General features: G+C 54.6%; 13 protein-coding genes across 13 annotated transcripts in view; 7 read left to right on the top strand and 6 right to left on the bottom strand.

Annotated features, from left to right (window-relative positions):
* BXZ73DRAFT_105955 (uncharacterized protein) overlaps nt 1–1,065 on the bottom strand; it is a gene marked incomplete at both ends in the record, with an annotated part of 2,436 nt that extends 1,371 nt beyond the window's left edge. Inside the window, 5 exons of the mRNA XM_048016451.1 lie at nt 1–100; nt 156–234; nt 300–320; nt 384–668; nt 748–1,065. The exon at nt 1–100 is cut by the window's left edge and continues 19 nt beyond it. Coding sequence (XP_047873172.1) covers nt 1–100; nt 156–234; nt 300–320; nt 384–668; nt 748–1,065 — 803 coding nt within the window. The remainder of the gene's footprint in view (nt 101–155; nt 235–299; nt 321–383; nt 669–747) is intronic.
* A 351-nt stretch (nt 1,066–1,416) lies between these two features.
* BXZ73DRAFT_53985 (uncharacterized protein) lies at nt 1,417–4,462 on the bottom strand (the record flags this gene model as incomplete). The annotated part of the gene is made up of 5 exons (XM_048021098.1): nt 1,417–1,875; nt 1,938–2,093; nt 2,162–2,520; nt 2,574–2,691; nt 4,274–4,462. The coding sequence occupies 5 exons, from the start codon at nt 4,460–4,462 to the stop codon at nt 1,417–1,419; spliced, it is 1,281 nt and encodes a 426-aa protein (XP_047873171.1).
* A 1,036-nt stretch (nt 4,463–5,498) lies between these two features.
* Nucleotides 5,499–8,871, bottom strand: BXZ73DRAFT_92534 (uncharacterized protein; the record flags this gene model as incomplete). Its single annotated transcript, XM_048026387.1, has 8 exons — nt 5,499–5,876; nt 5,988–6,309; nt 6,670–7,574; nt 7,746–7,841; nt 7,904–8,224; nt 8,281–8,352; nt 8,506–8,660; nt 8,721–8,871. 8 exons carry the CDS (start codon nt 8,869–8,871, stop codon nt 5,499–5,501), a joined length of 2,400 nt encoding a protein of 799 aa, XP_047873170.1.
* Nucleotides 8,872–29,005: 20,134 nt separating this feature from the next.
* On the top strand, nt 29,006–30,030 carry BXZ73DRAFT_105946 (uncharacterized protein; the record flags this gene model as incomplete). Its single annotated transcript, XM_048016450.1, has 4 exons — nt 29,006–29,257; nt 29,304–29,526; nt 29,576–29,773; nt 29,828–30,030. The coding sequence occupies 4 exons, from the start codon at nt 29,006–29,008 to the stop codon at nt 30,028–30,030; spliced, it is 876 nt and encodes a 291-aa protein (XP_047873169.1).
* A 3,477-nt stretch (nt 30,031–33,507) lies between these two features.
* On the top strand, nt 33,508–33,916 carry BXZ73DRAFT_19110 (uncharacterized protein; the record flags this gene model as incomplete). Its single annotated transcript, XM_048017575.1, has 2 exons — nt 33,508–33,727; nt 33,774–33,916. Coding segments are annotated over 2 exons (363 nt in total), but the record flags the coding sequence as incomplete, so codon positions are not given.
* A 4,383-nt stretch (nt 33,917–38,299) lies between these two features.
* BXZ73DRAFT_81170 (uncharacterized protein) lies at nt 38,300–40,548 on the bottom strand (the record flags this gene model as incomplete). Its single annotated transcript, XM_048023453.1, has 9 exons — nt 38,300–38,335; nt 38,418–38,443; nt 38,528–38,541; nt 38,592–38,629; nt 38,842–38,908; nt 39,379–39,640; nt 39,791–40,081; nt 40,135–40,241; nt 40,349–40,548. 9 exons carry the CDS (start codon nt 40,546–40,548, stop codon nt 38,300–38,302), a joined length of 1,041 nt encoding a protein of 346 aa, XP_047873167.1.
* Nucleotides 40,549–41,434: 886 nt separating this feature from the next.
* Nucleotides 41,435–42,529, bottom strand: BXZ73DRAFT_105942 (uncharacterized protein; the record flags this gene model as incomplete). The annotated part of the gene is made up of 3 exons (XM_048016449.1): nt 41,435–41,599; nt 41,648–41,656; nt 41,711–42,529. The coding sequence occupies 3 exons, from the start codon at nt 42,527–42,529 to the stop codon at nt 41,435–41,437; spliced, it is 993 nt and encodes a 330-aa protein (XP_047873166.1).
* A 1,178-nt stretch (nt 42,530–43,707) lies between these two features.
* On the top strand, nt 43,708–48,824 carry BXZ73DRAFT_81169 (uncharacterized protein; the record flags this gene model as incomplete). Its single annotated transcript, XM_048023452.1, has 11 exons — nt 43,708–43,834; nt 43,866–44,669; nt 44,725–45,104; nt 45,161–45,367; nt 45,430–45,933; nt 46,219–46,356; nt 46,409–46,609; nt 46,643–47,350; nt 47,401–48,021; nt 48,081–48,312; nt 48,364–48,824. The coding sequence occupies 11 exons, from the start codon at nt 43,708–43,710 to the stop codon at nt 48,822–48,824; spliced, it is 4,383 nt and encodes a 1,460-aa protein (XP_047873165.1).
* A 1,586-nt stretch (nt 48,825–50,410) lies between these two features.
* BXZ73DRAFT_81168 (uncharacterized protein) lies at nt 50,411–55,389 on the top strand (the record flags this gene model as incomplete). The annotated part of the gene is made up of 8 exons (XM_048023451.1): nt 50,411–50,508; nt 50,581–50,944; nt 51,000–51,439; nt 51,688–51,969; nt 52,028–52,296; nt 52,357–52,958; nt 53,015–53,401; nt 53,737–55,389. The coding sequence occupies 8 exons, from the start codon at nt 50,411–50,413 to the stop codon at nt 55,387–55,389; spliced, it is 4,095 nt and encodes a 1,364-aa protein (XP_047873164.1).
* A 2,826-nt stretch (nt 55,390–58,215) lies between these two features.
* BXZ73DRAFT_53948 (uncharacterized protein) lies at nt 58,216–58,882 on the bottom strand (the record flags this gene model as incomplete). Its single annotated transcript, XM_048021089.1, has 2 exons — nt 58,216–58,443; nt 58,607–58,882. Coding segments are annotated over 2 exons (504 nt in total), but the record flags the coding sequence as incomplete, so codon positions are not given.
* Nucleotides 58,883–59,524: 642 nt separating this feature from the next.
* BXZ73DRAFT_81166 (uncharacterized protein) lies at nt 59,525–60,989 on the top strand (the record flags this gene model as incomplete). The annotated part of the gene is given in 2 exon segments (XM_048023450.1): nt 59,525–60,817; nt 60,837–60,989. The coding sequence occupies 2 exon segments, from the start codon at nt 59,525–59,527 to the stop codon at nt 60,987–60,989; spliced, it is 1,446 nt and encodes a 481-aa protein (XP_047873162.1).
* A 2,545-nt stretch (nt 60,990–63,534) lies between these two features.
* BXZ73DRAFT_53950 (uncharacterized protein) lies at nt 63,535–64,152 on the top strand (the record flags this gene model as incomplete). Its single annotated transcript, XM_048021090.1, has 1 exon — nt 63,535–64,152. A coding segment is annotated over one exon (618 nt), but the record flags the coding sequence as incomplete, so codon positions are not given.
* A 3,644-nt stretch (nt 64,153–67,796) lies between these two features.
* Nucleotides 67,797–68,549, top strand: BXZ73DRAFT_81164 (uncharacterized protein; the record flags this gene model as incomplete). The annotated part of the gene is made up of 1 exon (XM_048023449.1): nt 67,797–68,549. The coding sequence occupies one exon, from the start codon at nt 67,797–67,799 to the stop codon at nt 68,547–68,549; it is 753 nt and encodes a 250-aa protein (XP_047873160.1).
* Nucleotides 68,550–69,437: the final 888 nt, after the last annotated feature.

The raw sequence follows: 69,437 nt of genomic DNA, 5'->3' as shown, positions 1-69,437 counted from the left end.
GGTCGCTTCGAGGCCCCGCCGCTCGCATTTCTGGCCTTTGCTGTGGTTGCCGCGGTCGACTGTGAACCCTTCGAAAACGCGGGCTTGCGTGGCGCCGCGCCTGAATATGAATTGCAGTGAGAGCAGTGGTGATGTCGAAAGTTTACTATGCACACCATAACCGGCCGACTTGTGTTGCGACGCGCTGGGGTCCACGGGATCGGACGATTGAGACTTGGAGCCAGGATTGGACACCTTGCCGGCGAGCAGTTTTGGTGGGCGTGGATACGGGGTATGCGAGAGATGAGTAGAATGCTTACTTTCACCTTCTTGCGTTGTGGCTGAAACAGATACACGGCATTGGGATTCATTCAGAGTGCAAGTCATAAAGAGCGAAAACTCACCTTCGGCCGGGCCTCATGACGATTGTCCTCCAATTCCGACTCATCCACCTGCGACGTACGTTTCAGCCCCTTCCGACCGGGGGTCTGGGACCCGACAGAATCTGGCTTGCGCTGCGGTGCATGTGTATTCTTGCTCCGACCAAGCTTCTTGGTTGTGGCAGACTGCGTGCGAGCTGCGGCATGTTGAGAGTTGCGAAATGAAGACGGGGAGGTTGAAGGATCTTGCAAGTCGAGGGAGGGGAGTTCGGGGTCGGATTCGGAGTCATTGTGAACCCATTCAGCGGCCTAAAGAGAGGATTGAGGCGCACCGGGAGGGGATGAGGATGAGGAGTGAGTTGAAGCATAGACGCGAGCGCGCGCTCACCTCGTTCCTCAGAACTCGCTTCAGGTTCTCGTCGTTCTTTCCCACCAGATCATCTTCACCCTCGTCTTCATCATCCTTGCCTTCGTCGTCATCATTGTCTCCATCCCTGCCGACGTTGGAGTCCTGAGCTTCGGCCCCATGATTCTCGTCGCCATCACCCCCTTCAGCCGCAGCATCACTGTCTTCATCAGCGTAGCCCCAATCGACAACCTCGACATGCTTCTGCGAAAGCCGCAACGATTGCGATCGCGGTGGTGATTCCTCATGCCCCAGCTCGTGTCCTGGAGTCTTGGCAGCCGACAAAACTCTTCCTGCCATCGACGAGCTGGGACGAGGTTGAGAACGAGGCTGCTCAGACTAGGGTTTGCTAACAAATAACTGTGGGTGCTGTAACATACGGGACAAATAACAAACCTCTGACGGTATTTGTAACGCTTGTTAGTAACATGTAACAAATAACAAACCAGGCACCCGTGTTCTGTTATGGTTGCGGACGCGAGAGCGCAGGAGCGCGGGTGAGGTCGAGTGGACACGGTCAGGATACGCGCACGCGCGTGGGAGAGGTGTCAATTAGGCGAGGTACATGCGGATAAGGACGGTGGGAGAGTGTGAGTGAACCTCATTGGCTGGCAGGACGAGAAGGGAGAGGGATCTACACATCTCTGTGATCTAGAAATCCCAGTCACCAGCCTTGATTTTCATGCTAGGAGCACGAGCCTTCGGCGCCGATGAGGCGGGCTGGGAGGCGGACGCTGATGATGACTGTGATGCTGCAGAAGAGCCCGACACTCGAGGTGTATCCGAGAGGACGTCGAGGAGGTCAGGAGAGGTCAAGTCCATGTCGTAGGATGGAAGGAGAGCTGTCTTGTTGGCGCTAGAGTTAATGTTCGCTGACGTGCTGGCACTGGAGTCGTGGCGGCGGCGTCGGGCCTGTTGATCTAACAGTGAATCGCTGTCTGACGACTCGTCGCCTGAGTCTGAGTCGTTGGCAGTGATACGGCCTGCGTCGCTATCACCATCTGACACCTCTACATCGCCCGAGGCTGCCTTGATGAGGTCTTTCTCAATGTCACGGAATGTGACGCGAACCATCGGGGGCCGTTTGTGCGAGTTCCCGCGTGTCGTGACCTATAAACAGTATGAATGCGAGGGAAAGACTAGAGGCAACAGTTGTACAGCTTTCGACGAACCTTGCGTGACCAGTATTGTCCTACTAAAGCCATATCTATGAGAGTCTGCGCATCTTGGCGTCCGCGAAGGGGGCTGTTCAACCATGTGACCTTCGAACCGGTGCACTCATCTGGCATAGAGTTCACAAGAACTGAGAAGACTTTCACGCATATCAACTGTATGGTGGCAGGGTGCGACTCGTCAGCGCTAGTATGATCATCAGGCGGTGAAGAGGGTGACTCACTGTGAGTACACTTGCATTCCGGTCGTCCTGCAGAGACATCCACCACCGAAGAGGAGTTTCCCCAGGTCGAAGCGGGGACTTGAAAGGAGCACGGCCGTCCCAATAGGCGTATAGTTGCTCTTGAAGGGCTTGCGTGATCTCCGTCGAGTCGCCAATAGATGCGAGCGCAAGTGCAACGGGCTCGGATGGGAACTTCCCTGCTCGTTCTACCATAGCCATGAGAGTCTCTTTGCAGAACTGTTTCAACCGGTCGAAGGCGCGAGGATGGCGGACAGTCAAATCAGCGCCTTTACGGGGCAGCAAGACGTTGATAGGCTCGGTGGGAAGGATGAGGAAGGCATCTGAACGCATGGTGTAACCTATATACACAAGTTAATGCGGCGTGCGTGTATCGTATGAGCAAGGAACATACGAGGATCCAAAAGGAATGCGGAGAAATAGATCTCCTGGTTCACAAAGAGATTGTCATAGCGGTTGTTAAACTTCTCAATGACTTCATTGGCGAGCTCCCGAGAAATCCCAGTTTCCTGCTGCTTCTTGAGGTTGAAGAGTTCGTGTAGATGAGCAGCACGAGCACAGGTGATTTCCCTGGTGCATCCGTTGCGATAGCCTATCGGCAGCTACAGATGCATCTGGACGGATCTGGCGATCCGTGATGCGCACCCGTGGAGACGCGCCTCGGTGGGCGGCAAGGACGCGTGGCGCGCATTGACGCGTGGCTGTGATGCACGCCACACGTCCCTCCCCTTCACCGTCCTTGCTCTCCTCCGCTACCCTCGCTACCCCCAGCCTCCCCGCTCTGCCCAGGCAGACGATAGCGACCATACGGTCGACTGTCGTCTGTTATTGGACTTTGGTGTCACCAGGTGACTCCTCCTTCCCTCCCTCGACCTCAACCTCGACCTCCTCCCTCGACCTCAACCTCAACCTCAATCCCACTCTATACCCACCTTCCCAACCGCACTCACGACAAACACACCGCACAAGGACGTCCGTACGGACATCCGAAGTATGGAGATGAGGGTATAGGGGCCGCGGCGACGTGCCATGTCCCTTGTTTTGGTGAGTCCTTCGCTCTGCCCTCCTGCATTCCCAACACCCACCAATTCCCCCTCCCGCCCGGCGACAACTACCACAGGCCGAGGACGTCCGCCCGGACCTACTCCTCCTCCCGGCCCTCCAAGCCGCCGTCCCCCTCCTCCGCGCCGCTGTCCTCCGCCCGGGTCTCCCGCCTGCACCGCCCTCCTCTGCGTCGCCCTCCTCTACATCGCCCACCTCTGCGTTGCCTTCCTCCTTGCCCTCCTCCACTCCCTGCGCCGCCCGCCCACGCTGCCCTCCTCCGCGTCGCCATCCTCCGCCTGCGTCAACGCCCCTGTCCACACCGCGCTCCTCCGTGTCACCCTCCTCCGCCTCTGCGCTGCCCCGCGTCGCCTGCCTCCCCCGCACTGCCCTTCTCCACGCCGCCCGCCTCCTCCGCGCTGCCCGCCTGCCCGCGTCGCCCTCCTGCCCCGTCCTCCGCCCACGTGCGCGCACGTCACCCAGCTGCTCTGCGCCTCCTTCGCCTTCGCATCGCCCACCCCCGCCCGCGTCGCCCACCACCTGCTCCGCCTCGTCCCGGCCCACCGCGTCCCCCCGCGAGCCCTCCGCGTCGCTCTCCTCCGCCTTCGCGTCGCTCACCTCCGGCTCACTTACCTTTGCGTCGCCCGCCTCCGCGTCTCCCACGTTCACGTCGCCCACGTCATCGTCGTCCTCCACCTCCACCTTGTCCCGACCCTTCGCCTCGTGCTGCCCTGCTCCGCATCACCCACCTCTGCCTCTGCCTCCGCATTGTCGTGGGGCGTGGTATTACTTACTAGCGCACCTATGTAGTAGTTTACTAATAAATATATTTCTATCACTAATCATATGCAAAATGTGGTGTGAAACAAAGAGGGAGACGAGCTCACTGTCGGAGACAGCGAGCTCAGGTGGCAGGGCCTGAGGCGCCGGTGTCCGGACATCTCGGGACAGCGTCGCACCTGGGGGTGCGCGAGCGCGCTTGGGGAAGGCGGTGTCGAGCTCAACCGGGCCGGCCGGCACCAGATGCATCCGCACTTGCCGATAGGCTGTCACAACGGATGCACCTGGCGAATCACTACTGTAGGCAGCACATGCCATAAAGAACATCCACACATCAGATGCATTGGCGTTCAGCGCCTCGAGCGCCCACAGCGACCGGATGAGAGGTTGGATGATGGTTGTATACACAGTGAGTGTGTGGCGAAAGCGGACGAGATCTTCTGAATAAGCAAACTCGAACATAGCTTGAACTTCTTTGTTCTGTCGATATGGGTGTCAGCATATCTCCATTCGTTTCACTGGATCGACGTACACTGAACTTGATATCCCTTGTTTGCACCAGCTGCTGTATCTTGTCCAGACAGGGAAGGACCGACATGGCAGCGGAGTAGTGGCTCCCGAAACGCGTTGCACCTATCTGCTGGAGCGCACGAAGCTTCGTGCCGTCTGTGTCTGAGGGCATGCGAAGGAGAGCTTTGCTAAGGCGTGAGCGAGAGAAGTGAGCAAGAATCTTCTTGAGCTTGTGCATAGTCTATGGATGTGGTAAGTTCGATGACCATCTCAGCGCGTCGGACGTCCACAGCATAAGCCACTCACGTCGTCGAACACAGATAAGACTGTTACGTCTTTAATGATGCCGTGCATATGATGGATACAGTCTCGGAAGTCGAAAATGGTGGGGAACTCGGCACAGAGGTCGGCACGGGTGTTGAGGGTGACCTTCGTGCTGTCAGAGACGAGAGCGGCTGCATGGCCCACGCCGATGCGACTGATTGACTAGTCAACGGCAGACATGGTGAGCATATACTGCGATCAAACGGGAGCGAAAACGTACCGATAGGAGCTTTGTCTTAACCCATTCTGTCGTGTGGTGCTCGTGCGATCCTGTGTGACCATCCACAAGATAGGTGACCCGGTCCGGAGTGGTGGCATGCACATACATCAGGAAAAACGGTTTGCTACACAGCATGGCGCGCGGGCTTTGAAGGCGCTGTAGTTCCTATAGTCGTCCGCTTAACATCTGTAGTGATACAGAGTCCCTAGTAAGTGTAGGTCGGGCGCGCGCGTGAGCGGCTCTGACAGGGAATGCGCCCGTCGTCACGCGTTGTGTAGGGGCTTTTCGACGATGGTGCGCGAGTTTGTTGGTGAGGTGGTGGTGCAGGAGGCTGCATTAGTGATGGAACGGTCGGAGCCGCGCGCCGCGCGCGCGTGGCTGCGCGGCATGCGCATCAGCGGATGTGCAATAAAATGGAGGCTTTCATGTACGGGACCTGGACTACTAGCTGCGATTAGAGAGTAGGGTGGGTAGGTATCTATACAAAACGAAATCGTGATGACTTAGATACGGGTTAACATAGAACTTTGCACACTTGTCCGTGACATTGTCCGATGTCCAAGATGATGCTATCTTCTTCCCAAACACTGGAAGGAGGTGACATGTACGTACGACGGAGGTGATAGGGATGATGGAGGTGTAGCGGTGGTGATTCCGAGTAGAAGGAGAGACTACATACATACCGGTGTCCTCGTGATATGCTTGGAACGGAGTGAACCACTCCACATATGCAAGGGGATCCACAATTCCTAACACAGCTCTGTCAACTTCATAAGGAACGTCAAAGATCGCCTGGATGCGTGCGATGCGAAGTCCTGTAGGCTAAAAGTGAGTAAAGATTCATCCTGGCACTCAGAATGACTCACCACTTAAGGGGTGGTTGTGCGGAAGAGACGTCGTGGACAACATGCCAATAGCAGTGTCTTCGCGTACAAGTACTGTTGACATATTGGCCGGAGTGGCCTCCTTGAGCGGAGGACGGGCAGGCTGTGAGCACGTGGCATGGATGGTGTCAATGTGCGGGGTGCGTGATGAGACTTGACGGATGACGGGAAGCTGGACTTTGAACTGCACGTAAGCCGCGACGCGCGTGTGCTCGTGGATGGTGATAGTAGCAAGGTGCTGCTGACGAGCAACATTACCCAAGGCCGCTTCCTGAAGATAGCGGAAGAGGCGGGGCGCGAGATCGGGAGCGTGGAACCGCTCCGCAAGCTCCGCAAGAGTCAGGTTTGGGTACGCGGGAGTTTTCGCGATGCTATAGCCTCGGGAGAACGCTATGGGATGCTCGTTAGTTTGGGTGGCCAGAGGACTATGATTCTGTCTCGCCTCGCTTGGGGGAGTTCGCTCTAGACACGGTGGACACAGTTGAGATAGGGTGATAGTAACAGGGTAGGTTGAGTATGTACCTTGGACCAGCTGCGTAGACTCTGGCATCGGAGACCATTGTACCGGGGGAGGCGGAGGGCCAGCTGTACTATTTGAAGCGCGCGAAGATGTATTAGTGATAGAGTGGGTCGTCGTCGTATGGGATGGGATGGGAGGAGATTGGGTTGACGAGCCACACCATTAGAGGTAAGACTCAAAGCGATGGACGGCTTCGTGTCACTCTAGCCACCTTGTCATCTGCGCGAGATACGACTTCTGCTTGTTTGACGCATTGTACGCGAGCTTGGTCGTGTCGATGTGAAGCCGTTCTGTGTTCTCCGTGTTGGTGCCATCTGCGGTACCGGTGTGTCGAATCGCGGGCTTGTAATGCTCGGTGAAGTGGTTCTTCAGGAAGTTGAAGTGTTCTCGGATCCCCAGGTCGACAAAGACAGACTTGTAACGATGGTAAGCAGCCCAGGACTCGTGCAATTGGTCAAGGGAGTGGTCGTCGTGGGTTTCGAAGTGGGCATAGTAGATGAAGTCGAGCAAAGCCCGAACAGCGCGTGTGACTTCCAGAGCGGATGGAGCGCCTGCGATGACGCCGAGGAAGACGCGCTCCATGTGCTTGTACTCGTTCCCCGTCCACTGCGAGATCCCCGATATCCCTTTTGCGAAGAGTCTGAGCCCTGAGTGCTTTGGCATCGCCTTGAACCTCTTGTCGATCTCAGCCTCTCCGTCTTCAATCGCCTTGGTCACCCAGCTGACAAGATGATCCTTGAACATACCCTTGTGCAGCTGATGGAGGATATCGGGAGTGATCACAGTGAAGATATTGGCAAAGGGTAAGCGTGTCCAGAATGGTTCGATCTCACGGAGCCCAAGTTCGTCAAACTCAGCAGGTGTTTGTTCAGGATATTTTGACGCCATTTTGAACAACCATGCACTTCTCGCCGGATCGCGAAGAGGTGCAGCGCTCGGCTCCCCACGGTTCTTCGGAGACACTGTACACCTGGGGCAGTAGTTCTCTTTGCAGCCTGCAACGATACACTGCTCCGGGTGGTCCGCGATATACGCCGCGAGGATGGGGAAAACCAGGCGTACCATGCCGTCCGCGCAAACCATCTCAACGCCCATCTTCCCCGCCTCGATGAGCGGCTCCAGGAGCGACGCCATGCAAGTGTGGAAGAGCCGGTGCAGCTCATTGGAGCATCTTCGAGGTGAGTAGCATTCCAGTTTGTTTGTGGGCAGGTAGCCGAGGAGGACGGTGGCATGGGAGTTGGGTCGACGGCGCTCTTCTTTGTCGATGTTGCCTATTGACACGTAGACTGGCCAGCCCATCTTGTCTCCACTCATCCTCGAGAGGGTCGTCTTGTCTGAGGAGATGATGACAGCAGCAATCGTGGCACCGTTCCGTAGTCGAAGCTACAGACGTTCACCATGTGAGTTGTCCTTTTCGTGTTATCATGTTATTGGAGCATGCTCACCTGAGTATTCCACCACCAATCCGTTGTCTCCATCCCCTTGTAGACACGCTGTTTCCCCTCCGCATCCGCAAACACCCTCTTTGGCGCAAAGTGGATGTGTTCTTGGAAGAGTGGATTCCCCATCAACTCACGAGTCAACTCCACCGGGTCCCGCTTCCAGAGGAACGCGACCTCCTTGAGTAAGCCGCCTTCCTCATCAACCAAGTCACCGGTCTGCTCAAACGTCTCCACTTTCCAGTTCGCAAAACCGCGGGGTAAGGCATCTATCATTTGAAAGAACTTGTAACTGCTGACAAATGAGGGCTTCGTACGGTTCTTGATCTGCAGCACAACACGGGTCAGCACCTATCGGTGAAACGAAGAGAATGGAATCGCACAATTTGGAGTTTGAGGAAGTCATCAATCGCTCCTTGACTCGCCCCCAATGCCATCAGCCACTTCGCCAGGTTCTACTCATCCTCCGATTCGAAAGGTGCCCACTGCGAGAGTTAACCGTCGGGATTTTCAGCCAGCCAGGCCTTTCGATAGGCTTCAAACAACGTCTCTCCCAGGCGCAATGGAGCTCCCGCATGCTCCAGCCCGGGTTCGGCAAAGTCCTCCACCCAGAGCTCTTGAGGTAAGCCGTCGTTGCTGCCTTCCTCGTCGGGTCGAAGGGGTTGTGTGTGCGCCGGTTGCTGATGCGGTTGGGACGGCCCAGGAACTGGCATTGAAGGGGGCATGCGCAGTGGATCGGGAATAGAGTCGACATCCATGAAGTCTGATTCGCTGGAGAAGCCACCGTCGCCCCATCGCTCCGGTAAGCCATTCCATTCTTCACGCTGTTCAGAGGGCTCATTCTGTGCAACCGTGAAGTGGGGTGGGAGACGAGATCGTTCATCAGTGAGTCGACATGCTTCCTTGAGCTGGATGTGTGATTTGAGGCCTTGTTCGGTCCGCAGATAATCGTTGCAGTATGGACAGATCGGCATGGGACCAAACGGCGGAGAATGACGTTGAAATGAAGGGGACGATGGCGACGATGGAGAGGTGAGAGGGATTTTTGCTGAATAAATATCAAGCGCTGACTCGCCGTGTATCGCACCTCTGCAGCGGTGTTGACTGCAAATATCCCACGCTCTGGCCACCTCCGACTCAGATCTCCGACGTGGCACTAATATGCTCTCTTCCACCACCTCCTCTCTTGCCGTCCATTGCCTCTCCGGTTCTTTCCATGCCCCCCAAAAAGAAGTCCCGTAAAGACCTCACCGACAACCCGGCACAACCCGAGGGAGTGGAGCCGTCAGACGCACACCCAGCAGGCAAGAATGCAAAATTGGCGCGCAAGTCGTCTCGTCCCCGAACCCGGACACAGAAGCAAGCTCAGAACGGCAAGTCTCCTCCCCTACTATTTTGTGAAATGGCTCTTGGGTGACGAGTGCGACTTTAAACACAGACCGGGACAAAGAACTCCAAGATGTAGCCTCCCTCATGCGTGACAAGGCCCAACTTGAAGCCGAGCTTCGGAGACTCAAAGGGAAGCAACTCGTGGAAACCGGTAAGTGAAAGCCCATTGCATGTGCGCGAAAACCTCACATTTTCGCTCTCAGGACCAGGCGATAGCAGCTCTGAAGATGACTCATATGAGAGTGAAGAAGAGAATGCGGATGTTGTTGAGGAGCGCAGGCACAAGTCGATGGTAAGCTGACTCGTCTTCCCATTATTAAGTTGATAATAGCTAATCAATATGTTCTGTAATAGTTCGAGTCTCGTGGAATATTTGAAGCTCGCCCTCCACCTAAGAAGCTCCGACGCTCCAACTCCCAGCCACGCTCCCTTGGTACACCAACCCCGTTCATTCAACCCTCATTGCAACTCCCCACCACTTCGTCCCTCAGAATCCTTCCCTCCGCGTGGTAGCACACCGTCCTCGACTGGTTTGCAATCAATTCATATCTCACCCAGATACGAGATTGGATGGCGATCAATCCCCAGTTGACTACTATGGTTCGACAGCGTCTGTACGACGAGGCCCGGTAAGCTAATTATTGTTGAGTTCTACCTTATGCTGACTGGCATACGACATCGCCACCCTGTCGGGGTTGTTTCACAGCGCGACAACCGGTGCTGCACCCATACAAGAGGTAAGTCACGGACTCTCGTTGTCGTTGCGAAGCCGCCTTGCTGCCGAGCTCGAAGAGCAAGCGGCAGAGTGGGCCGATCATCAGTCGTACTAGGTGAGCAAGCTGTAATCGTTCTTTGAAGCCTGCTCTCACACGCAAATTGGAATCGCTCGGTGTGGCCACCGCTGGCGTCTCAAAGCAGGTGCACGGGGTCGGACGACCTCTGAGGATGCATAGTTCTGTAGGCTGCGTGAGCGGCATCCGGTGTACTGAAGGACTCGTGCGTGACGCGGGAGCGGGCCGCGAACGCCAATCGGAGGAGAGGGAGGGGTGGATGGGTGTAGATAGAGAGTGGATGACCTCGATGTAGCGGTGCAGAGGCGTCGCTGGCACTAGGCACAAAGCAGGCGCAAGCTAGAGTCACACAAGGGATGTCTAGCCCACAAAGACCAAGTTAACATAGCTCTACATACATACAGGCAATCGAGATACTCACCTAGCCCACAAAGACCAAGAGGTCGAGATGAGGGCTAGGACACGAAGTGCAAGTGCTAAGAGAGTCCGCGATACGGGCGCTTAAGCGCGGGAACAACCTTCCAATATAGTAGCAGGCAGAGAAAAGGCAAAGAAAAGACGAAAAATAATACATAGGGCGAGTCCAGAGTCCGTTCCATGACATTACCCCCCTCCTAAAACCCATCCGTCCCGGATGGACATGATCCTCCCCTCCTGCCAGTCTTCCTTCTCTGTTTCTGCATGCTCAGGGTGCTCGACCCTCCTCCACGGCAGCGCGGCGAATAGAGTCGCAGATATCTTGCAAGGCGCGTTGGGATTGCGCTCGTAGAACTCTGCAACCTTCTCTGGGGCATTGGCGACATTCGCCGCTGGTTCCCACGAGTCGTCACCCTCTCCATATCCCTTCCACCGCACCTGGAACTGAAGCCGGCGGTTGAAGAACCAACTGTCCAGAATCCTCTCCACCTCGTACTCCCCCTCTCCGTCCACTTCCACTGGCTCTGGCGGTGGTGCTCGTCGCCCGTTCACCTCGTTCCCTCCATACTTGGACAGCCGATCCACATGTACGACCGGGTGGATCTTGAGCGTGGGTGGGAGTTCGAGACGATAGGCTAGGTCACCCACACGTTCGACCACCTTGTAGGGTCCCAGCTTCCGGACACCAAGCTTGCGCGTTGCCTGGTGCACACTGATGTCTTTTGCGCTAAGCCAGACCTTGTCTCCGACTTCGAACGCCTTCCGATCACGAGGGTGTTCCTCTGCGAAGTGGACCTTCATCTTCGCCTTGCCTGCGCGCAGCACTGATTCAATGTCCTTCTATGCTTGGTGCATGCCCTCTAGGCGATCCTCGAGACGAGGGAAGCGAGTCTCTGTTCCCACTGGTACTGTGAAGTCTGGCTTGTACCCATACATGACCTTGAAGGGTGTGTGGTTGTGCGCAGAGTGGATTCGGCTGTTCAGCGCGAACTCGGCTGTTGGCAGATAGCGTACCCAGTCGTCTTGCTGTTTGCGTACGAACAGGCGCAAGTGCTGCTCTACTTCCTGGTTCGTTCGCTCGGTCTGTCCGTTAGACTGAGGGTGGTACGCGGTGGTGAGTGCATGTTCAATGCCGAGCTTGCCGTAGAGTTCGTGCATCATGCGAGCGGCAAACTGGGGACCACGGTCCGACACAATCTTCCGAGGGACGCCATGTAGGCGGAAGATCTCGCGGTAGTGCAGGTCTGCAATGCCAGCAGCGTCGACGCTGTCGCGTGTGGGGAGGACGTGACACTGTTTGCTATAGTGGTCGACGTACACCGCGATTGCGTTGAACCCTTCGCACTCTGGGAGCCCAGTGACCAGGTCTACTCCCACCACCTTCCAGGGGGCCTCAGGGACGTCGTGCGGATGCAAAGTGGAGCGTGGATGTGGGGCTGGCTTGTAGCGTTGACAGCGCTCGCAGCCTGCGACGTACTTGGCCACGAAGAGCGCCATCCCAGGCCACCAGTAGTGTCGGCTGACGAGCTCAAGGGTGCTGCTGCGTCCAGGGTGTCCAGCTGTGACCGAGTCGTGGCATCGCCGAAGAACCTCTCGTCTGAGCTCTGGGTCGGCCGGCACGTATAGACGACCTTCATGATACACCAGGCCCCTGTGCTCTTCCCACTCAGCCACTCCACTTGCCACCTTGCGAGGTGGCGCCGCAAGCCCACTTCTAACCTCCACTTCGCGCTTGGTGCACTCACGGATGCGTTGCTCGAGCAGATCGGTGTCGCTGCAGATGGTTGCAGCTAGCTGAGCGAACCGTTCTGGCTTGAGTACGACCTGCTCCTGGTTGTCCTCTGCGTCTGTGACCTGATGAGTGGGGAGACGCGAGAGAGGATCTGCCTGCATGTTCGTCTTCCCAGGCTTGTGGGTGAGAATGAAGTCGAAGCGTGCCAACCAGATTGACCATCGCGCTTGCCGCCGTGAGAGGTGCTGAGCAGTACGCCAGTACTCGAGGTTCCGATGATCCGTGATGATCTCGAAGGGATCAGGAAGGCCCTCCAGATAGTGGCGCCAGTCCTCCAGTGCTCAGATGATCCCCAAGAGCTCTCAGTCGTAGATCTCGTAGTTGCGCTCTGCATCCGACATGGACTCTGAGCGGAACGCTATCGGGTGCCATAGGCCGTCGGGGAGCTTCTGGAGCAGAACACCACCTGTTGCGAATCCAGAAGCGTCCACCTCAAGTCTGGTGGGTCGATGTGGTGCCCATGTAGCGAGAACCGGTTCGCTGATGAAGGCGTCCTTGAGCGCGCGGAATGCCTGACGCTGCGCGAACTCCCATGTCCACGCGACGTCCTTCTTCGTCAAGTCGTTCAAGGGACGAGCCAGCCTAGCAAAGTCCTTGATGAAGCGACGATAGAAGTTGGCAAATCCAAGGAAACCGCGCAGATCTCGCAGGTTACGAGGATCTGGCCAGTCGCGCACGGCTTTGACCTTCACCGGGTCCATGCTGACCGAGCCCTGACGGATCACCAGCCCCAGGTACTCCACCTCCTCCCGCTCAAACTCGCACTTCTCAGGGCGCAGGTAGAGGTCGTGCTCCTCCAACCGCTGAAGTACTTCGTGAACCAGTCGACGGTGCTCCTCTAGGGTGTCCGTGAAGATGAGGATGTCGTCCAGGTACACCGCTACCTTGCCCTGCGCAATGAGATCCGCGAAGATCGAATTCATCAGCGCTTGGAAGGTGGCTGGCGAATTGGTGAGCCCGAAGAACATAACCTTGGGTTCGAACAACCCTCGGTTAGTGACGAAGGCAGCCTTCCATTCGTCACCCTCCTTGATCCGGACGTTGTGGTACCCCCAGCGCACGTCGAACTTGGTGAAGTACTTCGCTTCCCGCAGCCGGTTCACGATGTCTGAGGCGAGAGGAAGCGGATAGCGGTTCTTGACGGTGACATCGTTCAGCTTCCGGTAGTCCTGTACTAACCGGAGCTTCCCGTCCTTCTTCTTGACAAAGAAGACTGGAGACGCCATGGGGGACTTAGAAGGTGTGATGTATCCCTTGCGCATGTTGTCCTCCAGGAACCGATCAAGCTCCTCCTGCTCGTTCAGAGGCATGGGGAAAACCTTGGAGCGGATCGACTCAGGCGCATCAGGCTTGAGGTCGATCGCGTGGTCGTAAGGTTTCGACTCAGGGAGACGCTCTGATTCAACCTCGGAGAACACCTTAGCGTGGCGTCGATACTCCTCCGGGACCATCTCCTCGAACGTCTTCTGAGGTTTCCCCTTGTTGGCAGCCTCTGCCAGCTGCGTCGAATAGGTGTAGCCCGCCGCACACCACACCTCCTCCCTCGCATCCTCCAACACTCCTGCCTTCTGCCACTTCCGTCGCTGTGCCCGGTTCGCGTTGATGCGCTCGAACGCAGGCCGTTCCTCCTCCTCCTCGTCCGTCTCAATCCGCATTTCTCCCTTCTCCCAGTATATCTCTGGATTCACCGTACGTAACCAAGGCAAGCCAAGAATCATGTCCTCTGGTCCCAGATCTGTAACCAAGAAATTGAGATGTTCGCTATATGTACCCATACCTAACGTAAGCCTTGTGAAATGCGTAATACTTCCTGCTTTGTTCTTTGTACCGTCGATATTGTGCACTGTGATCTCCTTGAACAACGGGTGCACCGAAATACCATGCCTATCTATGAACCTTTTACTAACAAAAAGCGAAGTCGCACCAGAGTCAATCATTGCTGCGGTCTTAACACTCTTATCGTTTCCTTTTGCTATCACGCTAGTGCGGAAGTGCGAACCAGATCGATTTGCTTCAGGTATCGTACAACTATCTACTGTATCGTACGCGCTAGGATAGACTCAGGGAACGAAGAAGAAGAGACCTTTGGTGGGGGCGCCGCTGCCGCAGCTCTTAAGCGGGCCCGTTCGGAAAAGACTTTTGGAGCAGTTCAAGCTCGCCACGGAGGATCTTCTGCTGCTCCGTCATCTGCTGCATCTGCTCGAGGATTGCGTTGATCCCCTGCACATTGGAGTTCGCCGTTGAGGTCAACGCGACCGGGCTGTCCTCGGTGGTAGCTGCAACGCGCTGCTGACCGCTCAGGCGTGGCTTGCCCAGTGCCTTGCTCTGGCAAACGCTCTCGTGATGGCCACGGCCTCCGCACCAGCGACAAGTCTTGTTCGAGTGGTTGCCATCCTTCTTCTGGTGGTCAGTCGCACCACAGCCCCAGCACCTGCCGTTCATCGACCGCCTGAACTCGCTCAGCTTGACAGCATCAATGTCCATTGCGTCGGGGTCGCGGGAGGTGCGCATGGTCGAGGGAGTTGCCACAGATGCGAACTGCCCAGTGGCGGTACAAGGAACGGACAGAGTCACAACAGACTTGCCCTGTTCGCGCGCACGCTCAGCCTTGCGTGTGCGAATGCGCATGTCGAGGTCTGTAGCGACCTGAACGAGGTCGGGGAGCGCAGAAGTGTTGCGAGCGGTATGCACCAGCTCGTCCTTGATCTCCGAAGAGAGGTGTTCATAGAACCGTCGCGGAGGTCGGTCTGGCTGTAGCTGGTCCTGTCCGCGAGCTCATTGAACCGCGTGTAGTACTCGACGACAAAGAGGCTACGCTGGTGCAGGGCCTGCAGGGCTGCCTTCGCGTCGACTGCCTCGTCGGCCCTCTCGAATCGCGTTTTGAACGCCACTCTGAAGGTCGTCCAGTCATTGTTGAACATGGCCAGCCCGTTACCGATTGTTTCCAGGTAGGGGGTGGCCCAGATCGCAGCGTCATCGGTGAGGAGAGTGAGAGCAGACTTGATCCACTTCGCGTCGTCGCGATCGAAGCCACCCATGGCATTGGCAGTGTTCAGATGGCCGCCCATCTGCATCGCGTAGACTTGGAAGGATGCTACGAAGCGGCGTGCATCCGAACTGGTCTTGCCGTTGTACGGCTGGGGCTTGTTCGCGACCTTGGTCGCGTCCTTCGTGGCTTGGGTGTTGACGTTCGAAGCTGTTACGAACACCATGCGTACGCCGGCCCCTTTTCCTTTTCCCCTCGTCATCTCCGTCATGGACTACGCCTCGTGCCCTCAGGGGCTACTGTACTACCACTCCTATCTCTGCCTCATGCTGCTGCACAGCCTCGTCCCGGACATGCACGTACCTCATGGCAACCTCACTACGACCTACCTCCTTACACGCCGTAGCCATGATGCGTACTGACTCGTATGGACTCGCTGTATACGCACCGTTACCTCACCCCTCACGGACCGTGACCTCGAGGCCTTTGTACTTATAAGAGGGACGACGCAGCATAGCGCTCCCCATCTTTCGACCTCCTGTATAGCTACGTCCCTCAGGCCTAGTGCCAATTGACTCTCTTGCTTGCCTTGATACCTCGCTCGCTCGCCGGTCCACTCAATAGTGCACCGTGCTTACTCGCGTCGGCATCAAGAGACTTCACACGGACATAACCACCCGACGTCTAGGCCTCGTTCCTGACGGAACTCGGACTTCGACGTAACATTAGGTCGAAAGATTGAACCCTCCACTTATTCAAGTGCAGAGGACCCATCTACCAGGACAGAAGGTTGCGAACTGCTCGATAGCAGAACGCAATAGAAGAACAGGCACCACGGAGTCCATGCAGAACACCCAGGCTCAACAGGACACCCCTCGAGTACACCCACTCCCCATTATCCTCACACCAACCCCAGAAGAGAGACACGCAGCACAGCTGCAGGGACCAGGACAGGAAGGCAGCGGTCACACTCTACCTATTAACGAGGAACACGAAGAAACACTCGTCGCGACATCGAACAGCGGAAGCTCGGACACATACCTCCACACGTTCTCTTGAGCGGTGCAACAAGGGGTACAGAACTTTGAGATCCTCGCAGACCACCCACTCCTACTTGCAAGGTTCAACGAAGAGGATTTCTTGGACTTTGGTGGTCACCTGCGCGATCTCGAAAACATCATCAACGTACTGCCGCAAGTACCAGAAGCACCACAGAACGCACCAAACCACATCCAGCTTCCCCTGAACCCTGCCGCTCCCATTCATGTCCTAACAGAAAGGCTCGAGTACGACATCAAGGACCTGGAAAACTTTGTCTTTGACCTACCCAACAACCTCGTTCACCCGGAATACCTAGGAAGACTTCAGGAACTTCAAGAGTTCCGAACTGCGCTAGGAGTTATTCAAGACTACTTCCATGACTGAACCAGACACAGCTTGCAAGAATAGAATTCACGCATTCAATACCGATACAGGAAGAAACGTACATCACAACGACAGAGCGTGGAGCAACTGCACATCAGCGAGGTGCCCCGCTAGATACTGGAACCCACAAACATTTCCAGCAGGAACAGACGATAAATACAAGGCCTGTGTCGAAGCACAGGAAAGAGCCATCACCAGGGTATTCGGCCAACAGAAACCGATTTTCAAAGCCCCACAAACCGGAAGAATAGGAGCTACCAGACGGATAACGTCCAGTAGTCAGAATACACCGAAGAGTTCACCACTATCCGTAGCAATCACCCCGCTACCAGATTTGTCGGAACCAACCACCGAAACAGGACCGAGTACAAGAGCCCGAGAAAAGGCTCCAGCCGGAGAGTCCGAGAGCAATTTCTCAATCCACGTACAACCACTCCCAGAAGAAGCGTACATGGCCACTCAGACCATAATAGAGCCGACTGGAACGGCACAAGACCCAGGATCAATATCAAGCTCGCTCTCCGAGAACGTCAGGATTCACCACACCGGAGGATGAGATAGACACCAATAAACCCATAGGACAACAGCTTGAAAGAAAGCGCGAAGATATGGAAGAGCAAATACGCAAGATGAAAGAGAAGCTCGCCAAGATGGAAGAAGAAAGGGATCAAGCTGACTTTCACTTCCGACATCTCTCAGGAATCCGCCGACAAGCAGTCCCAAGCTACGCGATCGGAAGGCCAACGGATGCAGGAGAATCGGCAGCAAGCCTCGCCACCATCACACTCTGCCCTCAAGCAGTCGTCCTCAACCCTATACCAGAGAGACACGATCCGAGAGGAAGAGGTCACCATTGTCACCGAAGAGGAGACCCAGATGACGAACCATCAGACGATGACAACCCTCAAGGCGACAGAAGGGGACAACGGGATCCAGACAGAAGAAGACCACAAGGACCCCCGACGGAGGAAACAACCCTCCGGGAGGAGGTGGAGGAGATGGATACCAAGGAGGAGGCCCCCAGGGAGGACCATTCGGAATATCAAGAGGCAAGGGCAAGGTCAAAGTACCAGAAGTATTCGACGGCACCCGCGACAAACTCGACACATTCGTGGAGTCACTCCTTCTCATGTTCGACGCTCGACCCATCGACTTCCCAGACGATCAGACAATGATCACCACCGCTCTCTCATACATGGAAGGAGGGACTGCAGGAGTCTGGAAAACATCTATTCTGCGCAACGCATGGGTTAGGAACGCGGCAGGGCGAAGACAAGGCTACGGAACCTGGGACAACTTCCTGAATAAACTCCAAGTTACCTTCGCCCCTATCAATGAAGCCTTCGCTGCAGCCAATCAACTGTGAATGCTCGGAAAGAGACAATTCGACTCCATCGACAATCTCAACGGGGAATTCATCCATCTCATACGCAAATCGGGTATCACGGACCCACAAGCACAGCTCGGCTGGTACCAGCAAGCACTGCCACCAGTTATCCGAGACAAGATCATGGGATTACTCCCAGCACCACCCGATCTCGAAGGATGGATGGGAAGAGCTGTGGACTCAGACCGCAACTGGAAGCTCAAGAAAGAGCTGGACAAGGCACTCGACCGACAACCCAGGAACAAAAATAGGGTTATCAAGGCTACAAGAATGGACGAAATAAACGTCAATGCGCTTTCAGCCGAAGAACAGAAGGAGTTAATGACTAAGGGACTCTGTTTCTTCTGCAAGAAAGGAAAACACCTCGCCAGGTTCTGCCCTAACAAAAAGAAGGGAAAACCTCAACAGAAGATCAGAGAAGTCACCATAGAAGACGAGGCCGAGGAAGGGGAGAGTGACGGAGATGTCCAAGTAAACGCAGCACGATTCGACGACGAACAGGATTTTTGAACAGGCAAGACAATTGACGCCGGACTTGCCTAGTACCCCCAGCTTTCATGTAACGCTAGTATCAAATACAGAGCGACGCAGGCACGCGCTCTTACTCTCTGGTCACATGGAAGTGGGAAAAATCGCCGTCGAAATCAAAGGACTCCTCGATTCGGGAGCAGACGCAGTCATAGTCAATCAAAGACTAGTAGACAAATACAACCTCCCAACCGTCCAACTCCCCGTCCCCATACGATTCAGAAATGCGGACGACTCCATCAACAGCACAGGAAACATCACCCACCGAGTAGAAGGACATTTTCGACTCCAGAACAAATTACTGCCAACAAATTGGTATGTTGCCAACATCGGACGAGACGACATCATCTTTGGCATGCCATGGATAAGAAAATACAACCCAGCGATCGATTGGGAATCAGGGCGAATAACTATCGACGCTACACACATCAAGAAACAGCAGCAGATCGACAAGCTACGACGACGTCAGCCAGCCCCAGAAGGAAGACTGTGGGGTTATCCACTTCAAGGCGAAGTACAGGACAGATTATTAGCCTATCTGGAAATAGATGAAGACGATGAGGGACTCACACACTACCCATCCAAAATCATCCAACGACTATACGAGACCGCCCAAATCCAGAAAGTTACTAAATCAGCAGAAATCGCGATTGAAGCAGGCAAGGCAAAAGTAGAGAAAACCCTAGACGAAATCCTACCAGACTTCGTGAAAGACTACCGACAACTGTTCGAAAAGAAGGTGGCAGCACGTTTCCCCCAACACGACCATGGGACCACGCGATTGATCTCAAACCAGATTTTGATTTCAACAAGAGCTGTACATGGAACAAGATCTATCCTCTGACACTCACGGAACAAGGTGAACTAGAGAAGTTCATACACGAAAACCTAGAGAAGGGATACATCAAGAGATCCAAATCACCCATCGCATCACCGTTCTTCTTCGTGACCAAAAAAGATGGTACACTACGACCTGTCCAAGACTATCAAGCACTCAATGAAGGCACTATACGGAATGCGTACCCATTACCCCTCATCAGCGATCTCATGGACAAACTCAAGGGAGCAAACTTCTTTACTAAATTGGACATACGGGCTGGGTACAACAACGTACGCATCAAAGAAGGAGATCAGTGGAAGGCTGCCTTCATCACTCCTCTCGGCCTATTCGAACCGACAGTCATGTTCTTTGGCCTATGCAACGCCCCGGCAACCTTCCAAAGCATGATGAACTACTCGTTCGAAGACATGATCCGCGAAGGGTGGATCGTAATCTACATGGACGACATTCTCATTTTCTCCCGCTATATCAAGGAACATCATGAACGAACGCTGAGAGTGCTCAAACGACTTGAAGAGTTGGACTTGTTCGTCAAAGGGGAAAAATGCGAATTTGATGTCACCGAAGTCGAATTCGTGGGGTCTATCATAAGACCAAACCAAATCCTTATGGACCCAATCAAAGTCAAAGCAGTACTGGAATAGAAAACACCCAAAAAACTCAAGGAAGTACAAGCATTCCTAGGTTTCGGCAATTTCTATCGACGATTCATCAAGGACTACTCGAAGGTGGCTAAACCCCTCACGGCGCTTACGAGGAAAGACACACCGTTTGTGTGGAATGAGGAATGCGAAACAGCGTTCCAAGAACTCAAGAATCGATTCACCAACGGACCTATCCTACAAATGCCAGATCCACACAGACCATTTCAAGTGGAATGTGATGCGTCGAAAGTCGCAACCGGAGCGGTACTCCGACAACAAGGACCAGACGGACTGTGGCACCCCTGCGCCTATCTTTCCAAGTTGTTCACAGAAGCGGAACGAAACTATCAAATATACGATCGAGAACTACTGGCCATCGTACGAGCATTCAAGGAATGGAGACACCTACTCCAAGGGTCACCATACCCTATAGACGTCATTACCGACCATCAAAATTTGACGTACTTCAGGGCAGCCCAAAGACTAAACACACGACAAGCACGATGGCACAGCTACCTCAATGAGTTCCATTTCACGCTAAAGCACCACCCCGGCAAGACGATAGCACAAGCGGATGCGCTGTCCAGGAGAACAGACCATGAACAAGGGGAGGATGATAACAAGGATATCGCCATGCTACCAGAGCAAATCTTCACCATCAACACAATCAACATCGAACTACAACGACGAATCCGCAATAACAAAGCCAGAGATGCAGACCTAGTACATTTCCTCACAACCAAGGATTCGAAAACTCGACGACCAACGTGGGGAAACCCCGAAGATTGGACAGAGGAAGACGGACTTTTACTCTTCAAAGACAGAGTATATGTCCCTCCGGATGAAGAACTCTATCGAGACATAGTCAGACTATACCACGAACCAGCAGTAATGGGCCATCCAGGCATTCAGAAGACGTTCAACCTAGTCGGAAGAGAATATATATGGAACGGAATGCGAAACTTCATCACACAATACGTCCGAGGGTGCTCCAAATGCCAGACACTCAAGGTTAACACACACCCAACGAAACCTGGCCTAATCCCTATCGCGCATAGTGGCAATACACGACCATTCGGAGTAATCACCACGGACTACATCACCGATCTCCCACCCTCAAACGGCTTTGATGCAGTACAAGTGATCGTCAACCATGACGTCACCAAAATGGCGATCTTTGCACCATGCACAAAAACCATTACAGCAATGGGAGCATCCAAACTCCTATGGGAACAAGTCTTCAGCCGTTTCGGACTCCCCGACAAAATTATATCAGATCGAGGTCCACAGTTCGCAGCAGAAGCATTCAGAGAATTACACAAGGCCATGGGAATCGAAACGACGATGAGCACGGCTTAAACTGCGGGGAAGCAGATCGAAGCCGAAGCTCTATTATCTTGTCGCATGGGAGGGCTGGGAACCAGCAGAAAACTAATGGGAACCAGAACACCACCTGACCAACGCGCCAGACGTCCTCCGAGTATATAAAAAGAAACATCGACTATGAGCCAACCCTCATCCCCCACTCGCCATATCTGACTCACTCTCACAACTCGTACCACTGCGACAATGCCTCGTACTCGTAACCCCACTCCCAACCCGCGCTCCACCCGCTCATGGGCAACCCCTACTACCTCAACCACTGGACGTACGGTCCCCCGGTTCATCTCCGACAGACCTCTCGTCTCGTACCAACACCTCCCGGTCACGTTCCTTCGCAACGACGCCCCAGCCCCTTTCGGCCTCCGCATCGGATGGGTTATCGCACACCCCGACCTCCACGACCAAGTACGCGTCCGTACCGAACACATTCCGGGGGCTACCTATGCCATCGAGACCTACCGAACCTTCACCGAAGCCTACCAGACTCACCAAAAGGCCAACACGTTTGTACACCGGGCGGCCGGACCAGCACGAGTCAAAGAGAACGCGCAACAAGCTGCATGCGCCACCATGCACCTCCTCATCCGAGGGGCTGAACTCACGGTCCGCCAACTCGCCACTTACCAGGTGGGACACGCCCTCGCCGATCTTCTCCCCCGCCGCAAGCAGCACACGGACTACATGCGGTACGGACACGCATCACCTACTCCCAACGAAGCCGAACGCAACAGGGCCGCGTGGGAAGAGGAGGAGTACCGGACACGTGCCGTCGCTGGAGGGTGGATGGGCATGGAAAGCTCGGCCGTAGAATGGGGATCACCGGAAGAGGAGGAGGACAACAACGAGGAACCCACTACCCCCACGCCAGGACTGACCCTGTCCAACATGATCGCCGCCCTCGGACCTCGCGGATCTCACACCCCACCTCCTCGCCCTCCTACCCCGACACCACCCACGCCGTCCCCGAACGCACGAGTAGCCCACTACTACGTGGACGACGAGGTTCACTACGAACTTGTCGTGCCAGTTCAGGCCCCACCTCCGTACGACGACGATGAGGACATGGGCAACGACGCGGACTCGGAAGGAGGAGAAGCCTCCTCCAGCGACCACGAGGGCGAGGATGACGCCCCCCGCCTGGAGCTCCTACGAGCCTACAACCCGGTCGCCCAACCCTTCCGCCTAGAAGGTGCCACCAGCCGCTACGCCCTCCGCGGATACCTATCCGCCAACCACTTCATCGGAGTGTACGCGCTCGATTGGCCAGCACGGTATTCACCCGAGAACATCGAGTTGAGGATCGCCGCAGCCCTCCCCTACGTGGCCCCGGGCATTCGCCTCAGCCTCGAACTTCATGTCCTCAACGTCGTGGCTCAATGGTGCAATGCTCATTGTGAAGAGGTCGTCGACGACCGTGTGATCGACGCGGGACACTGGCGGCGCTTCCTCACGTACTACAGCCAGTACCGAAGGACGGGTATCCCTCTACACGGCGAACCCGAGGTGTCACTCGAAGAGACGGTCCACGAAGTGATCGTCAATCTGATCGAACGCCTCCGCCAGATCGGCTACCGCCCTCGTTAAGACGCCGACCTCGACGCCGACGACATCTTCAGTAACTGAGGGTTGGGACAACCCTCACAGGAGAGGGAGCTGATGTTACGAACACCATACGTACGCCGGCCCCTTTTCCTTTTCCCCTCGTCATCTCCATCATGGACTACGCCTCGTGCCCTCAGGGGCTACTGTACTACCACTCCTATCTCTGCCTCATGCTGCTGCGCAGCCTCGTCCCGGACATGCACGTACCTCATGGCAACCTCACTACGACCTACCTCCTTACACGCCGTAGCCATGATGCGTACTGACTCATATGGACTCGCTGTATACGCACCGTTACCTCACCCCTCACGGACCGTGACCTCGAGGCCTTTGTACTTATAAGAGGGACGACGCAGCATAGCGCTCCCCATCTTTCGACCTCCTGTATAGCTACGTCCCTCAGGCCTAGTGCCAATTGACTCTCTTGCTTGCCTTGATACCTCGCTCGCTCGCCGGTCCACTCAATAGTGCACCGTGCTCACTCGCGTCGGCATCAAGAGACTTCACACGGACATAACCACCCGGCATCTAGGCCTCGTTCCCGACGGAACTCGGACTTCGACGTAACAGAAGCCACCATCGCATTCGTCATAGCTTGGGGGAGGGTGGTGGACAGGTTCTGGAACGCGGTTGCCAGATCTGTCACCGCCTGCGTAAGGTTGGCCTGTCCGGCAACCAACTGCTGCTGGTTCGCGGTGAGGGCCTGCATGAGGGCCTGAAACTGCTGGGCATCCATGACTAGGGGTGGGATAGGAGTGTGGGTCTCGTCGAATCTAGCCCTGCGGGTCGTGTAGGTGACAGGAGTACGGATATGGGGACACGGTTGGTCGTCGCACTCTTGCCAGAGGAGGTCGTTTCGCTCGTTGCGGACGATGTGGACGTGCTGGTTGTTTTCAGTGTCAACCGCGTGCTGATGACCTGCGCAAGCCACCGTGCTCTAGGAACCAGGGTACGCTCCGGGGAAGTGAACACCTATTGAGGCTTCCGGGCAGCCAATCAGTCGGGATGACCAACTGCGCGGATAGAGTCGTTAGCCGGGAGCGGGGTAGTGTTCTCAGAGTGTGATACTCGAGCTCAACAGACCCAGGGAGACTGTGATACGCTCAGAGCCTTATAACTCCGGCAGGTATGCAGGGTAGGGGAAGAGCGGGGCGAGTGGCACAGGGTGGGGACGATGCTTGCGCGAGTGGGGGCGATCCGATGCTTGATGCCAGCACTCACTAGTTAGATCTCGACCTAATGACGCGGGAGCGGGCTGCGAACGCCAATCGGAGGAGAGGGAGGGGTGGATGGGTGTGGATGGAGGTTGGATGACCTCGATGTAGTGGTGCAGAGGCGTTGCCGGCACTAGGCGCAAAGCAGACGCAGACTAGAGTCACACGAGGGATGTCTAGCCCACAAAGACCAAGTTAACATAGCTCTACCTACATACAGGCAATCGAGATACTCACCTAGCCCACAAAGACCAAGAGGTCGAGATGAGGGCTAGGACACGAAGTGCAAGTGCTAAGAGAGTCCGCGATACGGGCGCTTAAGCGCGGGAACAACCTTCCAATATAGTAGCAGGCAGAGAAAAGGCAAAGAAAAGACGAAAAATAATACATAGGGCGAGTCCAGAGTCCGTTCCACGACACCTGTCATGGAGAACAGATTCCTGGAGTTGGAGAGCACTGAGTAGCTATTTTGTTGAGGGTATGGGATGCTTTGGATTTTATTCAATATATGGCATGTGTTTGCATCCTTGTAGGGCTCGTTCGCTGATGTCTGCTTTTAATGGAGCCCTGTGATTCATCAACATCTTTTTTGCCACAATCTACACTCTACAGACCTGCTGATAGAAGGATACACACAGGTCATTGAAGTTCCACTCTGATGTGACCGGTCAAATATGCTATATATGACGTTAACACAACACGCAACCCAACACTACATGTCCATGCCACCCTCACTCCCAGTGACGTCGCCCATGGGCTCATCTTCCTCCTCACTCTGCTGTGGTTTATCTTGAGGGTCACCTTCGTCATTGCTGTCCTCAACACTCGGCATATCGTCATCGTTGTTTGACCGCAATCTCCTCATGGTGCGGAATTTTCCCTACCAAGAGTTGTCAGATGTTGTGGACGCTGTAAGTCCAAGAGATCCCAACGACACGCATGACCTGCACATCTGTGAGCCGGAAGAATTGTAGTTGAAGCCCATGCTACACTGACATCACCTGGGTGGCCGTGTGTAATCTGAATCTGGTGGTCTTCGGTCCAGATCCAGTTTACAGAGTAGTCCATGACAACCCCAAGCCACTGCCCACCCATGGGAGGGCACGGGCTGTTCTGGCGCGGGTTCATATACACCCTTTGGGAGTTCAGGAATCAACCTGAGGGGGAGTGACACAGGAACATACCAGTCATCCATACGGTAGATGGTGCCCTAGAACTCAAAGCACTGGTTGGTGATTGACCCTAGCCCAGTGAGCCTGCAGTGTGACATGAGAGCTGGAACACAAGGAGAGAGTGGTAGACCTACGCGGTGCGCTGGAGTGTCTGATTTTGACGCAGCTGGGATGACCACGACAGGCGAGGTTCTTGTCCAATTGGTGTATCAGAAGCACGCACAATCTTGGAAAAATTGAGGGGCGGGTTTTGGGAAGCCGGATCGGCTCGCCAAGCAGAAAAGGAGGATGGGGCTGACAACTTATGGTGGGTAGATCTGGGCATGCTGGCTACAAAAGGGGGGTGGGCAAGGGATGGGAGCAAGCTGGCAGAGCCTAACTATATAGGGACAGACACCCGAGCTGGACGTCACATCGATTGGGTTTGATGCCACAAGAGTCATGACTGTGACGTCACCCAAGGAAATTTTCTGCGTTAGCACAAGCATCTCATTGAGATGGACTTTGAATCACACACATGACTCAAGGTCTATCCACTGTCTTGACAGCTGTTTTTGCAGCCGTTATCAGAAGACAGCTAGCCTGTGATGGGAACCAGTCACGACCCTGACATCACAGTGGGAAATCTTATTGGTCAGCACAGTCACATTCTCCTCAGCCCTCATGCATCCAGTCGGTGGCTTGATCACTTGACTCTGTAGACTCGACCCCATCACATGGCGTGCACATGATTGAAAGGCTAGGGTGTTCATAGGCTCTATGGTTCAGCCGACTCACGACCTGCACAGTGCGCCCTCTTGAGCGCACACGTACAGCGACACCCCGTTCGGTTGTTGCATGTCTTCAGGCCAGGATGGGCTCGATCATTGAGGTGTCAATTGGGTGAGAGCAGTGGCTGGACGAGCCCGAGCGAGAGGTCGTATGTACAGCCCCACGCATATGCTATACGGAACAGCAATAGGTCAGTGCTTGCCCTTCCTCGCCCAGCCGCTTCAGATTGAACACGGAGAGGCAGGACACACCAACGTCATCGATGGCGAGGATCCCATCGAGGTTCCTCAGCCTATTTTGCGTCGATCCGGACGAGTATAGCGTTGATTGGGCAGGGTGTACTCCCCCGGCAACGACATCGGGCCCATCATTGTGGTAGCACGCGTGGAGGACGTGTATGATGGATCTGTGGGAGGTGGGCCAAGCAGACACAACTGATTATCATTATTTGCTGGACAACTCAGCCAGCCGAGCACTGAGCGCCACGAACGCCGGGTTGTGAACGTCTGCCCGTGCTGCCTCCGCTCATCCTTCGTTGTCGTCCGCACTCCCTCCCCAGCCAGTCTTCCAGAGCTTGCCCATGGACGGCAGCATCGACTCTGGCCTTGCCGGGTTGAAACTGGGCGCAACTGAGGACATCAGGATGGACGACGCCCGCTCCTCCACCGGCACCACCGAGTCCGATAGTGGGGCCACCACGCGCGCCCTCAGCCCCGTCGCTGGCGATGTACGTTCGCGCCCAGAGACCTCGACGACACCGAACAAGGGAGGGAGGCGCAAGCGTCGCTGCATGAACGAAGCGGACATGCTCCGCGCGCAAAACCAGAACTTCAGTCTCTAGCCCCCCAATGTGTAGGTCGTTTGCCGCTGTCGCCATCACCGTAGTCTTCCCGTGCCATCCGTGCCTTGTCCTCTTCTCCCATATCGCATCTCTGCCCCCCTGGCCTGCTCCCTGCAGCGTGCGCACGCACGCTTTGCACCGCCGTTGCCATGTAAACACATTTGCACCTCTCTCTCCCTGGACATTGACGGTACACTACCGCAGGACGCTAGTGTATCCGCTCTCGCATACTTTCCCCTCACCCCCTCTCGCATATCTTACGGACTTTGTCTCGTCTCTCCTGCTCCCCCACCACCGATGCGTCGGGGTTTTCCGGACCGTGTCTCGTTTGTATCGCTGTACTAGTAGTTTTGTACACATGCGCAAGGCGCAATCCACGTCGTTGATGTATACGGTTGGGGTTGCAGTGTGCTGCACAGTGTAATCGGTGAAGTACGTGCATTGTTGCAACAATTGATGGTCCGAGGACCGTCAACGCAGAGTAAGCCCTGTCACCGTGGAGGCGCGCATTTGCCGGGCCACGTCCAGCAGTTTCCTCCCACCGAGCGACAGTCTGTGGACCGCCGGCCTGCGCGCAGTGACTGTAGAGCGCTACCTCTGCCCCGCCCCCTCCCCCCGCCATGGCAGTCCACGGACCGTTGCGCGTTGTAGTGGCCTGTAAACTTGATACCCGGGCTGTTCTCAGTGTAGCCAGCTGGACAACACAGACCAGCCTCGGAGGCCAAAGTTGCGTCAGCATGACGATTTCTACGCGTAGTTTGTTTTCTTCATTTCACCTTTCTTTGGTTGAAAACGTTGTTGTATATTAACTGTATAATAATCACTGACTGATTCCAATCCTACGGAACGCACTCGGCTTCTACAAATGCCCAACAAAGGGCCTGAAACCTGTGCTATACTATGGTGCAGTTCATCTAAACATCACCACTTTTGAACAGCGTCTCGGGAGCGCCCAGATGTCACCCGTTTTCTTAGTTCTCTAGCCAATCGCACTATTTTCACTGCCTGAACAATTTCCCTAGAGGGTTTTTCGAAATTCTCAGTCTGAGCAAAATTGAGGTTGGAGCTATTGCGCCACGTGCTGATAGATGACTAATGAGATGACGTCACCGGTCAAGCGCCGGAGCGATGGTCTCCAGAATCCGGTGGTGAGAAGCTTGTACTGACAAGAACTGGACTCCTTCACCTTGGCCTGGCTGTTCTTCGCATTCAGACCCTCTGTGTAAGCATCAATTAATTTCCAAGCGCAATTCTCCCACTTCCAGATGAGCTCCACAAAGCTGTTGTCTTCCTGGCACTGCACAAGTGCTCTGTCTTGTCCCACTCAAGCCCAAGCTGCTGCAGCTTTTGGTGCAGCTATTTGCTGTCAATTCATGGATAGAAGCAGTAACAGGGTGTATAGTACATAGATACATGTATTAGAGTCCCAAAAATGCGTGCCGAGTGTCCATCTAACAGCTTGTAGCCTTGTCTCACTTGAGCCACTGCCCCAAAAAAACTGAGTCGCCGCTATTGCGCTTATATAAGCGCTTACATAAGCTGTCCAAAAGTGGTGGTGTTTAGATGAACTGCACCATATAAAGCGTTAGCTGCTGATGGTGGCTGAGCGTCCCTGGGCAGGGCCAGTTCGTGGCGGGCCATACGGAGTGTTGTGGAGAGCAGGCGGATGCTGTCCTGTACCGGCTGTCATCGTTAACGCCTTGTGAACTGCACATAAAGCAGCGCACTATCTTTGGTCATTCGCCTCTTTTTCCCCCACTCCCCCCCATCCTTGCGACATCGCTTCAATTCCCGCAACCAGACATGCCGAGTCACCACCATGCAGAGCTCCTGCTCCGTTGCGCAGTGGAGCTGCATAAAGAGGGCAAGGACATGTGGGCTGATTTTCCTGTGTGGCAGTGTCATGTTGGCACACCAGCTGCACCATGGTCCGACAAGCGGTTTTGGACGTGGACGACGAGGAGCAACACAAGGCGATCAGAAGGCTTTTCTTAACAGCTCTTATTCGTGGCAGTGTTCCAGCACGTATCGATAAAAACGATACCGCTATGAACCCAACTGCCCTGAAGAAATGGATCCACTCCCGATGGAACAATGTCTGGGGCCTCCGTGACCTTACCGAGGAGCTGTTGGATGGCTTTGACATCTTATTAAAAACAGCTATCCACATTGATAGGGTGCGTCATGGTAACATTAGGGTGACAAGGGCTGACTTGTTTGCAGATCCCTTATTCGGTCAGCCTGATGGGACCTGTACGGACTCCGCTCGTCCGAGTGCTTTTCGGAGAAGAGGGCATGATAAAAAATCGCATGATCCCGCTCTCCCCACTTGAACGGTTTGCCAGTGGTCTCGTCTCAATCCAGTTCGATCAATGGAACTACGAAATTCGCCACTGCATCAAGGCCATCAACGAGCTGAAAGTACATACCAGCAAAGCACAGCAGAGTAAGCCCGTCCGTTATCTGACACTTCTTAGCCACTCAAGCCTGCGTAGACATCTCAAGTGGGGAAGAAGTGTCTGGGCCCTTGCTGCACAAGTACATCAACGGCATGCGCTCCATGCAGAAACACCTTGCTATCTTCATCAGCGATGGCAAATATGGGAGTTTGCGTCTCGCAATAGATAAAACACTTAACGACGCACAAGAGGCATTGGAACACGACATTCGTGCAGCATGCTTCGAGACACCCAGTGCGTTGTAGCTTGCAACTCTAGCTCCCCATCTGCTGAGCCTAAACCACCCAGCCGTCGCTTTATGGTTAGCTGAAGCCGTCCGGTCTCTCCCGAGTCCCTCCGAGGCCCAGGCCATAAGGGACCACATGGACAGCTTGGTCAGCGATGAGATCCACGTCGAACACATCGGTGCTATGCTCTCCGAGGAAGAGCTCGTGGACTGGCAGTCGGGGTGCGAGCAATATGAAGAATGCACAATCGAGCAGCATACATAGCAGTACATGATATGCATACGCGAATATATGCATAAACATTGGTGTATGCATACAACTGTAGAGGCGCCAATGTCCGTAAACAAAACAACGCAATGGGGAATTGAACACCCGACCCAACCCAAAAGGGGGAGGTGGGAGGCAATTCTACCACTGCGCCATGAGTCCATTAAAACGGCTTATATGTTTCTTTATATGTACCGTTATATTTTCTCAATACGTCGACTTAATGTACTCCCGTCCTCCCCAGCTGACCATCCTCTCACAACTGTGGGTAATGCAAGATGCCAACTATGATCTCCCACACATGTCCAACGGATATCAGCTCACCTGTGCAGCACACAACGTATCATTTGCTTCCTGTAGAGGCGTAAGTGACTGTGCCGACGACACAAGTAAGTTTATGCATACACCCTGTTTATGCATACAATTCGTTTATGCATACAACACATTTATGCATACAACACGTTCATGCATATGGCCGGTTTACGCATACAGCCAGGTTATGCATACAGCCCGGTTATGCATACGACGTGTTTATGCATACGACGTGTTTATGCATACGACGTGTTTATGCATAGTTCATGCATACGCGGCGTTTATGCATACCAACGTCTATGCATAAACGGTTCATATGCATAAATGTGTCGTATACAGGTGGGGCAAGACAATACTCATGCACCTTCAACTTCAGGGCCGAGTTAAGCCGAGATAACGAGCCGGCGTAAGCAAGGGACTGGGGACATCGAGTAAGAAGAGAGGCGAAGCAAGATACGACACGTCACATGGAGAGCGAGCACGAAGAGAGTTGGATCGCGGGTGTCAACGGGTACAAGCGCTGGTGAGCTAGCGAGAGCGCGGGGCAAACGAGCTCAGTCTCGGGGGGAAAAGACTCATGATATCAAAGGTAAGTACCTAGCGAGAGCGCGGGGCGAACGAGCTAGGTAACGAGTAAGTATGCAGTCCAGAATACGAAGTATATGTATTATGGATGGGGAGCTCACCTCAGTCTCGGGGGGAAAAGACTGAGGTGTGCGGGTCGTGTGAGAACCGGTATAAGTGATGCGGGTGCGTACGGAAGCTAAGGTACAGGTACGCAAAGAGATCTCGAAATGATACGAACAGGGGAAAACACAAGGTGCGCACCGGACGCAACTCGTCCGGGCCGGGACGTCTACCGCAGTCGCGGCTTGCCGTCCAACAGCGGGAACGCGCAGTGCGTGAGGAGGACGGATTAGACGAGACCGAGGAGGATAACGAGCGTGTAAAAGACAAGATTGAGGGCTAACGGGAACGCGCGGCACGTCCAGATGCGTTTCGTCTCCACGCGGAGGCTGGTGTATCGATCCTGGGGTGAACGCGGGCGGATCGCAATGGGTGTGCAAGGCGCGATGGGCGCGCGAGACGCGATGCATGACGTGCCCGGAGGACACGCCCGAGGACACGATGCATAGGAGTCAGGCAGAGGCGCACTAGCGTGTCAAGGGACGACGAGTGGATGTGAGTCGTAGACAATGGAGCAACGTTGCAAGGATGCAGGGGTCGAGGGAGAGCCCTGGCGTCGGTGCCTGGTGGATGCGTCGACGGTCATGGGTGTGAGGATGAGGCCGGACTGGGTGAGTACGTACCTCACGCTCGCCGCGCAGGCCGGGATGGCCGAGTGAGGTGGAAGGGCGCGCACCGGCCAGGGACCACGCGGAGGTATTGCTCGGGCACAGCCACCCCCACAGTGCCTGGATGACGTGCGGGTCGATCACATCCCGCTTTTCTTGGGCCCTTTGTAGAGGGCCGTAGAGGGCCTAGTAATGATTTGTTTCGTTGAATGCTTCATACTATTCGTGTTCTTGGAAGTACGCGCAGGCGGGCCGGGAGACGCGTCTCCGAGAAAAGCGGGATGTGATCGACCCGCACGTCATCCAGGCACTGTGGGGGTGGCTGTGCCCGAGCAATACCTCCGCGTGGTCCCTGGCCGGTGCGCGCCCTTCCACCTCACTCGGCCATCCCGGCCTGCGCGGCGAGCGTGAGGTACGTACTCACCCAGTCCGGCCTCATCCTCACACCCATGACCGTCGACGCATCCACCAGGAATCGACGCCAGAGCTCTCTCTCAGCTCCTGCGTCCTCGCAGTGTCGCGTTGCTCCATTCTCTACGACTCACGTTCACTCGTTGTCCCTCGACCACCCAGCGACCACGCTAGTGGCCACGCGCCTCCGCCCGGCTCCCGTCCATGTCATTCTTGCGCACGTTTTCCGCGCACATTGTCTGTCCCACCTCACACACGCCCATCGCGATCCGCCCGCGTTAACCCTAGGATCGATACGGCAGCCCTACGCGACACATCAGTCTAGACGCATCGCACGTTCCCCTTCGCCCTCGGTGTCGCCTTCGCCCTCAATCTCGCACTCGCGCTCATCATCCTCCTCGGTCTCGTCTATTCTGACCTCCTCGTGCACCTCGCGTTCCCGCGATCCAACTCTCTTCGCGTTCGCTTTCCCCGCAAATCTTGCTTCACCCCGGATTCCTCATTTCTACGCTTACACCAGCCCACTATCTCGCCTTCACCCCCATGGACTCGGACCTGGAGTTGACGATACATCACTGTCGTCTTGCCCCACCGATATACGCTGCGTTTACCCATATGAAGCGTTTATGTGCATAAACGGGGTGTATGCATAAACGGGGCGTATGCATAAATGCGCCGTATGCATAATCACACCGCATGCATAATCACGCCGCATGCATAATCACGCCGCATGCATAATCACGCCGCATGCATAAACCGGCTGTATGCATAAACCGGCCGTATGCATAAACCAGCCGTATGCATAAACGAATTGTATGCATAAACGGGGCGTATGCATAAACCGGATGTATGTATAAACACAATCTTAGACATAGGTAGGCATCTCGAGGAGAGGGCGAGTATGCAAGTAGTGTTGAGAAGTATGACTGGACTGTGATGAACGACGAGTTCAACAAAAGCCTTGTGTTTATGTCAGTATTGAAGAGAGTATATATACTGTAAGCAACGCACAAACAACATGGAACATTGGTGTAGTGGTCTGTTGCGTCGTATGTGTACAATGTCAAGAGGCTGCGGGTTCGATTCATGCGGCTGTCCTTTTGTTTACGGATATTGACGCTCTTACAGCTGTATGCATACTTCAATGTTTATGCATATATCTGTGTATGCATAAGGTACGGTATGCATAAACCCGGGGCGCTCTCTCAGGGATTTATGCATAACCTGTACTGAGGCGGCTCTCGAGCAGATGCGCTGGGCGATGGGTTGGCCTGCAAATCTGACCGTTCCTCCCCCTCCACACAATCAAAATCACGGCGAAAACGATGGTGACTACACTACCCACGGCCCCGAGTTGCTCGTGCTTGATCGCCCGGCAATGCCTCACTTTGCGCAGTTCATTGACACTAAACGTGAGCTCACCCAGGCTGCAGGAGCAAAGTGGGAAGAGGCCAAGCTCAGTCCGGGGCGCATTGAGCGACTTACACTCATGTGGCATCAGTACGGTGGTGTCCTCTTGATCCTGGACAAACCTTTCCAGGGACACCCCGCCATGCTCTGCAATGAGGTCGGGTTGGGCAAGACCATCCAGGCCGTATTAGTAATGTGCCATATTGATTACTCTTCCAACTACTATGTAAAGCACGGCAAGTGGCCTGGTCAGTTCGGTGGTGAGTGTTCGTAGATGGTCTTTGCGGTTCATTGACACTCACAAGCTTATAGCTGACCCGCGAAAATACAAGCTCAGCCCATTTCAGGAGAGGGTGCACGTTGTTGTTGTCCCTACCGGCCTGACTGCCCAATGGAGAAGCGAGTTGGACAGACTTCTCAAGCCACAGGACGTGACTGTGCTTCCCTATGAAGGTACCAGTACCGATGCCAGCCGTGCACCTGTATTCGAAGTTCTTCGCCACATGAAGCAGTCCATGGCCATTCTGGTGGTCTCTGCGACGGTCAGTCCGCATTGACTCTTGCAGCGATGTTTCTCACCCATCGTCACTCAGGCACTCAGTTACGACCTCGCAGCCGCCTGCCCCATGTGACGCGGGAGCAGGCCGCGAACGCCAATCGGAGGAGAGGGAGGGGTGGATGGGTGTAGATGGAGGTTGGATGACCTCGATGTAGTGGTGCAGAGGCGTTGCCGGCACTAGGCGCAAAGCAGACGCAAACTAGAGTCACACGAGGGATGTCTAGCCCACAAAGACCAAGTTAACATAGCTCTACATACATACAGGCAATCGAGATACTCACCTAGCCCACAAAGACCAAGAGGTCGAGATGAGGGCTAGGACACGAAGTGCAAGTGCTAAGAGAGTCCGCGATACGGGCGCTTAAGCGCGGGAACAACCTTCCAATATAGTAGCAGGCAGAGAAAAGGCAAGGAAAAGACGAAAAATAATACGTAGGGCGAGTCCAGAGTCCGTTCCACGACATTACCCCCCTCCTAAAACCCATCCGTCGCGGATGGACATGATCCTCCCCTCCTGCCAGTCTTCCTTCTCCGTTTCTGCGTGCTCAGGGTGCTCAACCCTCCTCCACGGCAGCGCGGCGAATAGAGTCGCAGATATCTTGCGAGGCGCGTTGGGATTGCGCTCGTAGAACTCTGCGACCTTCTCTGGGGCATTGGCGACATTCGCCGCTGGTTCCCACGAGTCGTCCCCTTCTCCGTATCCCTTCCACCGCACCTGGAACTGAAGCCGGCGGTTGAAGAACCGACTGTCCAGAATCCTCTCCACCTCGTACTCCTCCTCTCCGTCCACTTCCACTGGCTCTGGCGGTGGTGCTCGTCGCCCGTTCACCTCGTTCCCTCCATACTTGGACAGCCGATCCACATGTACGACCGGGTGGATCTTGAGCGTGGGTGGGAGTTTGAGACGATAGGCTAGGTCACCCACGCGTTCGACCACCTTGTAGGGTCCCAGCTGCCGGACACCAAGCTTGCGCGTTGCCTGGTGCACACTGATGTCTTTTGCGCTAAGCCAGACCTTGTCTCCGACTTCGAATGCCTTCCGATCACGAGGGTGTTCCTCTGCGAAGTGAACCTTCATCTTCGCCTTGCCTGCGCGCAGCACTGATTCAATGTCCTTCTGTGCTTGGCGCATGCCCTCTAGACGATCCTCGAGATGAGGGAAGCGAGTCTCTGTTCCCACTGGTACCGTGAAGTCTGGCTTGTACCCGTACATGACCTCGAAGGGCGTGTGGTTGTGCGCAGAGTGGATTCGGCTGTTCAGTGCGAACTCGGCAGTTGGCAGATAGCGTACCCAGTCGTCTTGCCGTTTGCGCACGAACAGGCGCAAGTGCTGCTCTACTTCCTGGTTCGTTCGCTCGGTCTGTCCGTTAGACTGAGGGTGGTACGCGGTGGTGAGTGCATGTTCAATGCCGAGCTTGCCGTAGAGTTCGTGCATGACACAAGCGGCGAACTGGGGACCACGGTCTGACACGATCTTCCGAGGGACACCATGTAGGCGGTTAGGTTAGGTAGGAGTAGACGCGCCCGAACGGAGCCGACGAAGGAGGCGGAGTGAGGAGTGCGGCTACGGGTGAAGAGAGTGCTCGAAAGGAGGCAAGATCTGGGGGTTTCCCCTCCAGAGACCTTTCGACTTTATGCAGTCTCATCAGGCCTGTTATTTCGAGTAAGTCAGTGATGTACTTATACGGGCGAATCTGAGTAACTCTTATGGCTCTACTGACCGTAATGCACGGCTCATGATTCGCTGCTATTCTTGTGTCTCGTAGTCAGCATAGAAGGGGGTTTTTCAAGAACCCCTTTGAGTTAGGGCCCCACGCCAAATACCTTAGGGCAAGCTTAGACGCCACACGTCTTGCCCTAAGGGGGTAAGGGCAGGATTTTTCCTTGCCCTAATGGGGGTTATGGCAGGTTTTTCCTTGACCTAAGGGGGTAAGGGCCAGACATGGTGGCTTTGTGCCGTACAAAGCTGATAAGATATCATGGTGTACTCACAACCTGCGGTCAACCGCACATTTTCACAATAGATGAGCTGCAGGATAGTCACAGACAAAACCTGCGGTTTCCCGCAGGATTTGTGCCCTCTCAATGTTCACAATCATCTTCAATATGCAAGAATATTACTACATAAATACATCCAAGCTCATGGTTGTTCTTTATATATACAGAAGTGAGTGCATTGCACTCACACTAGTATTTCAGAATACTACGTGATTCTTTACATCGCATATCACTGGCTGTAGAAGCGAACTTATGCTCAATGAAACCTGTAGTCTGCTTTAAGTGTCAGCCACTGTCCCCACAGTTTATTGTCAAATCTCTGTGCATTCACTGGTTTCACCTGCTCTTTGTGTAAAGTACAGTGAATGAAGTGAAGTTTTGCCACCCAGCAACATTACATATTGTGCTCAACCCACATTCACAGAATATTTTACTACTTCCATTGGCAATGAACACCTCTGCCAGCAACGCAAGCACATTACCCCAGATCATGTTGTGGTATAGTGACGATGGTTGGGGTTGTCCATGTCGCAGCTATCGTTCTTGAATCCAGAGGCAAGCCGCAGGTTTTGCTGCTTTAAATACACCCTTGCTCAAGGTTTCTGAGATTCATATACCATCCCTGTCATTTTGAAATCAGTGGAACAACACAGGGGTTTAAACAAATAACAACAGAGTTGATGGAAAGTGAATATCCCAGCGGATGCGCATGGATCCCGTCTAGCATATGGACCGAGTATGAGCGACCACATAGCAACATTGTCAAGGCACACAATCATAGCTCCCACTTGTCACACACCATCTCTGAAACAATCCATTCAACTTATTTACCCATCTCATATATCTCCAAGTATCACTTTAATATTGATTCATAAACTTGGTGAAGACTACATCCAGCGTACACTCTATGTTTTAACTGTTTACTGTAGATACAATAGCAGAGGACTCACCCCAAGGTGGAAGCAAGGAATGACACGAACCCATAAACAGATAACATCAATCTCACAGGCACAGGATGTCCATGGCTATTAAATTTCTGATGAAAGAGGAACAGCGTAACAGGTGGTATGATATCAGGAACACTGAAAATCAAATTGATCAAAATACCAACGGACAACGAGATACGCGACCCAAACAAGTGCACACTCACAAAACGTTGGTTTTGTAGGCTGTCTATTCGCCTGGTGTTAGTGGACACAATGATATGCTGTGTACTGAATCCGAGAGGTGGTTGGTGAAAAACTAAGCGGACAGTACTGTGCGACGTTTTAGGGCGACGTACCACATAGTGCAGTGAAATCCAAGTTTCAGGTATACTGGAGACCCAGAGGTACTCGCAGAAAGTCTTTTGATTGCAGCGCACAAAAAACCAGGGAGGAATACGTATTTTTGGGAACGATAGACTGTATCTTTGGAAAGTGGAAATTCTGAGAAGACATGGGGTACATATCTTCTCATGCAGATATGATATTGACAGAATGCTTGCTGTATAATGCAGCTCTGCTCTGGTATCACACATATCTGAAATTTCAAGTGTGCTGGTGATGAGATGCGTAGAGGGTGCGGTATGTCATTATTTTGTGACATACGATATACTGATATGGGATTGGATTGGAGTGACGTCAAACAGCCCAGAATGGAATCAGGTGAGCGGCAGCTCAACAATGCAGAAGAGATCTTGAAAAACGGGCAAGAACTCAGGGAGGTATGCACTTAGACCCAGAAGTGTGCTTTCAGTAGAAAGCGAGTGCAGAGCATTTAATATAGTGCACATCTCAGGGTCCCAGTGCATGCCTCCCTGAGTTCTTGCCCGTTTTTCAAGATCTCTTCTGCATTGTTGAGCTGCCGCTCACCTGATTCCATTCTGGGCTGTTTGACGTCACTCCAATCCAATCCCATATCAGTATATCGTATGTCACAAAATAATGACATACCGCACCCTCTACGCATCTCATCACCAGCACACTTGAAATTTCAGATATGTGTGATACCAGAGCAGAGCTGCATTATACAGCAAGCATTCTGTCAATATCATATCTGCATGAGAAGATATGTACCCCATGTCTTCTCAGAATTTCCACTTTCCAAAGATACAGTCTATCGTTCCCAAAAATACGTATTCCTCCCTGGTTTTTTGTGCGCTGCAATCAAAAGACTTTCTGCGAGTACCTCTGGGTCTCCAGTATACCTGAAACTTGGATTTCACTGCACTATGTGGTACGTCGCCCTAAAACGTCGCACAGTACTGTCCGCTTAGTTTTTCACCAACCACCTCTCGGATTCAGTAGACAGCCGCTCTCACATGCCTCTGTCTAATCTAGAACAATGTGTCGCAATTTAACAGCAACAAGGACCACTTCAACACCATTGAGTCAATGTGATTGAGTTATGACTCTTACGTGTTCGGTGGGAACTACGCAATTATCTATGGGGTAATATTGTCAGCGAGAAAGCCAGCAAATGAATATAAGGTTCTCGCCTGTTACAGTCATTCGAGGGATGACCACACCGTGCATTTCTAACCTATCACAAACCAGTTGAAGCCAGCGATCATCACATGATTTACGACACACCCGCTCATCTGTTTATCTGAGGTGTAATACAAGAATGTCTGGACAGCCTTGCATTATGTTGCCATTCTTGCCTATGAGAAGCTGTTGAAAATGATGTCAGCATTGGCACCAACAAGATATTGCATCACATCTATGTAGTTTCGAGGACGACCTTTGCAGTTCAGAACAAGGTCGATTTTGGCAAAATCTTCCCTGAATTACTTCATTGATGTTTAGAGCAATTGTGTGAGACACGAAACCTACGGCGTACCGCAGGTTTTGATAGTGTAGTATCCCGTGAGTAGAAATACAAAACAATAGGTACGAAACCATGAAACCTGCGGCATGGAGCAGAATATACAGCTAGGAGGACGACATATAGTAATTCTGGACAAGACAGGGTGTTGTCAAGAACAGGAACGTGCTATATGGCTATTCTAAAAGAGCCAGAGGCTGAGAAACTGGTGTGGTCTGGGTGTCTACCTGCCGATGATAGTACCAAATAAGGTCAGACGATGTGTAAGGAGGCTCAAGACCGTACAATTCAGTCCTAAGTTCTGCGAGCCGTCCGTTTGCAGGACACTCCAGTGAATCGTATATGAGAAACGCCATCTGGGTAACATCCCACTCGCTCTGCACCAGTTCTGCCATACGCAACCAGTCTGCGGCACGGCTCGGAGTGGCATCGAGAGTGCGCGTGTGGCACTCCCCGAATTCCGTCCGAATCCGTTCAATATCGCGTCGCTGATCAGCACTCAATTCTGCCCTTTCTACACGTAAGGAAGCATGTTCACGCTGTGGAACGTACCACGGCCGCAATGTAGCCATGCGCTCGAGCTCCTCCTCCTCTTCCTCCCAGGCGGTGTTCTCCACTCGCTCTAGTCGTTGGAGTCGGCGCCCGTGACAAAACTCGCGTCCAGGTGGAAGATCGTCGTCTGGTATGTCGTCATCGTCGTAGTAGTAGTTGTGAGGGTCGCCAAGGCAGTTGTCCAAAGGATCGAAAGTCATGGCTACTTCTCGATCAACAAACGGCTTTAGGATGAGGCTTGGGCCGGGGTAGTCTTCAGTGTCTGGAAGGAAGACACGGGGAGGAAGGGATCTATAAAATGCACGTGGCCAGCTGATCTTGTCCCGACTGTGCCGGGTTCGCGGGCGATTTAACCCTGGGAGTAGGCAGTAGTGTCGATCGCGTGGCATATATGTTGCCCGAAAAGGGGGACGATGGTTCACCAGACGGACAAAGTCGCGTAAGTGCTCTTGCAACAGCTCGCGAGTCTCTTCAAGTCTCCAGTTGAAACTTTCGAACCGCACGAGTGGCTTGTTGAAAGCCTCTGCATAATCTTGCGCGGCCCAAGACGTGATATGATAGCAAGATGTGTCCGGTGCCATTGCCCAAAGGTCGACGATCGCTTCTACGACCTTGCGCTCGTGCTGACTCAAAGTCGGGCTGAGCTCAACGCACTCGCTCCCAAGGAATCCCCACGCCTTGTTTGGGTCTGCTTCGTGCATGGCTGCCAAAGACATCAGAATTCCACCTCGTCTCGAAGTTGAAGAATCTACTCACGACCTAAGGTTCCCATAGTGCTCAACAACCCGAGCGTGCACAACGGATAATTGCTGTCCATGCAGTTGTCGCACTTCAGAGGCAGCCTCCCATCTTCTTTCGGATATCTGTCGTAGGTGCAATCGAGTGTGCGCCAGAAACAGCCATCGCACTGTGGAGGGGTGGTATCGCTCGACATCACGTTTGTCGCTGATAAAGGTTTGATAGTACGCACTGCACGGGAGAACAGGATTCGTCCGTGGGGAGCAACGGGATTGACGAGGATGGGGTGGGCGTAGTGACTGGTGTCGAAGGGCATACTGATACGGAGAAGCGATCAGGAGAGTAGGTGGGAGTGGACGGCAGCAGTGAAAGGAGCGCGATTGTGGATGCCAGTACAGAGCGACAGATGGGCGTGTTCGAGGCGTGGTCCATTAAGCACGTGGAAGGCGCCTCTTTCAATGACTCTGAAAGTTCGAGTTGCCCCTAGGATATGCAAGATGTGAGTAGTGTGCGAGGTTAGACGCCCCTCAATGGTGCACCTAAATCGGTGTCGGTGCGGTGTTTTCTGATGGGAATACAGCACTGATTTGCGTCGTGACATGAAACCAGCGGTCAACCGCAGGTTTACGCACATATCGAACAATTGTGCGGCAGTCCCGTTTCCCCTGCATCGGTCGTGTCGTGTTTACATTTTCTGGATTCCTATATGCGTTGTCACATTTCCCTCACCTCGCCAACCACACCCTCATCTGCCCTCCTGCCGTTGTACAACCCTGTACCGTCTGCGCTGCACGTCATCCTCCATGTGGCTCCACACCTTCGCGTTGGCTGACCTCGTGTTGCACTTGTTCATCTCGTCGACACCGGCCGTGTCATCCTACCCGTATCAGCGATATCCGTGAGTAGTCTGTACCGTCTGCTGGTCCCCTTGCTTGCGTCTTGCCCTGTGTTCGACCCATGTTGCCCACATATTGCACCCACCTCATCCATATCACCCACACTTCCCACATCGCCCATGCTACCGGTTTCACTGCTAATCTCGTCTGATGTTTTGCATTGAGGATATCATCAATGAGTATATGGCAAGGCTTATAACACGAATACATTTGTGGCCGCGTGATATGAAGGAAACAGTAATGCATGTAGCGGTACAATATCGCGAGGTGTTTGAGTCATAAGCGTGAAACACGCGGAAAGCTGCAGGTTATACGTTCGAAGGCACATTGATAGACACCGATTCCTGTGACGTCTCTAAGAGAGTATTGTACCTGAAACATGCGGTTTACCGCAGGTTTCCGCAGACAGTGTAGAGTACGTATCACATGGCGTGGGGTTCGATATTGGCATTCCCCCGATTACAGGTGAAGTCGAGCCGTGTTGCATGATAAACATAGGCGACACAAGGGGTGGCAGATTCCCGGTTCAAAATGTCTGCAAAGCGGGTGGAGTATACAGCCAGACTTCGTTGCTGGGAGATAGGGCCCTGTGAAACATGTAAGATAGAGAAACGGCAGAGGAACAGGGAACAGACTTTGACGTTCTGTGAGGGACATGGTGAGCGAAAGTTGGATGCAGACGAAAACAAAGGACGCACATAGCGCCCTGTGACGGCTCGGAAGGCGTGGTGGAGGATCTCATGAGAAAGCTCTCCGATACCTTTGCTGGTGTTTTCGTATACATCAGCATGCTGAACGGGATGCAAGGTACGAAGAGCTGTGGGATCGAGATCGTGGACATATGCTAGAAAGGGTTGTCCGGTGATGCGTTCCTCATTGTCGATGATGGTGAGCATGCGACGGTAAACCCAGGCGATGGGACGATCCATGCTGTAGGAGCCGTTGAGTACAAGGAACTCAAGGCGGAGAAGGTTCAAGGCGAGAAGCTGCGCTTGGTCGGCGTAGGCATCCTTAGGAATCTGTTGGACATTTGATTCCATGTGATGAAACTGCACGTTCTCCGTAGCGCTGATATCCCAACAAATCTGGGATTCATCGAAGGCCGGGAATGAGAGTGGGATGTTAGATGTGGAGGTGTGGCGCCAGGAATGGGGATTCGGTCGCCAGGCAGGTGGTTGGTGTTGACGCGGAAGGAGAGGGAATATAAGAGGCTCATGGACGATGAGACAAGGTTCTACGGGAGGGTTGAGGCCGGAGGACTTGATCCATTGCATGACTCGTTGGGAGAGCAGAAGACGTGATGGCATGAGTGGATGGGAGTAATTGAAAAAGGGACGGAGACCGTCGGGGAAGGCGACGGCGTAATCTTGGGAGGCGGATGCGAGGATTTCAAAACGAGTAGGATCGGCGTGAGATGCGAACCAATTGATCATGGCTTCAGTGCAGCGGTGGTCGAGAGTGGATAGAGCGGTTCTGATGTGAAAGCCGTTATAGCCAAGGAAGGCGGAGGCATACATGGGGTCGGAGGTACCGACTGTGAAGAGGTTGATTGACGGGTTTGGAATGGAATGGAGTAAGGAGAGACGTACAAAGAAGAGCGCCTGTGGTGGAGAGAAAGTGGTAGGTACAGCCGTTGCGAACAAGCTTGGCTAGACAGGGATCACAGGCGACTGGGACGAGGTGCGGGGTTGAAGTGGACCAGGTGCAGAGTACTTCGGCAGCTTCGCATTGGTCGCACTTTGAGAAGGGGGGCTGAATGAGTGAGCGGATTGAGAGAAAGAGAAGGGTTCGCACAGAATCGTGGAAGATGATACGGGCAATGAGAAGAGGAGGGAGCATGTCTGAGTGAGTGTAGGGAGGGATGAGCAGGGGGGGAGGGGCGCGAGGGGAAGGAAGATATATTGAACGGAATGAATGTGAGAAGCGAAGAAGCATTTGTGGATTCGGGAAATGGGCCGGTGGGGGCGAAGGGCATGCGGGATGTACGGACCGGGTAGGGGAGATAGGCGGAGCCGATTGTGGGAAGTAAGAGGACGTAACACTGCCACCGGCAAAGGGAGATCGCCACATGGAGAGGGGCGTGAGATGTGGGTCCACGATGTGAGCGTCTGGTTAAAATGAGCGCGAGTGTCCGCACGGATATTATGATTGCAAACTGGGTTGATATTTGAGAGCAAAGCGGCAGTTGTATGAAAACGGTAATGCATGTTGGGTGGTGATTCAAGGGTGTACGGAATGTACAACCATGTGGTGGTGTGAGGATGTGCATTCGAAAGAGACGACAGTGTCGAGATCAGCCGGTGCGGTACGAACGGTGTCGAACGGATGTCAATCAGATATACTTTGAACGGAATATAGACTGCCATAGTGATACGAAACAAGAGGTATGCCGCAGGTTTCAGTGCATGCACAAATCCGGAGAAACGAGAGGATATAATTACAAAGGAAGAGAAGCACCTCGACAGGCGGTAAAACCTGCGGAGATGCGCAGGTTTCGCATGATCAGAGACTCACGTGCCAAGAAGCGATGCACGTGGTGGCAGAAGGACACTTCTCCACGTGATGCTCTGCCTCGTGACAGCAGGGAGAAAACGTTGCGCGGCGCATGAAGTGCTCGGACTCTGTCTCCTGTCCTTCCGTCGCTGCCATATCCAAATCTATTCAATCGAAAACCACAGCATCAACGCACGAAACCATGCCCCCACGCAAGGTTAGCCATCACATTGAGACTGAGAGAATGGGCGAGATCGAGACTGATCTACATCATCAGAAGGCTACAAAGAAGGGGGAGGTGAGTGGGCAGACGGTTACGACGGGAGGTAGTAAGCACATTTCATTCACACTCGTGCGCAGGGTTCGGCCGCAACAGCCGGGGAGACGTCAAGGGAGGGCAGGATACGGCGATGACGCAAGACAAGGCTCGAGAGCTTGTGGAAGAGCAATTGTCGCAGAATCGGGCGGGTGGAAGTGTCGAATCAGTTGCGAATCTATCGAAGCGGGTGGATACGGCAAAGAAGTCGATGCACAAAATGGGGGCCCGGGACGCGGAAGCGTTGAAGATGTCGACGGCGTCGTTCATCGGATACGCCCGCGTACAGCTTCAAGGCAAAGGGGCCATCGAATATAGGACGGGGAAAGCCATCAACCGACGAATGCGTGAGGAGCACGCTCAAGAAATCGCGGACAGCATCGCCTCGCGGGGGATCCTGGACGACAAGGACGAGAACATGATCGTGTTGGCGATGAAGCGACAAGACATCTTGAACGAGAAGACGCTGAAGAAGAAGATCAACTCGGACGAGATCGTTCCAGTGCTTCAAATCGACCTGGAAAGCAAACCGGAAATCGAGCTGCTCGGAGGTCGCCATCGTGCCAGAGCGCTACATATCCGACAGAAGCTGGACATCGCGGAGATGACGAAGCTGACGTTGGTGAAGGCGCAGGCGAGAGCGGCACGCGAGAAGGCGGAAGAAGAGGCACTGAAGGAGTTCAAAGGAGAGGGTCGGGACTCGACTTCGGGGCCGACGCTGACGCAAACGTTGCTGCCGAGCAAGATCGATCTCGAAGAGACCGAACGCGCTCTCCAGGCGCAGTTGCAGGATTTGACGGAGCGGGTGGTGGCGACGGACTTTTGGACGGCGAAGGTGTACGACATAGGTGCGTGTGTTATGATTTGTGGTGGTCTGAAAACGAACGCTGACTCGGGCGTTAGAAAAGCTCACGCCAGACGCAATTACGTTGCTGTCGACGAAAAAGCAGGAGGCGACGTTCGGAGAGGGGCCATGGGAACGGGTGTGGGTGTGCGCCCGCCACCTGCGCGAGAAGCTCTTCGAACGCGACGTCAACTTGGAAGGCATTACAATCGGGTCGTTCAAGTGGGGCCAGGTGCTCAGCAACGACAGCTTCATGCCGCGGACGTTTACCAAAAACAACCACATCACGCCAGTGATGAACGATCCACTGGTCATGTCGCTCCTCCTCGAACTCGCGGGGTGGACGTACTGGCACACCGAAGACGTTCTCGACCCGGCGATCTTGCGAGGGTTGATCACGAAGCCTACGTCGACTACGGGGCTCCAACAGAACGGACACGTGAGTCGGTGTTGCTGCTATCGAGCGCGAATGGGCTGACCGTTGCGGCGATCCAGTTGGCCATTGAGCTCCTTCTAGCGGGCGCAAAGCAACTGAACTTCCTCGCGTCGACATGCTCGGTGGAGGCGACCAGTGAGGTGTGGACGGCGGCGACCGACTACATGAACATGGGGCGTCTTGTGATCGAGGAGGCGTCAGCAATCGCGAAGGAGCACAGCGGAGAGAAGATCCGGTCGACAGGTTTGCAACACCTGAAAGACTTCGTGACGCCGCGGACATCTGGCGAATCGTGAAGGACCGGTCGCTGTTGACGTGTCCCGAACAGGACGTGTTCCTCAACTCCGAGCTCGAGGCGATCGACGCAAACTATCGCGAATACATACGTCCATACGTCGAGCGCGAGAACTGTCTGGGTAACCACAAGGACGAAGGGTATGTGATAAGAATGCGCCAGCACTGGCTGTTCGTACACGTTACTTGTCGTGATCGCTGGGCGAAGGAGATCAAGAGGCTTTGCCAGGAGTTGGGCCGGGACGTTCCGCTGGGTGTGGCCGTTGCGGCGATGCCGAAGAAGACTCCGGACATGTCTCAGCGGACGAAGGATACGGACAAGGCGGCGGAGAAGAAGAAGAAGGCGGCGGAGACCGTTTACAAGACGCGAAGCAAGTCTCAGCGGCTGCTGGATGCGCTGCTGAATGTTCAACAGAAGATGTCGATGCTTGACGACTTTCAGCGCACCGGACTGGAGTTCATGTTACCGCTTCCAACGGCCTCGGTGATAGAAGACGTGTTCAAAATGTGCACACGGACTGGCTGGGCGTTCACACTGGTGAGTGCTTGTCAATGGATCGGACGGACGTATCGGTTATACGGAGATGGGTTGCATTCGTGGAGCCGTGGACACCGCGTTCCATCGACCTCGCTGAAACCTCCGGCGTGCCTCTGAATATCGCTGAATGAAACCTGCGGCACACCTCTGGTTGCATATATCCTGTCCGCCATCGAATCACATGTGTACAGGTGGGGATGCGTGGGCCTCCCGTAACCAGCGACACGCCGCAGGTTTCAGATACCATATGCGTCGTACATCATACACCATACTGACTGTGTACAGATCGCCCGTACCATGAATCCCATGTGCGAGTACATGGCGCATAAATCTGCTCAGCACGTCGTGGACTACTACGACACCATGCGAGTAACATGGATGGCATGGAAATACGTCAAACATCGTGACGACATCTGGACGATCGTATGTATCGCGTTTATTGTTTGCGACAACGCATATCTTACACACGACGTAGTTCATCAACTTCCTGCTCGAAAATCAGAAGACGCTGCGCAAGATCAACATCATCGCGGAGTCACAAGACACCGATCTCGTCAAGTGGATCGGCAAGCTGTCGATCACCGGCGCGTCCAACGTCTGTAACGAGCTCACGAACAAACACGCCCACAAGGTGAACGCTCCAAACGCCTCGACGCTATCCAAACAGGAGACCATCGTACGTATCTGCAATCTGCAATATCTCTTACAGAGCGCCGTCAACACCGAATCCGGAAGACCCATCGTCGTTCCCGCCAACACGCAGGCCCACGTTACCATCGAGACTCAAACCGCCGCGCGGAACAGCAAGGGCATCGGCGAATGGCACCGGGACGTTCTGAAGTTGTTCCCAGAGCTTGCCCTCGTAGAGCCCAATGTCCACAAACTCAACGAGGGTACCACGGTCGAGAGAACTCACATCGTCCCCGCCCTCGCCCTCCTCCTCGTCTGCTCAACCGAGCTCATGTCTTCCTTCGCCGCCGTCCCCTTCCATAGCATTCCCGGGAAAACATTCTTCGACAGCCTACAGCGATTCATCGCGTCGTGGTCTCTCAAATATCAACCGCCGAGAGACCTTTACCACTCGTCCAAGCCCTTCTCTCAAGGCCACTTCTTTGTTTTCCGCCACGTCAACGTGATGCCCAAGGCGCAGCCAGCGATCATCAAAGTGCTCGAAGACGGATTTACGACGGATCCATCCATGTACACTCTGGACGCGACGCAGGAGTACTTCAAAGTCGCCGTCGGACGCAAGCGTGCTGCGAAAGAAGGCCAAGAGCTTATCAAGAAGCTCTCAAAGTCCCTCGCTGCCGCAAACTCCATGAACGTACGCATCGACCACAACAACCGAGTCGTCGTTCAGTCTACGCTCGGTCAGGTCAACTCTGTCGTCACCAAGGCCCTCCATACCTTGGAAACGGTAAGCAGCCTTCACGTCCGCTGCTCCACGTTCTAACGCGCCGTTCCCAGACGTTGACATGGAACGTCAACCGTCTGTTCTCACGCGCGCAGGGCAACGAGGGCGCATGGGTCATGCCTTCCGAGAGCTCCCAACACAGGTGGCAGCTGCCTCCGATTGGTTTCCTTGTCGGAGACGACGATCTCGCCTTCCAGAGCATGGAAGAGTTCAAGTCCCGCGATCCGGAAGGCTATCACGCTTTCCTCTCGGAGTACCGTGAGAAGAACGGCATTCCGGACGACGCCGAGGACGTCGAACCGCCGCAGTCGCTTCGTCCCCAGGACATCACTTTCGTCCCGAAGTCCGCTCCCGAGCTTCTCAGAGAGGTCATGGAGAGCAAGAAGTCCGCCGGCGCGAAAGGCAAAGCGAAGGCCAAGGGAAAGGGAGCGGCGACGAAGGCCAAGGCCAAGGCCAAGGGCAAAGGGAACGCGAAGAAGAAGCGGCAAGACCACGACGGTGACATAAGGATGAACAGCGAGACCGAGGAAGACGACAGCGACGAAAACGATGACGATGACGACAGCGACGACAACGACGACGGGGTCCGCGACGGGTCTGATCTCGACGACGCTCAGAACCACCTGGTTCCGCCCGACTCGCTTCAAAGGTCGACCCTGCGAATAGGATCTGGGGTATATACCCTCCTCCCGATGTCGACGACCCTATGGCAAACGTCGGTCACACCTCACAGTCTTCAGAGGGTCCTGCGAAGACCTCGAATGCCCCCGCTCAGACGCCCCACGTCCCATCGTCAGCGAAGCCGCGTCCTACCCACGATCGCAAAGGTAGGCTGATCCCGGTCGTCGAGATCACACGCCACGACCACGGCAGGACAGGAGGTGACGAGGGGGTGGCCACTGTTTCGGAACCGGCGAAAGTCCCCAAGATTGTGAATCCCAAGTCTGTTCGTCAGGCCACTAAACGTATGTCGGTGACTCGCCGCACTCGCCTGGTTCCTATCATCCCCGATCCAGAGACCGAGGAAGACGAGAACGCTTCGGAACCTGACGACGACGAAGGGTACCGCGACAGCAACGATATGCACGACATTGAGCACGAGGAAGATGTTTCGTTGGACCCTGAGCCACAAGCGGACTACGACGACTCAAGCTCCAGCGCGCATGACCAGATGGATGTCGACAAAGCGGTCAACGTCGATCTTAACGCCTCTTCGCAGTCGCCATCCCACCCAGTGTCGTCGCCGGTTCCGCCCTCACCGCCTCTGAACGTTTCCCGCTTCAACGAGCCGACCCCGAACCAGATCGCTCAAAAGGTTGCTGAAATCAACATTCCCGACCCGGACTATTCGCGTGTCGACCTCGACATCACTCTGGGCCTCCCCGATCTCGAGGCCGGTCAGGTGACGCAGCAGCCCCAGGAGAGCAGCCCCGATCAGGATGGTTCTGATGCCGCGACTCGAGGTGGTCCTTCCTAGACGATCGCAACCTCAAACCAGGGATATCGTCCACGCCGCGCCAACGCGTGAAGACTTCAAGAGTTGTTCTAGATTCCGATGAAGGTCGGTGTCTCTCTTTTGCGTAACGTCCGGCTCACCGCAGGTTTCAACGTTCATGGCACCGTCCTCATCGTTCGAAACCTGCGGTTCGCCGTAGGTTTCAATTCTCGATATTGTTGTCGGAATCAGACCATCAAGTTCATGCATTTCATTCGTGTTTTCATCCCGAACCTGCGGAACACCGCAGGTTTTGCCAAAGGCACCCGTCGCGATACCCTCAAACGCGAACGCTCTCGACCTCACTGATCGCAACCCCCTTTCTATATCCACCGTTCGTTTTGTACTGTCACTGACCGTCGTTATACTCTTAGAACCAACGGGCAGTGACAGTGGCGCAGACAACAAGACTGCCAGGGCCAAACGTCTTCGGCCAGCGCGCACCGGTAATCCCTCGGAGAAACAAGACGCTGGCGAATCTCCCCCGAAGGTCGGCACAAGAAGAGGATACGCTCGAAGTCGCCCATGCCTCCCCTCCCCTCCATGGGCGTGCCTGACGTTCCGGCCACTCCTCACACACCCCGCTCATCCGTGCCACCTCTCGATGCCCCACCTCTCCTCAACGCCACCGCCGCCCCCAAGATGACCCGGCGCGCAAGAGCGGCGACGCTGCCACCGATACCCCTGCTGATGGGCCTTCCCGATCCACCCCCGCTCCGACCGGAAACAAGCCCGTCATGCACACCACTCGCCGTAGCAATCGTGGCTAGCCGCCGTCCGTCCGACCTCGTAACTCGCCGTAATTCTCCGTACTTCTGCTCATTTTCCCGTCATCGTACTCTCGTCCTCCTCGCTCCCATGCCCCACCTTCCCATTCTCTTGACCTCCTCCTCCCACTCATGTACTATATATCTGTTTTCCACCTTCCCTCGCGCCGTTGTCGGACGCTCTTTCTCTCACAACCCTCCCATGTACCATATAAATTGCCGTGATCTGCTCCGCGTTTCCGTATAAGCTTCCCTTGCGTTCCCCTCGCGCCATCATCGGACGCTCCTCCCTCTTGCATTCCCTTCCCCCCCGCATCACCCGCATAATCCACTGTCCCGTCCCTCCCCTTGCATACCGCATTCGGATTGGAGTTGTGTCGTCCCGGGGGGTGTATTTGTTTGTATACTGTCTTTTGTACGTCCAGCTGTAACATCACAAGTCGTTGACCCGTCTCTCGCTCGTCCGACTCCAACAAAGTTCTCAACAGCCTCCTGCCCTTTTGCAACAACCGCTTTACACGTTTCACCCTCTCGTCACACGCGCAGTACTCTAACCAGTCCGTTCAGCGCTCCTAAGATGACAGCACTCGGTATCCTTCTATCACCTCTTCCGTTCCACATGTTAATCTCCCATACCCGCAGCAACCACGCCCTCTCCTCACCTCGTTTCAAGGGGTCTCTGCCACGCTCCGGCCACGCCCAATCCAATGTGCACGACTCATCTCCATCTCTTCCTCTCATTTCCCATCCCCTCTCCCCCACATCCCCCTCCTCCATATCACACCACCCACTTCAATCTCTATGTCTCTCGACCCAGACTCCGTTCGTCACAACGCCGAACGTCTTGCCGAACTCGTCCAAGACCCCTCCACCCACGAGTACGCTGAAAGGAACAATCGGTAAGTCGCGCCCCTTATCCCCCCCCCCCCCACCCTTCACCTGCCCACCCAACATTTTCCGCCTCTCCCAAGTCGTCTCGGTCTTCGCGGCGTCGGCGACCAGGCCTACGAGGAGACCCAAGATGAGTTGGACGTCCAAGGGGCTCGAACCGTCGTCTTGGGCCAGGTCCCTCTGACCTTGCAAGCCGACGACGCCGTCCCCCAGGATTTGATCACCTCCTCTATCTCCAGGGAACGCACCGGTGCGACCTTGCAAGGGAGCGAATACCATGACACCCCTCTCCAACCCCTCGACTACGCTTGGCTTAAGCGACAGAGCGAGGAGAAACGCACCGCCACCCTCCAGCGATTGCTCCATAAAAAACATCGTCTCGTCATAGGTCAAGACCTTTACTATTTGCCCGACGACGAACGCTTGCAATTTGGACTCAAGGAGGTCAGTTCCGCCCCTCCACCCCAATTTCATCACTCCATCTCATCACACCACCCAGACACGTCTCGACGCCGAAATTCGCATACCATGCAACATCGGCTTCGGAGCCATCTTGCCCAGGCCCGAGATGGTCCGACGCAGCGTCCTCTTCAAAGAGTGGTCCTTGACCGTGGCATTCGACGGCCAAGGCTTCGCATTTCGAGGGTCTCGCCAAGCTTTCCCTTTTGATCCTGCCGGTCGTATGTTGCTCATCGGCCACACCGGCGCAGGCGCTCAAGTCTACATGACCTGGATGCCAAAGGATGCCATGCTCCCCGACGCCCCTCGTCCGTCCCAGTACACCACTCGGCCCACCACCATGCGTTCTGACCTCGCCCGCGTCACATGGGTCCTCGTCGCCTACTTTATGTTCAAGTCTGGCTGCAACGCCACCTACCTCACCAACAGTTATCCCAACATCGGGCCCGACAACACCCTCTCAAGCGTCCTTAGCGTATTGTGAGCTTTCCCCTAGCCTCCCCCCCCCCCTCTGAAACGTGCGGTTCCCCGCTACCTCCAAAATTGGTCCGCTTTCCTTCCTCCGTGATATGTGAAACCAGCGGCGCGATGCAGGTTTTTATAACGGGTGTCCTTGATCGCCTTCTCCTCAATCCTGCGGTCCACCGCCTCTTTCAAATCTTTCATCTCACTATATAACATGTACAAGCTGCCCAAAAACACGCTAACATGTACTACTCCCCTCCCAGGGAACAACGCAACCGAAAAGTTATGCTCAACGTAGAGCAGCTCGCCATGCTCAACCAGTCTATAGTCTCTGGATTCCAGGACTGGTTAGACGGCTGCCCACCGACATACCTCGACATCCCAGAGCTACGTGACGCCATCCCAGCCGCAGTCTACGTCAAGTACGGACAAGACCAGGTCGTTTGCGACGGTGAAACGTTCGACGCCGACAAGCAAGCTTGGGCGGAACAGTACAACATGGCTGAAATACACAGCTTGGGCGTTGCAATCACCTCCCATGTCACGTAAGTCCATTGCAGCTCCGTCCATACATCTCCCACTCACTTAACCACCTCCCTACAGCGCCGCCCTCGTCCTCTCTCGCGAACAAATTGATCCTGCCGACCTTCTCCGTGCCCACTCGAGAATATACGACACCCCCTATCCCGGTAATAGAACCCTCATGACCACCGTCGAAGATATGAACGCCCTCGATTCCAACGAAAACCTAAAGAACCTCTACGACGCCGACGGTTATCCCATAGCCAGGACCACCGTCGACTACGATCCCGACATGCCCTGCCTAGCCCTCCTCGCCGATCTCAGAAAGACCACAGCATTGCTCTTTCAAAGTGAGTGCCACGTCTCTCTGACTCTCTCTCTCCTTCAAATCTAACCGCGTCCCTCGCAAGGCCCAGAGCACTCCATATACCCGGACGAGGACGCAGAGCCTTCTTGGAATCCCGGAGAGCGTCAAGATTTCTACGTCGGCTGTACCCTCTACGCACAGGCTCTCACACAGACCTGGGGTCAGTGGCAATCGCATGGCGTCACCTATGGCGTTCACAAAATGGTCCAGCGATTGAGCACCAAGATGGCCAGGGTCCCGAACGGCGAGCCTGGGATCCTCTCTCAGTCCTCACAAGGCTACAACACCGCCGTTCATAACGCCCGCGAGAGCAAGAGCACCCACGTCGCTCAGCGCGGTTTAACCACCGGTGCTGCCGCCGGTCCCTGGGCCGTGACTCCCGCCGAAACCACCTCTGCACTGAAGCTCAAGAACCTGCTTGCCGAGTCCATGCCCTGGTCCCGGCTCGACACCCAACTCTCCGGCATCACCGAGACTTATTTCCGGTTCGAGAACAATCACGTCATCATCATGCACAGACTGAAAGCAACATGCACCGATGGCGGTGTCTTTTATGAGGAAATGTTCTTCCCGCTCTCAGAGATCATTCTTCATCCTATCGTCTTTGAGCCTTTGAAGGACACCTTGGTCGCCATGAAACCGAGGGTAAGTCGGATTTCATCTAACAGCTTTTTGACCGGTTCCCTGATATCCGGCGATAGGAGTACGTCAACATGTACAAGCACGTCACAGCACCCCTCCGGGCATGGCAAGAGGCGATCTGGCGATGCAAAATCAAACCGTACCTTGGTGTCCGCGGCGAGCGTCCTTCCCCTGTTTGGGTTGAATGGATCGCAATCTTCGATCGCTTGTTGAACTTTGCATACACCGGCGCAGCAAAGGTTCTCACCCATGGCGCCATGTGGGACCTCTATCTGTCGCATTCTGTGGTAGATCACGGATTTCCTATGCTCTCAAAGCTGCTCGCGATCGTGGGCGGCGTGCCCACCTTTCGGCTCGAGGACTGGCCCGTCAATATGGATACCGAGCAGCCCAAGACCGTCTCCCAGGCGTCGCAACAATACACTTATAGCGTTGGACACTTCTCTGTGAGTTTCATTCTCTCGTGACGTTCTTCGATACCAAGCGACCATACGTGTGATGTACGCACGTCTGTTTCCGCCGCCCGTACGCTGTATGCATATATACGGTCTCGAAACCTGCGGTGTGGCGCTGCATCCCTGTTCTCATGTCTTAGGACCAGGTCCAGACGTGTGTCACGACGAATTCTTTGCAAAACCTTCCGTCAATCAAAGGTTTTTCCGAGTATTCGTCTGCATAACTGTCCAACCGATTTGCTCCAACATCCGATATCGTAAATGCAGAGGTTCACCGCAGGTTCAGCTCCGTCGTTTGCCCAAGTCGCTGACTGTCCCGTGTTTAGTACTTCCTGACAGACTTTCGTCTCGCCCTCGCCCCTTATCACCCGGAGTGGTACCCGGACCGTATCCGAAAAATGCCTCCAGACCAGCGCTCTCTACACCTATTGGGTGAGTTTATATACCTGTCCTTCGCCGACGACGTCAAGGACTTTGTCAAGACGGGTGTCGAGGCTGAGATCAAGGACGCCCTCAACGACAACACCCATCCCGATCATCAGGTAGCTCTCGACCGACGCAACAGTCTCAAACAGTGGCTCAGGCTCAAGCACTTTTGCGGATGGGGGGACAGCGGAGGAAACTGGATCCACCTCATCCGCGCCTTGTCTTCCGAAGAAAGTGCCGTCGCGGCCGGTTTGCCCCCCTCTGGTCGGGATTCCTACTCTCTCCAAAAGTACGCCGAGGATCTCATCAAGCAGGGTTCTACCACAACCCAGCCATTCCGTGCACCCCTTCGGAAAAACAGTCCTCTCGGCCACGCTCTCCGCGTATGCATCAATCACGCCAGGCAGCTACTGCAATCCTCTTCCACCCAAGATCAGAACGTCACCCTCCGCCTCATCCTCGTCTCGACTCTCAGGTTTCACCACGTCAACTTCATCCCCGACGTCCCTCCCTCTGCAACCCCCGGTGGACCTCTCCCTGCCAACATCTCCATCCATGCATGGACTCGACTCGGCTCCCCTCCCACTCCCATCGAAATGGCCACGTCCCGCGTTTGCACTCCGAGGGAGCAAACCGCTCTCAGGGTCCAAGCCTTGCACGACCAGGAGGTACTGGCCGACGTCAACACCGATTGGTCTATCAACGAAGTCACCCTGTTCGACCTCCACAAATTCGTCAATCGCCAGGCCCCTCCGATCGAGTTCCATATGAGCAGTCAATCCGCTCTCAAGGACGAGATCAAGGAGGTCTACGACTGGGCCTACACCGAACTCACCAATAATTTCGGTCATTGGTCCTGTCAACTCGCTTTCTTGCTCGCCTATATGCTCAGTCGCATGCTCCCCAACGTCAACTGGACCAAGGGTTCCGCCTATAACTTCGGCAGGCTCACGATGACCTATATGAACAACACCTCTTTGGCCAAGACCATGTTCCAACAGATCCCCTGGGTAGCCGGGGAAAACTCCAACGGTAACCACGGCTTCACCGACAACAAGTCCTACTTCACCTGCGCAATCATCGTCATCCTCTCTTACATGCGTCGCGACTCCATGTTCTACCAGTGCCTCGCAGCGGACAACAAATTTCACGGAAAGTGGACCAGAAAACACGGTTCGTCCAACCGCTACCTCTCCACTCCACTTCGCCTCGTTTATTCCCATACCACAGCTCCCAAAGCGTTGGGCACCGTCAACTGGTACCGTATTGGCCTGTGCAACACCGGCGGAAATCGCTTCAACAACTCCGGCTCCGCGTGTTTCAACAAGGACTATCATGTTTTCGAGGAGGTGCATCTACAACAGTACTATATGCGTCTTCGCGGCCACCTCTCCAACCTCCAAGTCGGCCCGTATCTCTTCGCTCTCGAGGTCGTAGGAGCAGAGGGGTGTAAAGTCCTCACGGATAAGGGTTTGATGAAAAGCGATTATACAATGTATGTCGAACCCGTCGGTGACGCTAACAAGCTTAGAAAGTTCCCAAATTCATTGTAGTATATATACCAACGACCTCTCTTTCGCCGTATTTACAAAGACCTTGTTTTACTTCCATCTATGTCTGTAGACTGGCGGTCCACCTCACGTTTTGCACCCTATGCAGTATTCACTCTTCACGTGCGTCGTTTTCATGAGATTCCGACGTATATTTCGTGTGTGCAATGAACATCCGAAACCTGCGGTACTCCGCAGAATTTCAACCCGTTCAAGGTGTGCAATATCAATCGTATTCAAACTTACATCGTAGTCCGGCGCCGTACATGTTGCATTTATTCCTGAGATTCTCTGATGACACACATATGGGACTTTCACTAAACCAGTATCTACGCCAACAGTGTTCTCGAAACCGCAACAGTCGTATGTACACTAACGCGAAAGTCGCAGCTTACGGGAGACCGGCATGCCACCCGGCTCCCCCTGCCTTCAATAGTTCTAGTTCTCACCCGTGGCGTTGCCACAGCGCGTGTTGGCCTTCGCCCTCGAGACACGACGTCAGGCAGATATTTGAGAATGTTATAAGTATTACTCACAGTAATTTTGCAAAAACTGGAGTGTCCGCTACAAAGGGGCGTGCAGAGATTTTCTCAAAATGCTCTCACGTGTGTTGGTCGTGTGGACTTGAAGGATCCCTTGAAGGTGAAGGAGGCAGTTACCCCGTCACGATAGTGCGGGTTGTGTAATCAGTCCCGCGGGGCACCTGTTCGGATAATCGTGGCTCTACCCGCGAAGTGAGCTGGCCTCCCAAGCAGCTTTAGTAGAATAGTGATTGGCGTCGAAGGGTATACTGCCAACCGCTGGCAACATTGGGAGAGCAGATGGGTGTGAATGACGGCAGTGGAAGAGCGTGATGGTGGATGCCAGCATAGAGGAACTGAGGGGCATTTTCATGACATGGTCGGTCTAAAACGATTCCAGCACCTCGTGCATTGAGCCAGTGAATTGGTGTCGCCACTAGAATACAGCTGCGGTCACTAAGTTTGCACCGAGCGCTGAATGTGCGACGCGTGTCGCGAAAAAGGGACATTAAATCAAAAATCACCCAAAAATCGCCAGCTGGCCGTGTTCGTCCTCTGCCTCACTCCTCCTTCTCAAAACACCTTCGGCTGGCCGTGGAAACGTGGGCACGCCCACAAAAGTGCAATATCAGCTGGTTTTGTGCACACCGAAGGGTATTGACACCATTATAGCATGCAGGTGCAACATTCCGATGAGATCGACGGTTCCGACCACGACACTGAGCCTGCGGATCCCTTCGACGATGACGGGAAAGTCGATCCCAATCTTTCCCGCTCATGGAGCGGCATCAAATGGGACCTGGAAGACGTGCACATCGAAGATGCAGCCACCAATGTAGATGGTGATGATGATGAGCTTTCTGCTGAGTCGGAGGAGGGTTCTCATGCTGTGTCGCATGTTCTTCATTGGTGTGCCCGCTCTGACGAGCCAATAGCCCCAATCCAACCCACAGATAAACTTCTCATACGCCTTCCACGCCGACCCAAGCCGTCCTTGCAGCCTAGGGTTCACCACGGGTGACCCTCGGGTGATTTTGACTAGACCCGCACCCGTACTACCCGCGCACACCCGCACCCGTAGACCCGAGGGTCAGCTTGCACACGGGTAGGAAGGGTATCTCACGGGTGTGCACCCGTGGCAGGCACCCGTGGGTGAACAGGATAGGCTAGGACGGCAGTGACTCGATGCTGCATACGAGAGTGTGCATGCAAGACCGCGCGCGAGACAGTGCATGCGACACGATGCCAGCGCATGCGTGAGACGGTGCGCACGAAACGGTCCGCAGGAGACGACACAGTGAGCGACTCGATGGCATGGGCGAGGTGGCACGTGCGAGACGGTCTGCAGGAAACGGCATGGGCGAGACGGTGTGCTGGGCGATGTGACAGCGAGGGCAAGATGGTGTGGACGAGAAAGCGCGTGCAAGGGAGATGGCGCGCTCAAGACGGTGCGCACGAGGGATACCAGGCAGTATACGTACATGCATTCTAGTCCGACATCTCATTGTCCGATGTGTCGATGTGATCCCAATCATCATCCATCTCATAGTCTGAGCCCACCTCATCGATTACATCGAGCTTGCCCACGTTTTTCAAGACGTTCTTGTCGATGAGCTCAAGCTCGGACCAGGCTCCGAGACACAGCAGAGCGCGCGTCGTCTGCGCGGACATGCGGTTGCGCGTGTAGGGGATGAGGTGCCAGCCACGGCTGAAAATACGTTCAACATCAATGGAGGTAGCTGTCAGAAGCGTGGAGTAAGCGCAATGGTCATGGAAAGAGTGGAGCAATGAGGACGAACCTGGGATTGTGAGATAGTCCAACGCCATGCGGCTGAGGCGAGGGAAGCTGCTTGCGTGATCTTGCCACCACTGGTACCGTGAGGGTTGCGTGGCAATGCAAGGTATCGTGTGAGTTCGTCGCGGGTACTAGGGGCTGCAGACTTGGTGAAGTCCTCGGGCAAGAACGACACAGAATCGAACATGTTCTTGCTGCTCCGGCCGTCCTTCTGTGGGAGCACAATGCGACATGAGTAACACGGCAAGAAGAAGAGCGAACCAATGGTGACGTACTGGTGCAGTATTGTTGGCCTGACGGTCCGATTCTATGGGATCCTCCGAGTTGGAAGCCGCATGGGTGTCAGGAGCATTGTTCGAGACATTGAACTCGTCCTGGACGAGCTCAATGGCCGTCTCAATCATACCCTCGTCCCACTTCAGGGCCACGAAGTAGTCGTCCTTGTACGTCGAGTGGAGGACTGACAAAGCACGTTGTAGTCAAACGAAGTAGCGCAGATTCTAAAACACTCAGTCATAGCCCAATACGGTACGCCTCAACAGAGTCGGTGAGGTCGTAGTACTTGTGGAGCATCTGCTTTGCGAAGCCGAACACGGCACGGATAGCAGGGTCGTACGGGACCCTTGGCCGGAACAAGCTGCCCGGCTGGTTCTTGACAGTGAGCTCTTTGTCAATCTTGTCCATGACCGGAATGACGTGGGCGAGGTTGGGCGTGTCGCAAGAGAAGAACTCAGTGGCATCCTTGAAGATCTAGTGTGCCAACAATGAAGCAGAGAGAGAGAGAGAGAAGCAGGGGACCCGGGAGTGTGAGGCGAACGTTGCAGAAGTCGACAAACACGCATGAAAGCCGCCGGTGGACAGACCGTGAGTATCAACTGTACAGCTGCTAAAACAAGGTTCGCACCTTCAGCGCGTCGACGAGCTGCTCTGTGATGAGCCACTCGTGTGGGGTCAGTGCAAACGAACCCAGCACATCACTCCCCTCATCTGATGCACAGAACACCGCGATGGGTGTGCGCACCTCAACAGCTGTATCAACCAAGGTGAGTGTAGAGTTCCATTGAGTGCGGACGTCGATAGGGATGACCTGTGCTTTGAGCCCGAGTTGCGCTAACAGCTTGTTCCACGCAGGCATCAAGACGGTCGGGGACCCCTTGATCTTTACGGCAATGTTGCGAAGCTGTGGGCAAACAGGGTCGAGGTGAGTTTATGCTCTACAAATGATCGTCCGTACGCCAACCTTGGCTAGGGTCTGCCAGACAGGCACGACATTCTGGAGGAACGCCTCCATCCCCTTCTCTGTCAACTTCCCCGCGTCGTCCACCCAGTCGTCCTCGTTCCCGCCATACAAGATCTCTGCATCCCCATCAAGACTGCGGTTCTCTTCATTGAGCTCGACATCCGATCCCTCTGCCACCGAATCATCTGGGTTTCGGTCAGTCATAAGTAGGTGTGTCATGGGACGAGTCTAGATTAGATTAGATATGTTAGCGTAATCTCTCTCTCTCGTCCGGATCAGTTCTTTGTTCTGTTCATGTATATAAACGCGCTCCGCAGGAGCGCGGCACGATCCTCACTCTACTCTTTACCACCATCAGTCCGTGTGTGTTTCTTTGTCCGTTCGTCCGTCCCTTAAGTCTCGTTCATCGCGTCGCCTCGAACACTCGAGCGACGATCCAAGGGCTGTAGCCTTCTCTCGAAGAGCGCCCTGTCTGAACAACTGATTGACTACGACGATCGTCAGGAGGAATCCTACGAACCGCTTCGCTGGAACTTAACAATTGGTGGACACCCCGAGTTCCTCTCTCGATCGTCTCTCACCATGGCTCAACGTAACAACAAGAAGAAGAACAATCGTCATCAATCTATGCCCCAACCAACTACACCCTCGCCACAACTCGCTGCTCCCACTAACGGAGTCATCAACGGCCACGAGCCGCCGGACGAGACTGATCGTCGCCCACCCGAGACAAAGACACCCACTCCAATTTCATCCCCTACCCCGATCGTTTCGCCGACTCCAATCACCATTCCACCTCCCAGGATCACAGTCGAGACGAAGTGGCCCGGCGAGAACCTTCACACACCCCGGACATCGTCTCCATTGAGCACCGTGCACTCGGGAGTGGCATCAGTCGCACGGGATGGGTTCTTTGACATCACGAGCGCCACGGAAACACATGCCTTAGAATATCGTGCGGACAGAGTTACCTCAATCCACGGCTCCGTCTACGACTATATCGGCGATATCTTGCAAGACCTGGAACGCAAGAAGTTCGTGATCACCGCATTGAAGGCTGGCCATGAATACACAGGACGACAGACACTCCGACCCAGCAAACAGAACCATCTCCGACTCGTCCTCGGAAGCGGAGTGTTTCGCAAGGAACGTTACCTTCTCCTTGACATCGTGGCCTCTCCGCGCATGCTAGCAACGAGGAAGGATCGTCTCTGGCCTGATCCTGTCGACATGGACGAGCTCGCCCTCATGTTGGGACAACGTCGCGCGGAAGCCGCTCCATCCTTTGTGATCGCCGATAGACGACTTCCGCTTGTTCCCGTTTGGGGCCGAGACAGCACGACCTGCATGCGGATGCATTCCGAGAGTAATTACGACATCCTGTCTGTCTGCTTTCAACGCGAAGTCGAAAGTTTCCTACAAACGTTAGCCGACGTCCACACCTTCACTGAGAAATCCGAGCAGCCCGACGATGACGACCTGCCTGCTCTGCGACTCGGCGAACCCGAATCCGTGAACGAATTCCGCCCTCCTTCCCCCGTCAACGGCTTACGCACACCAAACGTCACCTACCAGCAGTGTGCCGAAGAACACTCACTGACGCGGGAGGAACCTCAGACGAAGTTCTACACCCCCGCAGGGATGCCCGAAAAGTGGCCGACTCCTGCCAAGGAGATCGTGGGGAGAGCTCTCACGCGAGCACAAGCCGCACTCTCGACGCAAGGCGCACTACGGCAGCATGAGGTGTCTGAGATCAAGCCCGTGGCAACACTGGCTCGTCACGAGTATCCCACAGATACGACGTCCCTCCGGAATGAATACCACGAGGAGTACCCACCGATACTCCGTGATGCACCTCCGCATCTCGTGAACATTGTACCTATCGCACCAATAGAACACAAAGCAGAGACGTCACGAGGAGACACGCAGGCTCGCTGGGGAGGATCACTCCAAATACATCCACCTGTGCACACCGCAGGACTGCAACAGATATTCGGGCAGGAGGATCAGCCTCGAGCACCAGAACCGCGTATTGCGCAGTCATTGACGTACAACGCGGACTCGAGCTGGATGAGCACCCCGTCTTCAATCCGCGTGACGACTTCCTCTGATCACGAGGCCCATCCTGACACGCGCGTGGACCGTTCCTCTCCGGGCAACGTGATTCACCCACACCAAACTGCGGGGACCCCGACGCAAACAGAGCGACCAACGGGAGCCTTTTGGATGGAGCGCCCCACAGCTCAAACACCGGGACTGTTCCAACCACACACGATGGGTTATCACTCCGCGACCTATGACACGAAGAGGAGTACCTCGCACTCACAAGGGCTATACTACGGCGATAAACACCAGTACTATGGGGTTCGATACAATGAACAGACCGGAGGAGGACCTCCTCACGGCGGATCGCCCAGTGGAGGAGGACCTCCGTTCAACAGCCCATCGGGAGAGAGAACCCCGCGTGACAGACTCCCTGGCAGAGGACCCCCGCACGACGGACCTCCAGGAAGAGGATACCCGTGCAGCGGACCACCCGGAGGGGGAGGACCTCCAAGCGGAGGATCACCTGGAGGAGACTCCCCTAGCGGAGGCCCACCGAACAACGGACCACCAGGAGGGGGTCATCCATACGTCGGACCGCTCGGAGGAGGACCACCACACCGTGGACAACCTGGGGGAGGACCTCCACACGGTGGGCCGCCCGACGGAGGACCTCCGCACGGCGGGCCACCGGGGGGAGGACCTCCTCACCGCGGACCACCAGGAAGCGACGCGCGCGACACAAGGGGAAACCCACGTCCTGATGGAGGGAAGTCATCCCTTGGAGTACGCTTTGACATGAAAATGAAAGTCACCGAGGTCAACACATGGGACGGAGATACCTCCAAGCTCGTCAAATGGCTGATCTACATCAACGGTCTAGCCAAGATCTCAGCGGACGTACAGGAACAGCTAGGACAGGTCGTACCTCGACGACTGGTGGGTCGCGCAGCAGACTGGTACGACTCCCTTCCGGAGGATCTTCGTAGGTGGTGCGAGCTGGATTGGTCGAATCTGCGATCAACAATAGGCAAATACTACATGAGCCCATCATGGATGGAACGCACCAAGAAAGACGCAATCGCTGCAAGGTACCGCGACAAGGGCCACGAGAAGGAAACCCCAAGCGAATACTTCATTCGCAAACGCGAACTGATCCTCTTGACGATGCAAGCCAACGACCGAGACATCATCAGCTATATCTCGGAGACGGTACCGACAGCGTGGCATACCGGTATCCTGCGCTGGTCCGACTACAGAACCGCAGCCGAGCTCCAGATGGACATGCATCTGAACGAGGAGCATCTCATGAAAATGGAGACCTTCATGGGAGAAAGAGATTCGTACTCACACAACCGACCACATTGGAAACCATCCGCACGCGTAAACGTGGGCACAAGCGAAAGAGCACCAACCACCAACGACTACCCATTCCCACTCGACCGCTCGGTCTCGAAGAACCCTCCGGACGAGCGGGGCCGCCGACCGTGCCGTCACTGCGGGAATCCGAAGCACTGGGACCGAGATTGTCGACATGCGCGCAAGGGCGAGAAACTGGCACGGGTGAACCTAGCGAGAAGTCCTCTCAGCGACACTGAAAGAGCGGGTGAGCAAGAGTATGAAGAAGCTTACTTCGAGTCCATGGACGACGACAACGACGACAGCGATGCAGGGACACCCTACCCTTCATCGACGGATTTTTGAGCGCACCCTCGGCCTCTGACGCCTTTCCTCCAGATCCTGGAAAAGCGCCGTCACGTTCGAGGGAACAGCCTGCGGTAGAAAGTCAGACCTATATCGCGAGAACCCAGAATGCCGTGCGTCGAGAACAGGACAATTTCGACGCTACCTTCTGCTCCGCTTTCAAAGCCCATGCTACGGAAGAAACCGACAACGTCATACCTCTCAGGAAGCATATGACACGACCGCCAGGATGTACCTTCCTCGGCGCACAAGCCACCACTCTTCCAGTACACCTCCACGACCCACACTCCACTCCTGTCTCTGCTATCATCGACTCCGGCTCCGACATCACGCTCATATCACAGCGAGCGTTAGAAGCAATACCTGACGGACCGCGGCCGCGAACAGGACAGAAGATACGATTAGTACAAGTCACAGGCAACGCAACGATTACCGGCTACGTACCACTGGATATCTATTTCGCCACTCAATCCCGGAGTCTCGTCAAACTAACCGTGGATGCCTACGTTGTGAAAGGCATGACGGCACCCTTCCTACTGGGAAACGACTTCGCAGATCAGTATTCCGTATCCATATTGCGCGAAGAAGGACGTACCCGCGTAACCTTCGGATCATCAAACTTGTACGCGGACGCTCAGAACTCGGTCGGGCAGCCAGTCCTACTCGACGAAGAAGGGCGATCCTTCCGGGTGTCGGCAAAGGTAGACGTCGACGAACCCGAAACCCTGAAGCCTAGCGAAGAAGTACGAGCGAAGGAGGAGACTACCATCGGTCCTGGACAGTCGAAATTAGTGGAAGTGACAGCCAGCTTCGAGGAACACGGCTCACCACTTCTCGTCGAACGAATGTTCAACTTCACGCGGAATGTCGAAGACGTTTACGGTGCACCGGACACGCTGATCTCCTCAGCATGCCCACGGATTCCAGTCGCGAACTTCTCGTCGTTCCCAGTCAAGATCGGAAAGGGGCAATTACTAGGAATTGCGCGCGCACCAGAGCAATGGCTGGATCACAAGGGTAGTTTCTCCGTGGAGGAGATAGATCGCATGACTGCACACGCCAACCTAGTACGACATCTTGTCAGTCAACAACTTCACGACAAAGGGGTCGGACTTACTCGAGCAGAACCCGAAGGCGACCTAACAACCGCACGAGCTAGCAAGGACGTGGGAGAGGATCCACTCGCAGAGGAACCTCTGGAAGGCGGACCAAAGACTTCCGAACCACCACCGGACGATGTAGCGCTGGAAGAATTTCTGTCGAACCTAGACATCTCGAGCGAAGTCAGAGGGGAGGATAGACAACGTCTCGTGGAAGTACTCACCAAGAACCGAGCTGCCTTCGCCCTCGACGGACGGTTAGGGGAGGCGAAGAACACGGAATGTACAATCCCACTACGAGCGAACGCCAAAGAAGTCTCATTGCCACCATTCCCTGCATCCCCAGCGAAACGCGAAGTGATCGATCAGCAAATGGACAAATGGCTAACACTGGGGGTAATCGAACCGTCAATATCACCCTGGGGAGCCCCTGCCTTCATCACATACCGCAACAATAAGCCTCGCATGGTTGTTGACTATCGTAGACTGAACGAGATGACCGTTCCGGACGAATTCCCATTACCGAGACAAGAAGACATCATGAAGGAACTGTCCGGAGCACAATGGCTGTCGACAATGGATGCCCTGTCAGGGTTCACACAGATCAGCATCGCAACGGAGGACAGACCCAAGACGGCGTTCAGAACTCACCGAGGTCTATATCAGTTCACGCGAATGCCCTTCGGCCTACGAAACGGGCCGAGTATCTTTCAACGCGAGATGCAACGCGTACTCGCTCCCTTCCTATGGATTTTCGCACTCGTCTATATAGACGATATCATTGTGTATTCAAAGACCTTCGGCGAACACGTCACCCACCTCGATCATGTCCTCCTAGCCATAATCCTCGCGGGCTTGACACTATCACTCCCGAAATGTCACTTCGCGTATCGTCAACTGCTCCTACTAGGTCAGAAAGTATCACGACTCGGGTTATCAACGCACCGAGACAAAGTACAGGCCATCCTTGATCTCGCACCGCCCAAGAACACAGCAGAACTGCACACGTTCCTGGGAATGATGGTGTACTTCTCGTCATACATACCCTTCTATGCGTGGATAGCGGCACCACTCTTCAATCTCCTGAAAAAGGAACGCGAATGGGAATGGGAAGACGTTCATCAAGAGGCGTTTGAGCTGAGTAAACAAGTACTCACGCAAGCCCCCGTTCGCGCACACGCTATGGCTGACCGTCCATACCGTGTATATTCGGACGCCTGCGACTATGGGTTGGCGGCTATCTTGCAACAGATCCAACCCATAGCCATACGAGACCTGAAGGGGACCAAGTTGTACGACAGACTGCGACAAACATACGAGAAAAAGGAACCCATACCTTCGCTCGTAGCGCAAGTTGCCAAGGGAGATCCGGACGTCCCTCCGACAGGTGACTGGGCAGAGGACTTCGAGGACACAATCGTCCACATCGAACGCGTCATAGCGTACTGGTCACGAATCTTGAAGCCAGCAGAAAGAAACTATTCCGCTACAGAGCGCGAAGCGTTAGCACTGCGAGAAGGACTAATCAAGTTTCAACCTTACATCGAGGGCACAAGCCCGATCCTTGCGATCACGGACCACGCGGCGCTGACCTGGGGGCGTTCTTTCCACAATGTCAATCGTCGTCTGCAGACCTGGGGAACGACGTTCGCTGCATTCCCCGGATTGCGAATCGTACACCGAGCTGGCCGAGTACACTCCAACGTAGACCCAGTCTCACGCCTTCGTCGACGCGTACCAGAACAGCGAGGGCCAAACGAGTTGGATGGTGTGGTACTTACATTGGGAGAACAAGCGGAAGACATTCTGAGGAACGCGTATGAGGAACTGGGTCCAAGGTTTGAGGAGAAACTGCTCACCGTTGCGTCCAAACACGTCAAGACCCTGAATACAGCAAATATCAGGGCCATCAACGTCGACACGGCAGTCGAGGACGCATCCGACCTGCCCAACTCGGGATACTGTGCCGCGACTACGCACTCGCTGCTGATTGGTTTTGCACCGGAGAACGCGGAAGCGTGGAAGCTTGCCTACCTACAAGACGAGTATTTCACGTCAGTATTGGCAGCGATACGAAACGACGATCCCGAGAAGCCTACATACTCTCAGTACTACCTCAGCGACGACGGGCTCTTGTACTTCGAGGACTGGAACGGGGCGAGCAAGCTGTGTGTACCGAAGGAGCTACGCACACAAGTGATGAGAGATTGCCACGATGAGAAGACAGAAGGAGCTCACGGAGGATATCACCGGACGTACAATCGCATAGCAACGGTTTACTTCTGGCCGCGCATGTCACGCGATATCAAGCACTTCACGGCGACATGCGATGTGTGTCAGAAGATCAAACCACGTCGACACGGAGGGGTTGGACTGCTTCGTCCTATCCCTATCCCGAGTCAGCCCTTCGAAGTCGTCTGTATGGATCACGTACCCGAGTTACCCCTTTCAGACGGTTACGACAACGTACTAACCATCGTCGACAAGCTGACGAAGTATGGGATGTTCATACCTACAACAACGACAACATCAGCGATCGAGACAGCAGACCTTTACTTCAAACACGTGGTTGCTCACTACGGGCTACCTCGCCAGATCATCACCGATCGGGATGCAAAGTGGAGAAGCGATTTCTGGGGACAGCTCTGCAAGAACATGAACATCAAGCGAGCACTCACCACTGCGCATCATCCTCAGAGCGACGGACAGTCTGAGATTCTCAACCAGACCATCGAGATTGCGCTACGAGCCAACCAACTACGCACCTGCGTATCTCCTGCGGGGATACACTCCCATCACCGGCGCGACCATGCTATCCTCTCCACGCAGCGTTGCCAGGCCAACTCCTCGCGATTTGAGTGGGGGAGGGAGTCTGGGGGAGGAGAGTCCGCAAAGCGAACTGTCTAGACATCAAATCGCCGACGAGATGGCTGCACAATTCAGAGCAGATCAGCACCAAGCGCAACAAGCGATCAAACTGGCTCAAGCGTACCAGAAGAGAGCTTATGATAAGGGCCGACTCAACTATGAGTTCGAGGAAGGAGACTTGGTCTTGATCAACCCCCACAGTCTCGAGCTTCTGAGGAAGGAGACTGGAAGAGGACGCAAGTTACTAATGAAATTCGACGGCCCATTCGAAGTCATTAGAAAACTCAACGCAGTAGCGTATCAACTGCGACTACCCACCTCGTACAAGATCCACCCGGTAATCAATATCGCGCACCTGGAACCGTATCGATCGTCGCCACCAGAGTTTGGAGATCGACCAACGAAACGAATGAGTCGAGATAGCTTTGAAGAGCTGCCAGAAGAAGAAGTCGAGCGGATAGTTGGAGAGAAAGCCGTGCAAGGCAAAGACGGGCGTCGCAAGATACTCTACAAGGCGAGATGGGTGGGAAGACCCAGCCACGAAGACGAATGGCTCACACGAGATCAATTACGCAATGCTCCCGAAGTCCTGCAAGTGTGGGATCAGCGCGATAAGGGCCCAGCACGAGGAACACTCACCGATCAACACGAGACGAAGGAGAAGTCGGAGGCGCATGAGCCCAAGGGATCAGATAAGATTGAGTTGTCGATGCAACTTGTCCGAGAAGATCCAATCTCAACAGCGTTCGAAGCAGCACACCAGACAAAGCAAAGGATGAAACACACTACCGCTTCGAACACGGAGGAATGCCACTCACCACCGGGGAACATACGCATCAGCTCGCGTCTGCAAGAGAAGAAAGAAAAGAGGAGCGGAGTGCCACAGCCACGATATGGCGGACGACGAGGATAAGAAGACAGAACACCAGCGCTACTCGTCACCAGACGGAACTCATCGTCAACCAGCGCCGGCTCACTCGCAACCGCGACAAAACCCCTCTTCATCTTCATCATGCCCTCCACTCTCGAACGGGAATCCGGTCGTATGGGATTGCCCTTCTACCTCTTCGCTACGATCCTCCTCTTCAACTTAGACGTCGCGGCATTAGCGCTCACGCGGGATCTTCGCGTCAACGACGATGACACGTGCGAGCTCCAAGTCACGCTTTCCGCCACCCTCCACGAACGCCTTCTTTATCTCCTCCGAGTCGTCCGCCTTGCTTCCAACGCTATCGTCCCCGACGAGATCGCCGCCAGCGCCGATGTGGACTTCAATCTCGCGGCTCTCCGAGCTCGGATCAGACTTTCCTCCTTTCCCCGTCCTCCTCTTCCTACAATGTTACCCGGACTACAACCAACTCTCCGGACCAACCCCTCGATCCGTCTGGGCGAAAACCTGGTACGACTACCAGCAATGCGCGCACGCATCCATGGACTGGATCGCGAGAGCCATGCGGACCTCGGTCGGGACTCACGGAGAGATGTCTGCTTGGAGGTGGACCCCGCATTCGTTCTCGCCCTCGTGGGTGATAATCGGAGAAGATTACGGCGACGTACTCTCGGCGAGGAGTCTCCAGAAGACTTGTCTAGGCGCGGATCTCATCGCCGAGGCGATGCGAAGCCGTGGCATCCTTCGCGCCATCGCCAACGTCCTCGGAGTCGCCGACATCTACGTCCTGGTCTACTGCGACGACATCCTCGTTGTAAACGCGAACCCCGGCGTTCTTCACGGGTTCGACCTCGTCTCCGTAGTATCCGGAGTTATCACCGAGTACGAGAGAGCTCGTCGCCCCGGCCGGTTTCTCTGGACTGTCACGCCGCGGTCGACTACACATGGATTAGTACCGACTCTATCCATGACTCCGCTCGAAGTCGGCATGGACGTTGATTAGCTTACTCTGCTCCCTTTTACGTTCTTCGAGATTCGATTCTACGCTGGGGGAGGCATGTCATGGGACGAGTCTAGATTAGATTAGATATGTTAGCGTAATCTCTCTCTCTCGTCCGGATCAGTTCTTTGTTCTGTTCATGTATATAAACGCGCTCCGCAGGAGCGCGGCACGATCCTCACTCTACTCTTTACCACCATCAGTCCGTGTGTGTTTCTTTGTCCGTTCGTCCGTCCCTTAAGTCTCGTTCATCGCGTCGCCTCGAACACTCGAGCGACGATCCAAGGGCTGTAGCCTTCTCTCGAAGAGCGCCCTGTCTGAACAACTGAGTGACTACGACGATCGTCAGGAGGAATCCTACGAACCGCTTCGCTGGAACTTAACAAGGTGGCTATCTGCATGCAAGGTGCAGAAAGACTCATGTCAGCAGCAGGAGGCATGGCCGCTGGGTCCTGGGCCCACAGTGCGGGTCTGTATGGCGTTGCTACACTCCAATTGCGGGAGTGACAGAATTCTGCAAGTACTTTCACGCAATGTAAAAACAAGCGAGTGTAATATGGGACACTGACTCGTTCATCGGACAGCCGGGACATGCCGTGGACTTGCGCATGGCACACATGAATAAAACGAGGGACAGACAGAAAATTCACTTCTGGATGTACAACCAGTGGCAACAATTGAAAAAAAATACATACTCCAGGATTCGAACCATGAGACCACCACAATTCTAGCACTGACTACAGCATCATAGACAACTAGACTACATCGCCATATAACCCAGGGCATTTTTAAAAACCATATGTAGACAATGCGCACATAAAGAAGCATCCCGCAACGACAGGAAGCCTTTGGAAGCTGCCGCCACCACTGCCACATCGCGCGCCCCATCTT

Source organism: Epithele typhae (genome assembly GCF_022376455.1).
Source record: "Epithele typhae strain CBS 203.58 chromosome Unknown BXZ73scaffold_74, whole genome shotgun sequence".
Taxonomy (NCBI): Eukaryota; Fungi; Basidiomycota; class Agaricomycetes; order Polyporales; family Epitheliaceae; genus Epithele; species Epithele typhae.
This window is presented reverse-complemented; position numbering and strand designations above follow the sequence as displayed.